This window comes from Pinus tabuliformis, chromosome 7 (assembly GCF_031772625.1).
Source record: "Pinus tabuliformis cultivar Carrire ecotype Pingquan chromosome 7, CPIR1, whole genome shotgun sequence".
Classification (NCBI taxonomy): Eukaryota; Viridiplantae; Streptophyta; class Pinopsida; order Pinales; family Pinaceae; genus Pinus; species Pinus tabuliformis.
In genome coordinates, this window is record NC_142293.1 from 509,219,006 (window position 1) to 509,291,094 (window position 72,089).

The window sequence follows — 72,089 nt, forward strand, 5'->3', positions numbered from 1 at the left end:
AGTTGGCTAAATTAATGTCACTATGATTCTTTCAATTAAACTTTCTGTGACATAACAATCTCCAAATATTTGACCTGACTTGACAAGAATGACTTTTACATGACAATTTTAATGAATTTAATTTAGTAGCTCTCATAACTTTAAAATTTTGATGTCGAGTCACAATAGCCATGAATCCTTTTTATACATTAATGATTTCTCATGAAGTTGCATCCTCTTTATACATTAATGATTTCTCATAAAGTTGACTCGAACTTTCTTTATTGGACTAACTAAATCATATAATCAAGATATTTTAAATCATCTCTAGATTTGTGCTCTCACATTGCTTTTAGGTTCTCAAAATTTGACCCAATTTTACAATTGAAAGATTTCCTTTCTTTCGTCAAACTTTAAATTTCCTTTGACACTAAATTGACTCAATGGTTTAAATTTAAGAAATTCATCTTCAGATTTACTCCGACCAACCTTTTACATCCTTAATTTCATGCACTTTTTTTGTAACTCAGACATTTACAAACCTTGTACATCCTTAATTTTTTGAAGTTTTATGTAACTCTTCAAGCCTAGACATTAACACCACTCATGTACCCATATATTTCATTTAAATAAAAAAGAAGATCATCTTCAGTTTTACTCCTACCAACCTTTTACATCCTTAATTTCTTGAACTTTTATGTAACTCAGACATTTACAAACCTTTTACATCCTTAATTTTTCGAGGTCTATGTAACTCTTCAAGCCTAGAAATTAACACCATTCATGTACCCATATATTTCATTTACCATAGACTCCTTTTTTACTTTTTGGTATATTTCAAAAATACACCATCCTAGATCCATTTTAACCTTGGTTTATGAAACGCCTAGAGCAATCAACTTTCTCAAGGTGCAAAACATTTTTTTTAGTGTAAAACTTGAGGAAATGTTTACACTTTGAGAAATTTGATCTCTCTTAGCGCTTGATAGATTTGGGATTAAGTCCAATCTAAGCTAGTTTCAATCATGCATGGTCACACAAATTTGTTGAACATTTAATTATTTTGACCATTTTAAATATGCTAAATATGTGTAAGATTAAGCTAGTCATAATTTTAATTTTTCTTGGTCACCTTAGTTTGTTGAGATGATATAGACTATTAATAAATTGAATGATGAAAAATGATGGAATAAAAGTTTTGAATGCAATGTGAGAATGTAAGAGTGTTTAATAATAGAAAATGTGTATAATAAGAATGTAGTTGAATACAAATAGACTTCATTGTGATTAGTCACAAACTATTTTCTTCTACTATTCTTAATGTCACACATGTTAGTTTTGCCATATTTTCATATTCATCATATGAAAAAGTGGTTGAAATCGTATACCATTCAAATATTTATCTCGATCTATTGTAGTAAATATCATACCTTATGTCTCTTTCTCTCCAATATTAACAATAACTTTCTCCAAAGCTAATCATTGTGGCTTATGAAGTGTTACACCCGAAGTACGTTTCAATGCTAGTTGTCTTCTATTACCTCATTTGAATACAAAGTGACTAACAATGTTGAATGATGGAAAATAGTAATACTAAGAATGTCCTCAATTACAAATAATTTACAATTTCAAGATGCAAACATTTCAAGTAAGTAAACATGTTATTTAAGATATAATTTCAAGTATTTTATTTATGGTTGAATCAGTGTAACACAAAAATCAATGCATGTCATTAATAATCTTTGTGTGCTTACAATAAAATCAATGGACACTATTAGTCTAATTTCTTTGAAATTAATGTACAACATATGTTTAGTTACATCGGATCAGAAATCGACATCTACATTGAAATCAATGCATCTCGTGCAAGCAGTCAAATAGAATTAAAAATCAACATCTTCACTAAAATCAATGCATCGACTACAAGCAATCAAATATGATTAGAAATCGACATATACAATGGAATCAATGCATCTAGTGTATGCAATGAAATAGAATAAGAAATCAACATCTGCACTAAATCAATGTATCGAGTGCAATAAATCAAATAGGATTAAAAATAAACATATACACTTAAATCAATGCATTTGTTTGAGTGGAAAACCAAAATATTTATGGAATTTTTTAATCCAACTTCTTTTACCTTTAGTAAAACCATTAATTCCTTTTCCTCTATGGTTAATAATGTTCGATATTCTATAATACAATAGAATATATATATTTGTCTCTATCTATCTCTTTCTTCTTTCCTCCTTCGCCCCCACCCCTCTACACATCTCCCTCCCTCTCTATGTCTCTCTCTTCTTCCCTCTCGCCCCCTCATATATATCTCTATCTCCCTTTGTATCTTTTTCTTTGACTCTCTATCTCATTTCCAAAACCTAAAAACTCTCTCTCTCTCTCTCTCTCTCTCTCTCTCTCTCTCTCTCTCTCTCTTTTCCACTTCTCTCTTCCCTCTCACTCTCCTCTCTTCCTCATATTCTCTCCACCTCTCCATTGTCATTCACTCTCCATCTATCTATCTCTCCACCTTTCCCTCTCTATGTCTTTCTTCATCCCTGCCTCCCTCTCCCCCTCCAACTCCATCTCTCCCCTTATCACTTTCAAGTCATTTCTCTCTTCTTCCCTATATCCCTTTTTCTCTCCCACCTCCCTCTATCTTCCCCCTCCATCACTCACACACACTCTCTCTCGATCTTTTTGTCTCCTTCTTTCTCTTCCCTTTCTCCGTGTTACAGGAAAATTTGGGCACATCAACCCCAACTTCTAGATCTGTATTATTAGGGTCCATCAACCCCTAATTCAGTTGTTTTCATTCCCTAATGAGGTCAACCTACTTCATTCTTGTTTCCCAAGTGTTTCCATGACACCATTCATCCAAAAAATGTCCTTAAGGAGATTAGTGCAGGGAGCCTTCTATCAGGCTGCATTTCATTACAGGAACTACATTGTATTGGTGCTATGCATCACAAATAGCCTTTGTTTCACTTGTGATGAGCGAGATTCATCGAATTTTTTAAATGAATCCATTGGATTCCTTATCCAATGGATACTTCTAGAAGTTTCCAGGATGATTGGGCTCACATTTGGATGAGGTAGAGGATGAATGAACCTTAATCCATTATCCCTTCCTCGATTGAACCACTTCCCAATTATGGAAAAGCATTCATGAGGGCCATTAATGGCTTAACCTCCTCCATTCAGCTATAAAAGGACCAAGCATTCAAAGGCTGGTCTTGGTTGAAAATTCTTGAGCTAAGGAAATGTTGTTTGGATGAGATTTGTAGAGAGAGTAATGTTATCATGTCAAATTGTTGTTTCATGAGGAGAGAAGGGTTTGAAGCTGGAAGGATGACACTGAATCAGGCATGCATCTACATTGGTTGTAATCTTTCTTTATATTAATAAAGGGTTCTATGCTTTTTCCCATTCATGTGTTATATGATGTATATTGTACTTTCAATTCTATAATATGTTTAGTTAATAGATCGATATGTATGCTTTGATGGCTTTCTGTCTCAGCTTGTGTGTAGGTACCTTCCAAGTGAGTTAAGGATGGAAGGGAGTGGTGAAAGTGGTCAAAGGGAAGAGCGACCGAGTGAGAGATACAGGTTGGTTCTTTTGTTCCTAATCCTTTTATCTGTTAGCTATAGGAAAAGCAATGGAATTACTTTAGTTGTTGTTCTAGACTTGCTACTAGGTTTAGGCGTTATTCGTTTGAAGAAACACTAAATTTTCCCATAAAAAAATGGAGATTCCACTGGGAAATAATCCTGTCCCTTATAGTAGCTTATCAATCTCCTAAAGCACTTTGACATACTTTGCCTTCTATTATTCATCGAATTCCAGTTCAATTCACTGAAAATTAAGTCAGTTTTGACTATAAAATTGTCATTCTATAATCAACACACCTTTGTAACTGATACAATACACTGCATTGCACCCTCTTCATAGTGACAGTGAGATGCATCACACTGTCCCTAACTCTGGCCTGTGCTAATCCCTTTAGGATCAGTTTTCCCATCTAGGAGCTAAAACCTTTAGTCAATTTTTAGTTGTTTGAATTTCCTGTTGGATATAGATGAGGTCTTGTCTCTGAAAATAGTCTTTGTTTCCTTGTTTTGACCCGATTTAGACTGGGTTGTTGAATGTTTTTTATGTATTTGTTTTATCATTTGCAGTCCATTGTCGAAAAGTAGTTTCAATCGATTGTTTTGTTAAACGAAGTGTGGTAAAGTCTTCCTTCATAAATAATCGATTGGTCTATTTGTGCATTTGATTCATGTTTTTGTTTAAAGTGTCGAAAATATTCATTTCTTTAAAGTTGAAAGTGTCATTTATTTTTCCTTTCCATTTAAGAGAAACTGTTATAAATCGACATTTTTTGTGAAAAGAGTTTTTGAATCATTTTTGCATTAGTTTCTTAGTGCATCATTCACATTAAGAAAAACTGAAAAGAAAATAAATACATGCAATTTTCATTTTGAAGTTTGTGAATACTTGAAAAGCATGGTTTAGGGAATTGCATCTAGTTTGTGCTCTTTGTTGTTTGATCTAGAAAGTGCATGTATGCTCTATCCCTCATAGCTAGGATTTTCATTATTGAAAACAAATGGAAAGAGTGCTTCTCATCCTAGTTGCATTCTTAGGAATTTCGGAAAAAATCTCGTGGTGAACCCTCAAAGGCAAATTTTAAGCAAGATCAACCTAGAATTTACATCAATTAACCTAATAACGCATTGGAACTTAACGTAAACATCTAGAGGTGTCTAGGCTAGAGACGTGTTCCAGCATCTTAAAACCTAGTGGTTTTCATTTTCATTGAGGTTGGGTGATTCCTCCTCTCTAAACCGATAAGTACTAATACGGACTTGTGCTCCCTGTACCGTTGAATATATAGTGGGATACTCCAATAGGTTGAAATCCTTTATCCCTAGGAAGCCGAGTTTGCTGCCTTACTAATCATAATGCACTGAACATGGCATTTGGGAAGATTGACTATCGTACGGTAAATCCTTGGTAATTTCTCTTTCATTTACCACCAAGGTGTATATTTCAGTCTTGTTATTAGTTTGGTAAATCCTCTTGTCTAGAATCTCCAAAGTAGGCACTTTCGTTCCTCTTCAATTCCTTAAAATAAAAGGTTCATCTGAGCACTTTTCCTTTCACGCTCATTAAACATCAAAAGAGACTAGAGTCATATTTTGTTTTTTCTTTACTCTTTAAAAATGAAAAAGTGAAGTTGTGTTCCAGTGTCGTAAAAATTAATTAACCATGGATAACATCCTCCACACTCACTCCTTAGTTGATCTTAGGTTGAAGCATATGGCGATGAATCTGGAGTCCACCAATCAAGGAATTCCTTTTGATGGCAATCCTAGTCCTTTTACTCCAATTTGAAATATTTGTGCTCCATATATGGCTACATTGTCCCTTCAGGGATTTACCATTAGCTTGCCTATATGGTTGTTTTCAACCTCCTTGGTTCAAAAAGTCATGATTTCTCCGCAATCGAGTACACCTCCAACTGGAAAAAATCAATCTCCAGTTGATTCTAAGGTTGACCCTTTGCCTTATTCTTCAGTTGTTTCTTCCTTCCCTTCTTCCTCTTTGCCTGGTGAAAGTATTGGTACTAATAACGAGGTGGCTAAGAAGAAGAAGAAAGGGAAGAAGAAGAAGAAGAAGCAAACTCAACAAAGGGGCAACCAAACAACCATTTCTTTGAATGCAAAATCTGATGAGAAAATGTTCATCAAGACTCACAAAGTTCGACATCCATGCAAAATTTGTGCAGGAGACCATATTCTTCGAAATTTTCGTAATATTCCTCATATCCTAGAAGAATGTTCTTTCTGTTCACATCATCCTGTGTCATCAACTTCTAGAGATCATGTTGGTGGCACACCATGAACTAGTGGTAGTAAAGATCATGGAAAGAAGGGAAAAGTTAAGTTTCCGTGTAGGTTATGTGAAGGAAATCACCCCATTCACTGTTTTCCCTAACTGGATGAAGCCAAAAAACAGTTGGATAACTGTCTTGCTTTATTGCAGCGACTCCCATCTGGTTACAAGAAACTCTCCCTAAGTCCTTTGCTGGTTGATGAATTGACTCACTAAAATCAACCATCGATCAAACCCACTCTCTCTAAAGGTGAATCCTATGAGTCTATACGCGACCCAAATCAATAGGTCAAGGTGACAACTGACCCGAGTTCACCTTCAGTAAATCGTACCTGTCCTGAAGGGAGTGAAAATGATACCACTGAAGTTCTTTTTGTTTCTTCATATTCAAATGCGCTTGGGGTCAATCTTCTGGTTCCATCAAGGCAAGAGGAAAATCCCCCCGTTCTTGTAACTCAAGGGATTAATTATCCCGTTTCTAAGGTACCCACTCCAAGTAGTCTTGTCACTTCCTTTGATTGGAATCGACTAGTAGGATTCTACCTTCCTTCTTATGTGCCTTTCCACATCATAGTACACGTTTGTAATATGATTGTATCTGGCACTATTATAGATGAACGTGCGTCCTTGAGTATCGTTTCCTCAACTGCTTGGCAAGCGCTCGATTTGCTGCCACTTGTGCCAGTTACCCAGAATCTGTTGACTTTTAATAGAGGAACAAGTTGACCATTAGGGATCCTCCCTCTGTGACCCATTACTTTGGGAGGAAAAATAGTTTATCTAAATGTGATGGTAGTCCCAAGACCTTTAGATTACAATTTACTTCTTGGGCATGACTATGTTTATGACATGGGAGCTATTGTTTCAACACTCTTCTGAGTGATTTGTTTCCCGCATCAAGGCAGAATTGTCACCATTGACCAGCTTTCATTTCTCGGTCAAAATATAGCTCCTATTCAACCATCGTCCCTAAATGGTCCATTTATACCAATGGTATCATTCCTGCCATGGGTTAATTATGTGGCAACATGTTCCATACCTACATCAACTGATAATGAATTCAATGATGTTGTAAAACATGTACTAGTGGCATTGGAACCAGATCTCTCCTTCATGACCTCTTATGAGTTGTGATCAAGGAGTCCAAGGATAGTTCTTTTACTATATAAACCTCGTTAAAAATGAATAGTCCATGAGCATGGTTCCTTGTCTTGTGTCAAGCTTGTTAAAAAATGAAACAAGGATCTACAAGGATAGTTCGTTGTCTTGTGTCAACCTCGTTAAAAAATGAAACAAGGAATATGAGGATAGTTCGTTGTATTGTGTCAACCTTGTTAAAAAATGAAACAAGGATATGAGGATAGTTCGTTATCTTGTGTCAACCTCGTTAAAAAAATGAAACAAGGATTCGAGGATGGTTCGTTGTCTTGTGTCAACCTCATTAAAAAATGAAACAAGGGTCTCCTAGGATAGCTCGTTGTCTTGTGTCAACCTCGTTAAAAAATGAACCTAAGGGAACGAGCATAGTTCCTTGTCTTGTGTCAAGCTCTTTTTAAAATGAAACAAAGTCCCCTGGAGCAAAGTTCCAATTTGAGTCTTTGCTTATATCTCGTAAAATCCCAGTCAAGTCTTCACTTGATCTCGTAAACGATCCTTCATTCCATCCACCTGATAGCCATGATATCATAAACAAACCTTCATTCCATCCACTTGATAGCCATGAGTAGTCTACATAGGTGAATGAAATGAAGCTTGGGGGGCGTGCACTTGGTGGTAAAGTTAAGGTTCCCTGTAGGTTATGAGAAGGGAATCACCCCATTCACCTTTGTCCCTCTCTAGACTAAGCCAAAAGGGTGTTGGATAACCGTCCTGCTTCACCGCAGCGACTTCCATATGGTTACAGAAGACTCTACCTTTCATCATGCTAGGGGCATGTAAATTGAATCTCATGCATAGTTTTTCGTTTCGAGCTTGTGTAAAAATGAAACTAAATCCAAGCATAGTTTTTCGTTTCAAGCTTGTGTAAACATGAAACTAAATCGAAGCACAGTTCCCTATGGTTCAAGCTTGTCCAAAAATGAACCCATTTCCAGTTTAACCCTTGTGGTTGCCATTCTATCAGCCTCTTCCATCAGATGGGCCTTGGTTTTTTTCATCCCATCGCCACCATCTCTTCGGTCGATCATACACTTTCACTTGGTTGTTTTACCCTTTTTGAGCAATAGCTGCAATGAGTGGTCTTATTAGCCAGCCTCTTCACATAAATCAACATGTTTTGAGAAGTTCCCACATCACCAGAACCAGTTTCTACCCTAAACACTACTTGTTCCTCAAAATGGAGTTCTCTTTAAGCTCTTTTCAGACTCTCTAAACATGAAAAGATTGTTGAGCACTTGTCTTTTCCAGCTTGTTAATGGATGAGAATCGATATCTACTCAGTATAGTTTTACTGCTTCTTCGGGCTAAGTTAGATTAACTACAAAAAAGGTACTCGTTGGTCAAATATGATCAATAGGTTCTCTCTTATATTGTTTTATGCTTTTTTAGGCTTGAGAGACAAATGTATGAAAAAGAACTTTTGGAGTTTCCTTTTAGTCCCTTTTCAGTCTCTCTAAATGTGAAAGGACCAAGTTATCTTTGTCATTAAGCTCGTTAAAAACCTTAAATAGTGACAAACTTTTCCATCTAGACAAGACCGAGTTTTGCCTTCGCTAAACTCGTTAAGACATCAAATAGTGATGGATTTGCCTAAAGGGTGGAATTATCCAACAAGCATATGTTATCCTCCTCAAGCTTGATTAAAAATAAAGAGGTACTGGTCAGAAATGACTAGGGAAAATGAGAAAAAGCCTAAAATACTCTATGGTAGTAGGTCGCTCTTGAACATGACACTTTCACCTCATCACCATGACTATGTGGGTTGGGTCATTTAGCTTGATGGTTATCACACCGTTGGTATATCATACCAGCCATGACCTTGTTTTGGGTCAATGCTACCAATTCACTTCAGTGTCACCGATATGTTCAAGAGAAGTCATTCATTTAAAAACTTCATTCTTTACAATACAATAAACCTTCATTTTCATGCACACCATTCATGAACCTTGTTTTGTCAGTCGATGTTTCATCTCCAAAATCATTTACCTCATTTTGTGTCATTGATGTGGGATACATCAAAGCCATCCTGTGACGAGTGGCTTCTTGTATACATTAGCACATCATCTAAGAAGTTGACTTACAAACACCCTTCAATACCTTGATGCCTTCGTACATCAATTGCAGGTTTCTCACTTTCGACGATAGGTTGACATCAATGGCCTTTGATCGAAATACTTCGTTTGGTGTTCAACATCAAATCATTTATTCACACCTTGCGAAATGTATTGTAGTACCTTGAGGGTCATTATCATTATCGGTGAATCCTCTCGTGTCTCCTAACGGCTTACATCATTAGTTGGTAATCAGGTGATGTCTCTCCATGTTCGACTTCAGATCATCTATTCACATGGTTAGACTTGTACTTGAGTGAAAGATTGGACGAGATTGAAGACCCTGGATCTAGTTTTATTCATTCGGGCTATGATATATTTTTCAGGAGTATTATATCAAATGTACAATGGCCTTACATTTATGGTCAAACATTCATGGGTCTATATCTGTAGACGACTATATTTGTACATGTAAAGAAAGTTTATAAGTTGAGCATGGGTATGCCTTCCCCTAGCTATTTTGTGAGAAAAAATCAAAGTATCATGATATATGTATTGTAATTGATGCAGGTCTCCTTCCGTTTCAAAAACTTCTCTCCAAGTGGTAAAGAATCTCACTCAAGATGTTTATTTTCAACTTCATGCTTTAGGGGGCCACTGTTAGAAGAAAATTTGGGCACATCAACCCCGACTTCTAGATCTGTATTATTAGGGTCCATCAACCCCTAATTCAGTTGTTTTCATTCCTTAATGAGGTCAACCTACTTCATGCTTGCTTCCCAAGAGTTTCCATGAAACCATTCATCCAAAAAGTGTCCCTAAGTATATTAGCGCAAGGACCCTTCTATCACGCTGCAATGCATTGCAGGAACTACATTGTCTCGGTGTTATGATCACACCTAGCCTTTGTTTCACCTACGATGAGCAAGATTCATCGAATTTTTTAAATGAATCCGTTGGATTCCTTATCCAATGGATACTTCTAGAAGTTTCCAGGATGATTGGGCTCGCATTTGGATGAGGAAGAAGATGAATGAACCTTAATCCATTATCCCTTCCTCCATGAAACCACTTCCCAATTATGGCAAAGTTTTCATGAGGGCCATTAATGGCTTAACCTCCTCCATTCAGCAATAAAAGGATCAAGCATTCAAAGGCTAGTCTAGATTGAACCTTCTTGAGATAAGGAAATGTTGTTTGGATGAGATCTGTAGAGAGAGTAATGTTATCATGTCAAATTGTTGTTTCATGAGGAGCGAAGGGTTTGAAGCTAAAAGGATGACACTGAATCAAGCATGCATGTACATGGGTTGTAATCTTTCCTTTTATTAATAAAGAGTTTTATGCTTTTTCCCATTCATGTGTTATATGAGGTATATTGTATTTTCAATTCGATAATCTGTTTAGTTAACAAATCGATATGTATGCTTTGATGGTTTTCGGTCTCAGCTTGTGTTTAGGTACCTTCCAAGCAAGTTAAGTACGAAAGGGAGCGGTGAAAGTGGTCAAAGGGAAGAGGGATCGAGCGACGGATACAGGTTTGTTCTTTTTTTCCTCTTTCTTTTATCTATTAGCTATAGGAAAAGTAATGGAATTACTTTAGTTGTTGTTCTAGACTTGCTACTAGGTCTAGGGGTTAGTCGTTTGAAGAAACACTAAATTTACCGATAACACTCCCCCTCTTTCTCATATCCTCTCTCTCTTCCCTCCTACTCTCCTCTCTCCATCACTCTCTATATATCCATCTCTCCCTTGTCACTCCATGTCTCTCTCTCTTTCCTTTCTTTCCCTTTCTTTCTCATCTCCTCTCTCTCCTACTTCCTCCTATCCTCTCTCCATTACTCTCTATCCATCTCTCCCTTGTCACTCCCTATCTTCGCCCCTTGCCATCCCCCTCCAACTCCATCTTTCTCACCCCCCTCTCCCCTCGTCACTCTCTCTCTTCCTCTCTCTTCCATCTCCCTCTCTTTTTATCCCCAACACACTCACACACACACTCTCTCTCTCCATCCATATGATCTAGAATTATCACTTTGTTTAATTAATAATATATGTGAGGTTTATTATAATAATACTTACCATGGAAATGATTATTATTATAATATATTAGAATAACAATAATCAATATTATTGATTATTATACCAATAATAATAAATAAGGAAATAACATGTTAAAACAACAATATAATGCTATCTTTACATTATAAATAGACTATTTTTACTTTATATTTTACATGAGGTTACATTTCACATTAATTTACACTATACATTTATAAATATTGAAATATAAATATTAATCAAAATAAATAAATAAATAAATATATATATAGATATATATATATAATTTTAAAATAAAACTCATCTATATTAATAACCTTTCACTTAATGAGATTTTTAATAAAATCAAATTTCCAAAAATAAACTTCATACCATTTCATGCTGGAAATACCTTCACGCACTAAATAGAGTTACCTTCACTCGAAAACTTGAGAAACACTCACAGAAATTATATAATCCATAGAAATCAAAATCACAGAGTTATATTTGAATGCTGTCTGTAAATACATCAGTAAATATTAATCTTGGATCATTCATAAATAATAACCATTGAAGTGAAAGAAAGATTAAAAAATAACTAGTGAAAAAAACAATTTACATTATGAATGGACTATTTTTACTTTATATTTTATATTAGGTTACATCTTACATTAATTTACGTTATACATTTATATATTTTTTAATTTAACAATTAATCAACATATACCTATATTATTTTAAAATAAAATTCATCCATAATATTAACCTTTCATTTAATGAGACTTTTACTAAAATCAATTTTGCAAAAGTAGCTTCTAACCATTTCATGCTGGAGCGTTCGATTTCTCAATGATGCACAAATCATTCTCAAATTACCTTCACAAGAAGTACTAGAATAGAGTTTGTGCATCATTCTCAAATTACCTTCACAAGAAGCACTAGAATAGAGTTACCTTGACTGGAGAAATTGACTAAAACAAACACAAAAGAAATTAAAATCACAGAGTTATATCTGAATGCTGCCTGTAAATACAACATTCAAAAATAATAACTCTTGAATTCAAAGAAAGATGGGAAGTCATTTTGAATGGAATCATGAAAATTCTTACATAACTTTACGACATGTCGCTGCTCCCCAAAAACACCGTTCTCTAATTCCATCGTTTGTTAATCTGTAATCGTACGTTATCTCTTGCCCAGCTTCAATGTCTTTATTTGCAAACAGTGCAATTCGACTCTCAACACCATTGATCGGTAATATCCTGGAAAAACAATTGGGTGCGCACGAATGATTGATCAGACGCGCTACATTTCCCTTTTTTGTGGCATCAATCACAGTTTCCTTGTTGATTGGGAAGAAGTACGTTGAATGTTTACCCTCTGACTGATATCTCTTTTCTCTTGAATTGGTAACACTATTTCTAATTATTTCGCCCCGATATTCTATCACCAGGTCCCCTCTTCGAATGGGTTCGATAGTAAAAAGACCATATCCATGAACTCCAGATTTCCCAAAGCGAAGTCGCTTTTTTTCATTTTTCTGGCAGTAATCAAGGCGCTCTCTATATGAAGAGAACTGTGGTGGATCTGCTTCTCCTTCTGTTTTTAATCTCTTGTTTATAGCTTCTCTGGAATGGTGGGAGTACCCCACAGGTCGTTGAATTGTGGACGTTATGCCGGATTTTGCTTTCAGAGTATTATGCACAGAACTTCTAGATGCATATTGTTCTTCTATTTTGCCGAGTCCAACTTCGTCTAGATTATTATCATTGTTTGCAGATGAACTCTCATCTGATGAATGTTCTGAATGTGTTACTGCAGCTGCTTCCTTTTGGATTCCCATATGTATAGAATTTAGATCAGGGATTCTTACACCAACGTTCGGATCTGGAACCCTATGAGAGGCGCAATAGGAAATGTAGGTGCATACATCCTTTCCTTCCTTATTCCAGTACGATCGCTCCATGTGATACCCTTCAATTAATGCACAAGTGGGATGGTAAAAAGTTTCACATTCCTCACACTTGATACAAGATCCCTGCATTTTGTTACAGACTACGCATGACTTCCCAAAAGAGTCTGGATTGATTTTCAATATCCCTTCTACAGGTTCCATAGTTTTGTCATTCACAAACGTTACTTCATTAGTAAAACAAGCACAGGTAACATGCACCCAAAATCCACAGGTTGTGGTAGGTTTCAGGGCACCGCCCATTACAGGGCAGAGGCAGCAGCGTTGTGGAGTAGTCTCTGTCTTTGCACTCACTCAAGCTGTGCAAAGCCAGTCGTCCAGCGATTCAATTGCACCATAACAATTTTCATGAACTCCAATATTGCATCCATTGCAGATGAAGATTTTATTATGATACCAATCATCAGCTCCACGGCATATTGCACACCTTTCTGCTATCCAGGTTTCTTTGATTGGCTCTAATGGTTCTAGCAGCCACCCTATTAATTCTTTCTCCCTAATTTTGACTGGTGTCTGTCCTTCAGGGTTGAAGAATCCAAGGCCACGAACCCCAGCTCCATAGGCCTCGTTAAGCCAATCAATGAGATACTGTTTGGAATCGCTGACTCTAATACTTTGCTTCCATTTCTTCCTCTTAGAGCCTACGTGCTTTTCCCATTGCGACAGGCTCATGGACTTACCATTTTCACATCCCTTACATTCACAGAGGATCAAATGGCTATTAGTCACATAATTCGCCTCCTTGTCATTACAAACAACTGTAATGAGTTCTGGAGCAGTGAAAGGATTATTGTTTTTCTCGTTAACTAGAGAGGTTGCAAGGGCCCGTTGCTTCGGCGTGCATTGAGGACAGGAATACTCGGTAAGGCCTTGTGGGTGCTCACTGCTTACCTTATCACAATCATAATGAACCCAAATCTTGCATTTTTTACATTGAAGCCAACCTCTTTTGGGGGTAGGACTCCATACCTTCATGCAAATGCCACAGTACTGATTGAACTTTTACAACTTGTTGCAACGTCGACAGATCGACGAGCCCTTCTCAGATGAATTACGCAGCTGCTTCAGCTGAGCAGATGGTAATAATCCTGAAGCTGGAAACTTCTCGTTACAGCTACTGCAGGTTGTTTCTTCTTCTTGATCTTGCAAAACCCTGTATCCAGAAAAGAAGTCGGATACAGTGGCTTCATCAGTCGCCTCAAAAAACTTATCCTTTAGGTCCTTAGAAGAGCTTTTCAAGAATCTCCGACTCTTGTATGCTAATGTCCTGAAGTATTCCCAAAAATGGAATACCCTTTTTTCTTTAACCCATCTATATGCGCAGTCAGAGTTATTTTTAATGTGGAAAAACTTAACACAAAATCTTCCAGGAACACAAACGCTCTCCACAGATTCTGGGGCATCTTTCACCGGGTCGATAACTTTAGCGGGCCAAAGAGGTATGTCCTTTCTCCTCTTAGACTTCACCCAAACGACATCCTCCACACCAAACTGCTCAAGACGCCGGCCCTCGGAACATTCAAACGCCACCATATTCAGCAGAGATGATGGCTTGGAAACCCTAGAATCATCAATCTGTTGTTCCTTCTGATTTGCCTCTGTCAACTACTCCTTGTTGGGTTCGTTAGCATATATTGTTCCTGCAACCTCTACTGTAGCGTTTTGACCGTTCAATTCAATGGCTAGCTCAGTGTTCATACTTTTCACGGGCTTAGATGCTTTATTCTTGAATTTCCCTGATTCGTGGCAAAACGGGGCCTGAAGCCTCGCATTTTCAGGCGTCTGATCCTCATCCCCACTATTACGACGCCCAAATTCATACCCCATTGATTCCGCATCGCGGCTGTCGCATCTCAGATCTCTAATTCTTTTCCTCGAGTTCTCCATACTAAAAATAAAATAAAAAACCAAGATGAAACCCTAACCTCTAATTCTTTTCCTGGAGTTCTCCATGCTAAAAATAAAATAAAAAACCAAGATGAAACCCTAACCTCTAATTCTTTTCCTGGAGTTCTCCATGCTAAAAATAAAATAAAAAACCAAGATGAAACCCTAACCTGAGCTTTGCGTGGAACGATGGTACGGTTGTATTGCAAACCCTAACTCCACTGGATTGTTACACGATAGAGGGGACCTTTAAAATCTCTGCGCTAACTCATCGCAATTTGACCTGTAACAGGACCAGTTAGAGAAGAAATAATGCAAAGCATGCTAAAAATAAAACAAAACCAAGATGAAACCCTAACCTGAACTTTGCCTGGAACGATGGTATGGCTGTATTGCAAACCCTAACTCCAATGGTTGTTACAGGATAGAGGGACCTTCAAAATCTCCGCGCGGTTTGAGCTGTAGCGGGACCAGTTTCAAAATCTCCGTGAGGTTTGAGCTGTAGCGGGACCAGTTGGATAAGAAATAATGCAAAGCAAAGAAATACAAGCCCGGTAGGCCTTTAAATGTTGGAATGGTAATTCCAATTGCAGTCGGACAGGGAAAGCGATGGCAGCCGACTCAGTCAGCACGCTGCATCCAAAAACCACCGAACGAAACCACAAAACCGCCCAGGGCATATCGCACCGCTTTTGCATAAAGGTGGTTTCCGTATTGTTGGGTTCCGATAAACTATGGAGGCGACGCGTGGCTCTCCCCTGACATCAGCCAACGCAATTTATCGGACGTTAAAGTCCTGCTGCAAACTGCCTTCCGATATCCACTCCAGCCGTCCGATCTCCTCGCGCGTCCTCCGCCGTTCATCAATGAAGCTGCACACCTGCATACGACCAACGTCAATTCAAGGTTTGCGTGGAGTGTTAGGATTCCCGCTGACCGCCGTAAAAGGAAATTAAATGGTATTTGCAGGGGGTTATTAAATGGTCAACGTAGTTTTTAATTTTAATGTTTTTTTTATATACGGAGGTATGGACATACATTATATATGTCATATCCTTTAAAGAAGCGTTGACCATAATGAAATAAAAACATATAATGAATGAAACAAAAATGTGGGTGGCTGTATTGTATTTTATTAACTCATGGAATGAGTAAAAAAAAAAAAAAGGGGCTCGGTGAGTTGTAATATGGATTGACCATTTTGTAATATGTGAGCTTGGGGAGCGAAAAATAGAGCGCACAGCAGTGCATGAAAAAGAGCAGAAGTGGAGCGAATATGTTTTAGTGAGGTATGTGTAGAACATCGCACAGCAGTGCGTAGTGTGAAGCAAGGAGGGTATAAAGAAATCAGTGTTGATTTTTTATAAACCAGAAATGCAGCCTAAGATGAAGCCAAGTCTTTGGTATTGCATTTGAAAATATTTTGTGAGATGTTGTAATGTGCAGAAGCACATAACGTTTTTTTGGAGCTATATATGTAAAAGTTTGTTTTACAGTATTATGTGTAAAATATTTTTACAGCAGTATATGTAAAAATGGTTTTACACAGTAAATGTAAAAATGGGTTTTACAGCAGTAAACCCAGCACAGTGAACTCTCGGGTGGAGAGAAAAGACATAGTTTTTGTTTTTGATGGGTGAATGTAAGTTTTGGTAAATCCCTCTCAGCAAAGAGGATGAATGTTGTTTGAGGCTTTATATGTTAATCAATAGAAATATTTTATGGCTGTGTAATGGGCTGTTATGAGCATATTTGTTTTAAAGGTTCCTTGTGCAAAAGATCCTGGAACAGTGGAAACAGAGCACTGCCTCTGTGGTGTTAATGTTTGTTTGGCTTTGGTATTTCCCATTGAAAAATACCCAATAATACACACGTGTTTCTAGAGATATGCATTATGGGAAGCAATGAGGTGTAGGGGGGTGGCATACAAAGGGAGAGAGAGAGAGAGAGGGAGAGGGAGAGAGAGGGCGGGGGGGTAGAGATCGCAACAGTGAGAGGGGAAGAGAAGGAGAGAGTGAGTGGTATTAAGGGAGAGAGGGAGGGAGATAAAGTTAAAGAGAGAGAGAGAGAGAGGGGGAGAGAGAGAGGGAGGGGAATGAGAGAGAGATATAGAAATGGAGGGGGTTGTTGTGAGTGGAAAGGTGGAAGGAGGAAGGAGGGGGTAGAGATAAAGAGAGTGAGTGAGTGATAGAGGGGAGAGTAGAGGGTGGAAAGAGAGTTGGGGGAAGAGAGAGGATTTAAGGCAATGATACCTACATACACATGAAATAGTTCAATATGAAGAAAAGCAAGGGACCATAAGAAATTTACTCCAAAGTTCCCCCTAAGGGGGAATTATAAAAACTCAAGCATTCCCATCTATATTTTTTTGTATGCGTAATCACATCCATAATTATGCCCATAATATCTCCTAAAATCCCTCCCAAAATGTTTCCATTGATCTCTTGAGATATCTTCATCCCTAAGATCTCTTATTTCTATCTAGACATCTAGAATTAGTCTACATCATCATATTATTTCATTAAGCATTACAAATGAGAAATATTCATTAAATTTTTCCCTTCCTCTCTCTTCTATGTTCTTTATCCTTTATCTTCATTTGTGGCCTTCTTTCTTATTTGACATTCTTCATTTGCACTTGCAAATCATAAACATTGTTGAAGCTCATATAAAAGAATCACCATCCACTATAATACATGGGTCAACTGTCACTATATCCATTAGTTCTCTATGAAATTCCTTCTCGTACATGGTTCATCAACAAATTTCCACCACATGTCTGCATACTTATACTTGTAATATTACACCTATCTCATCATCAATCATAATCTCCATCTTATTTTTCTAGATTACCCATAACCATGCTCTCAATGCTCTTGCATTAGACTCCCGCAGAACAAAATTTATTCATGGACTCATTTCTGTATGTTCATTGTCACTTTCAAAAGTAATTACTCTATCACATATTCAATATTCATTACGCTCTTGCACAAGTCCCTCTTTTATGACTTGAAATATGCCTAACTACTTCCTTGCTAAGATTAGTATATTTTCCAACTATGAACTACCTCAAATCAATGATTTTCCCATGGAAGATCTTCTCTTTATGAATTATTGTAACATTCCTATCTTGAGCCTCATTTAATTTGTAATTAATTTGGAATTGTGTTTCCTTTGTCTGCATGGATGTGCCACTATTGCAACAAAAATGAACTTGATGAACCTAAGAACATTATATATGTAATATAAATGTTGGATTAATAAATTCGTTTTCACCACTAATTGTGAACATAAGAGCACTTAGATGGGCTACTATTTAAAATATGAGAGTATTGTGGGAGTTATCAACCAAATCATTGCCATGAAATTTGAATCTAAGTTTAACCATTTTCCCTCTTACCTAACAACCATTTCATTGTGAATGACTTACTAGTTAGTACAATCATCTTCATATAAATGGAAGTTGGCATGGTATCGACAACAATGGTTCATAATTTAATCAAATGAATGAGTTGAGTACATTCCATGTATTTTGAAGTTGACATACAGATTTCGTAGGAGACTGACGAAAATAAGGGACTGTATAAAAAAATGCATTGATTATGAATGTTTTCCAAGGGGTAGAGACCCATGAAGGAAAAAGAGTGAGACATTCATTCAAATATGAATTTCATCCGTTCATGCATAGAGAGAGATACGCATAGAGAGCACAAACACATGGGTTCCTAAGCAGTGAAATTCACAAATATAATGCTATCAATCCTAAGTTGAATGATTGTTGAATTGTTTTGGAAAATCAAACTACATTTTAGGTGCCCAGATATGCCCAGAAAAATGCCAATCATGGATTAGAATGATTTTGATGTGTTCTAGGCTATATACAAAATACTTTCTATGTATCAAACACATGTAAAAATATTTGGACTCGAGTGAGGAAGAGTGGGTTGTGATCTGATATGAGTTGGTTGAGAAAGCTAAGCAAGAAGTGGGAAAATCACTGATGGATCAATGAAGGGATTCCATTATTAAATTCATTAATCTAGAAGAGAGGCATCTGGGATACATCAAAGCCATCCTGCGACAAGTCGCTTCTTGTATACATTAGCACATCATCTAAGAAGTTGACTTACAAACACCCTTCAGTACCTTGATGACTTCATACATCAATTGCAGGTTTCTCACTTTCGACGATAGGTTTACATCAATGGCCTTTGATCGAAATACTTCGTTTGGTGTTCAACAGCAAATCATTTATTCACACCTTGCGAAATGTACTGTAGTACCTTGAGGGTCATTATCATTATCGGTGAATCCTCTCGTGTCTCCTAACGGCTTACATCATTAGTTGGTAATCAGGTGATGTCTCTCCATGTTCGACTTCAGATCATCTATTCACGTGGTTAGACTTGTACTTGAGTGAAAGATTGGACGAGATTGAAGACCCTGGATCTAGTTTTATTCATTCGGGCTATGATATATTTTTCAGGAGTATTATATCAAATGTACAATGGCCTTACATTTATGGTCAAACATTCATGGGTCTATATCTGTAGACGACTATATTTGTACATGTAATGAAAGTTTATAAGTTGAGCATCGGTATGCCTTCCCCTAGCTAGTTTGTGAGAAAAAATCAAAGTATCATGATATATGTATTGTAATTGATGCAGGTCTCCTTCCGTTTCGAAAACTTCTCTCCAAGTGGTAAAGCATCTCACTCAAGATGTTTATTTTCAACTTCATGCTTTAGGGTGCAACTGTTAGAAGAAAATTTGGGCACATCAACCCCGACTTCTAGATCTATATTATTAGGGTCCATCAACCCCTAATTCAGTTGTTTTCATTCCTTAATGAGGTCAACCTACTTCATGCTTGCTTCCCAAGAGTTTCCATGAAACCATTCATCCAAAAAGTGTCCCTAAGTATATTAGCGCAAGGACCCTTCTATCACGCTGCAATGCATTGCAGGAACTACATTGTCTCGGTGTTATGATCACACCTAGCCTTTGTTTCACCTACGATGAGCAAGATTCATCGAATTTTTTAAATGAATCCGTTGGATTCCTTATCCAATGGATACTTCTAGAAGTTTCCAGGATGATTGGGCTCGCATTTGGATGAGGAAGAAGATGAACCAACCTTAATCCATTATCCCTTCCTCCATGAAACCACTTCCCAATTATGGCAAAGTTTTCATGAGGGCCATTAATGGCTTAACCTCCTCCATTCAGCAATAAAAGGACCAAGCATTCAAAGGCTGGTCTAGATTGAACCTTCTTGAGCTAAGGAAATGTTGGTTGGATGAGATCTGTAGAGAGAGTAATGTTATCATGTCAAATTGTTGTTTCATGAGGAGCGAAGGGTTTGAGGCTAAAAGTATGACACTGAATCAGGCATGCATCTACATGGGTTGTAATCTTTCCTTTTATTAATAAAGAGTTCTATGCTTTTTCCCATTCATGTGTTATATGATGTATATTTAATTTTCAATTCGATAATCTGTTTAGTTAACAAATCGATATGTATGCTTTGATGGTTTTCGGTCTCGGCTTGTGTTTAGGTACCTTCCAAGCAAGTTAAGTACGAAAGGGAGTGGCGAAAGTGGTCAAAGGGAAGAGGGATCGAGCGAGGGATACAGGTTGGTTCTTCTGTTCCTCTTTCTTTTATCTATTATCTATAGGAAAAGTAATGGAATTACTTTAGTTGTTGTTCTAGACTTGCTACTAGGTCTATGGGTTAGGCGTTTGAAGAAACACTAAATTTACCGACAACACTCCCCCTCTTTCTCATATCCTCTCTCTCTTCCCTCCTACTCTCCTCTCTCCATCACTCTCTATATATCCATCTCTCCCTTTTCACTCCATGTCTCTCTCTCTTTCCTTTCTTTCCCTTTCTTTCTCATCTCCTCTCTCTCCTACTTCCTCCTATCCTCTCTCCATTACTCTCTATCCATCTCTCCCTTGTCACTCCCTATCTCCGCCCCTTGTCGTGCCCCTCCAACTCCATCTTTCTCACCCCCCTCTCCCCTCGTCACTCTCTCTCTTCCTCTCTCTTCCATCTCCCTCTCTTTTTATCCCCAACACACTCACACACACACTCTCTCTCTCCATCCATATGATCTAGAATTATCACTTTGTTTAATTAATAATATATGTGAGGTTTATTATAATAATACTTACCATGGAAATGATTATTATTATAATATATTAGAATAACAATAATCAATATTATTGATTATTATACCAACAATAATAAATAAGGAAATAACATGTTAAAACAACAATATAATGCTATCTTTACATTATAAATAGACTATTTTTACTTTATATTTTACATGGGGTTACATTTCACATTAATTTACATTATAAATTTATAGATATTGAAATATAAATATTAATCAAAATAAATAAATAAATAAATATATATATATATATATATATATATATATATATATATAATTTTAAAATAAAACTCATCTATATTAATAACCTTTCCCTTAATAAGATTTTTAATAAAATCAAATTTCCAAAAATAAACTTTATACCATTTCAGGCTGGAAATACCTTCACGCACTAGAATAGAGTTACATTCACTCGAAAACTTGAGAAACACTCACAGAAATTATATAATCCATAGAAATCAAAATCACAGAGTTATATTTGAATGTTGTCTGTAAATACATCAGTAAATATTAATCTTGGATCATTCATAAATAATAACCTTTGAAGTGAAAGAAAGATTAAAAAATAACTAGTGAAAAAAACAATTTACATTATGAATAGACTATTTTTACTTTATATTTTATATTAGGTTACATCTTACATTAATTTACGTTATACATTTATATATTTTTTAATTTAACAATTAATCTACATATATTATTTTAAAATAAAATTCATCCATAATATTAACCTTTCATTTAATGAGACTTTTACTAAAACCAATTTTGCAAAAGTAAGCTTCTAACCATTTCATGCTGGAGCGTTCGATTTCTCAATGATAACAAATCATTCTCAAATTACCTTCACAAGAAGTACTAGAATAGAGTTTGTGCATCATTCTCAAATTACCTTCACAAGAAGCACTAGAATAGAGTTACCTTGACTGGAGAAATGGATTAAAACAAACACAAAAGAAATTAAAATCACAGAGTTATATCTGAATGCTGCCTGTAAATACAACATTCAAAAATAATAACTCTTGAATTCAAAGAAAGATGGGAAGTCATTTTGAATGGAATCATGAAAATTCCTACATAACTTTACGACATGTCGCTGCTGTTAAATTCTAATTTTGAACAGCGCGGTGGATTCTGGAAAACCACCCGGTCTCCCCGCACCGCCCTTCACCAAAGGCAGTATCCGTAGCTGAGGCTCCGACACAATCACACTCCGCCACGCGTCCTTAGTATGACACCGAAAACCGCTCTCCCCGGACGCTAAAGTCCGTTTGTTTTGCGCGAGGTTGGCTCTCGAACCTCGTTGGATCAACCAAGTGATCTGGGCGCGCGATCTAAACCGTTGATTTCCCGAAGATGCATACCGCCCGTGTCAAATCGATTTTTGCGTGGATTGAAAGTCTTTTTTTGTGGTTTGGTGTTGACCGCCGTAGGTGATGAACTTATGGATTTTAATGTGTCTACGTAGAATTGGGTGGCGGCCTTTAATATGGTTATGGGCATGTGCTTAATATAGTTATGGGCACATTTTTTTATATGTTTGTTTTATATATGTCGTAAAAAATGTCTACGTTATATAGTTTTTATTTATGTGTTGTGAGTGGTGGCTACGCACGATAGTGCGATTTTCTTTCGTAAATGCACAGCAGTGCGATATAGAAATGTATATGTAATGTCTTGATTTAGCCATTGAAGAACTGAGAGCTATTTTTGTAATATCCACAGCAGTGGAAAATCTGTGAGAGTAACAGAGTTTGCTTTGTGAATCCCTCTTTGCATAGAGGATGAAATATGTATCAGTTCTTTTGCTTTAAATTAATAGAAATGTGTTGTGACTGTGTAATGGATTGTGTTCTGAGTTAATTTTTTTTTTAAAGAGGTTCTCTGCAAAAGATCCTGGACAAAAGAAACAGAGCATTGCCTCTGTGGTGATTATTTTTGTCTGGTTTTGGTATTTCTCCATTTAAAAATACCCAATAGTGGTATCAGAGCAGGCTTAGGCTCTTTAAAGAAGTTAAAGAAGCTGAAGGGAGAAGGTTGTTGCTGCAGCAAAACTTCCCAGGCAGACAGAAGACTCAGACAGCGAAGGATTCAGGTATTCCCCAAAAGCATTTCTCTTGTTATTGCTGAAGACAGTCAGTTGTTTTTTTAAAAAATCACAGTCAAGGATTTAAAACCATAGTTCAAGATGCAAGGAATGGCAAGCACAAGCATGGGTATGTTCAACACCCAGCTCCCACACTTTAATGGGAAGAACTATGACTACTGGTCTATAACCATGAGAGCTTTGTTCATCTCTCAAGATATATGGGAACTAGTAGAATATGGGTTTGAGGAACCAGCAGATGAAACAACATTTAATAACCTAACTCAGGGAGAGAAGGACCTATTGAAGCTCAATAGGAAGAAGGACGCAAAGGCCATTGTCTTGTTGTATCAAGTAGTGGACCAGAGTATATTCCCAAGGATAGCAACAGCTACAACATCACAAAATGCATGGCAAACCCTAAAAACTGCCTATCAAGGCATGGAGAGGGTGAAGACAGCAAAATTGCAAATGTTGAGAAAGGATTTTGAAAACTTGAACATAAAGGAGTCAGATAACATTGACTCATTCTTCACTCATGTGATTGGTGTAATCACACAAATGAGAACTCATGGAGAAACAATTGAAGATAGAAGAATAGTGGAGAAAATATTGAGGGTCTTACCCTCAAGGTTCGATGCCATAGTCACCACCATTGAAGAGACAAAGGATCTCTCAAACTATTCAGTTGATGAGCTACATGCATCACTGATAACTCATGAGTAGAGGTTGAGTAGGAATGAAAACTCATCCCTTGAGCAAGCCTTCAAGACCCATATGTCCTTTGGAAGAGGAAGGGGTCAAGGAAGAGGAAACCGAAGAGGAAGAGGCAGAAGCCAGAACAGAGGTGGAAGGAACAGCCCATCAAATGCACAAGGAAGAGGCAGCAATCCAAATCAGAACCAAGGTCAAGGCAGCAGCCAACAAATAGATCAGTATCAGGCTCAAGGACAAAGGTATGATAAATCTAATGTTCAATGCCATTATTGCAAAAAGTATGGACATTATGCTAGTGATTGTAGAAAGAAACAACATGATATGAACAGCAGACAAAATGCAAATGTTACAAGAGAAAATAGCAGTCAAGAAAAGGTCTTGTTAGCTTGTAACATGGCTGAAACACATAGTGAGGACATATGGTTTTTAGACTCAGGTTGCAGCAACCATATGACAGGGAATATAGCCCTCTTTTCAGCCTTAAATCAGAATTTGAAATCAGAGGTCACACTAGGAACTGATAGTAAAGTGCCTGTTATGGGAAAAGGGGAGGTAAAAATATTTACAAAGCAAGGAGAAAGGAAAACCATAACAGATGTCTACTATGTCCCCGGAATGAGATGTAACCTATTGAGTGTTGGACAGCTTATCCAAAAGGGTTACAATGTTTACTTTGTAAATGATGTGTGCACCATCAAGGACATACCACCCAGCAAAAGATGCATTGCTGAAGTGAAGATGACAAGGAACAGGATGTTCCCTCTCCGGATCAGGGCACACATGAAGAACAAAAGGGAAATGGCAGCAGTCACCCAAGAGGCCTTCCAAAGCGTGCCAAAGGATGAGAACTGGTTATGGCACTTGAGATTCGGGCATCTAAATTTTGGAGGTCTAAACTTATTGAGCAGAAAAGGAATGGTAAAGGGATTACCATTGATAGAGAAGCCAAACAGCCTTTGTGAAGGTTTTATATTGGGCAAACAACATAGAGAGAGTTTTCCATCAGGGAAAAGTATAAGGGCAAAGGCACCCTTAGAGATTATCCACTCAGATTTGTGTGGACCAATGCAAGCTCCATCATTAGCAGGCAGCCTATATTTCTTAACATTCATTGATGACTTTACAAGAAAAACTTGGGCATATTTCCTTAAAAACAAAAGTGAAGTGTTTGAGAAATTCCAAAATTTCAAAGCACTTGTGGAGAACCAAAGCGGGCTGCATATAAGAGTTTTGGGAAATGATAGAGGAGGTGAGTATATCTCCAATGAATTCCTAAAGTTTTGTAGAGAAAATGGAATACATAAACAGTTCACAAATCGGTACACCCCACAACAAAATGGAGTTGCTGAAAGGAAGAACAGAACCATCATGGAGATGGCAAGGAGCATGTTGAAGGCAAAGCCTTTGCCAAATGAGTATTGGGCTGAAGCTGTACATTGTGCAGTTTATATTTTGAACAGGTGTCCTACAAAAGCAGTCATGAACAAAGTGCCAGAAGAGGCATGGAGTGGGAGAAAGCAAGGAGTCACCCACATGAGAGTTTTTGGATGTGTGGCCTATGCACACATTCCAGATCAGCTAAGGAGGAAGTTGGACAGCAAAGGGGAGAAGTGTATCCTTGTTGGATTCAGTGATGAATCCAAAGCCTACAGGCTGTACATCCCATCTACCAAGAATTTTTTTGTGAGCAGGGATGTTCAATTCATTGAAGAGGAAGCTTGGGATGGAAGCATAGAGAAAACAATGAACATTAAAAACTGTTTGTCTCATGATGAGGATGAAGAGGAGGTGGCTGAAATGAATCCCCAAACAGCAGCACCAACACAAGAACAACAAGGTACACCATTGAGGATCAATGAGAGTGCTTCTCCAAGCACACCACAAGGAGGAAATTCAAGTGCATCTTCAAGCACTTGCACACCAAGTGAACGAGGTAAGAAGTTTAGAAATCTAAGTGAAATTTATGAAGAAGGAATGAATTCCTTATTTGCCTTGTTTTGTCATGTTGATGATCCTATTCATTTCGAAGATGCTATTAAAGATAAGAAATGGATAGAAGCTATGGATGAGGAGATGAATGCCATAGAGAGAAACAAAACATGGGATTTGGTTGAGTTACCAAAAGGCAAAGAAGTCATTGGTGTGAAATGGGTCTACAAGACCAAGAGCAATGCTGAAGGCAAGATTGAAAGGCATAAAGCAAGGCTGGTTGTCAAAGGCTACAAGTAGCAGTATGGGAGAGATTATGAGGAGACTTTCGCACCGGTTGCAAGAATGGAAACCGTGAGAGCAGTGCTATCCATAGCAGCACAAAACAAATGGAAAGTCTACCAAATGGACGTGAAGTCAGCATTCCTAAATGGAGTGTTAAAAGAAGAGGTTTATGCTGAATAGCCTCTCGGCTATGAGAAGAAAGGTGAAGAGCACAAAGTGTGCAAATTGAAGAAAGCTCTTTATGCGCTGAAGCAAGCGCCAAGAGCATGGTATAGCAAGATAGATTCATATCTATTGGAGAATGAATTTGACAAATGTGAAGGAGAACCCACAGTCTACATCAAAGAAAAGGATGGTAAAATTTTAATTGTTGTCTTGTATGTAGATGATGTTATTTTCACTGGAAATGATATTTATCTTATTGAGAATTTTAAATCAGTCATGAAGGATGAATTTGAAATGACTGACATGGGTTTGTTGAGATACTTCTTAGGCATAGAAGTAGATCAAAATGAAAAAGGAATTTTTATATCTCAAGCAAGATATGTAAATCAAGTTTTGGGCAGATTTAACATGCAAGAATGCAAGGCAGCCATCACTCCCACAGTGATGGGATTAAAGCTCAGCAGAGAGGACAGCAGCAAGGATTTTGATCCTAGCCTATACAAAAGCATTGTGGGCAGTCTTTTGTATTTAACAGCAACTAGGCCTGATTTAATGTATGCTGTTAGTTTAATTTCCAGGTTCATGGAGAGGCCGAAGGAGGCACATTGGCAGGCAACAAAGAGAATTTTGAGGTATGTCAAAGGTACCAAAACGTTTGGAATTCTATATCATGCCTTAGAACATTCAGATTTGGTTGGGTAGACAGATAGCGATTGGTCTGGAAGTGTAGATGATCGGAAGAGCACTTCCGGTTATGTTTTTAACATGGGTTCAGGAGCCATTTCATGGGCTTCTAAGAAGCAGTCCATAGTAGCATTGTCTACAGCAGAGGCAGAATATGTGGCAGCGACAACAACAGCATGTCAGGCAGTTTGGATGAGAAGGATGTTGAGGAGCTTAGGCCAAGAGCAGGCAAAAGCAACAATGGTCTTTTGTGACAATAGCTCAGTTATTGCTTTGTCAAAGAATTCAGTGTTTCATAAGAGAACGAAACACATCGATACAAGGTTTCACAACATCAGAGAATTAGTGAACAATGGAGAAATTGTCCTCGAACATTGCAGGACCCAGGAACAGGTCGCAGACATCTTGACAAAGCCACTGGTCCAGAAGAGTTTCGAATTTTTGAGAAAATGCTTGGGAATGACCGAACGTGCGGCTGTTAAAATTAAAGGGGAGTGTTAAATTCTAATTTTGAACAGCGCGGTGGATTCTGGAAAACCACCTGGTCTCCCCGCACCGCCCTTCACCAAAGGCGGTATCCGTAGCTAAGGCTCCGACACAATCACACTCCGCCACGCGTCCTTAGTACGACGCCGAAAACCGCTCTCCCCGGACGCTAAAGTCCGTTTGTCTTGCGCGAGGTTGGCTCCCGAACCTCGTTGGATCAGCCAAGTGATCTGGGCGCGCGATCTAAGCCGTTGATTTCCCGAAGATGCATACCACCAGTGTCAAATCGATTTTTGCGTGGATTGAAAGTCTTTTTTTGTCGTTTTGTGTTGACCGCCGTAGGTGATGAACTTATGGCTTTTAATGTGTCTACGTAGAATTGGGTGGTGGCCTTTAATATGGTTATGGGCATGTGTTTAATATAGTTATGGGCACATTTTTTTATATGTTTGTTTTATATATGTCGTAAAAAACGTCTACGTTATATAGTTCTTATTTATGTGTTGTGAGTGGTGGCTACGCACGATAGTGCGATTTTCTTTCGTAAATGCACAGCAGTGCGATATAGAAATGTATATGTAATGTCTTGATTTAGCCATTGAAGAACTCAGAGCTGTTTTTGTAATATCCACAACAGTGGAAAATTTGTGAGAGTAACAAAGTTTGCTTTGTGAATACCTCTTTGCATAGAGGATGAAATATGTATCAGTTCTTTTGTTTTAAATTAATAGAAATGTGTTGTGACTGTGTAATGGATTGTGTTCTGAGTTAATCTTTTTTTAAAAGAGGTTCTCTGCAAAAGATCCTGGACAAAAGAAACAGAGCATTGCCCCTGTTGTGATTATTTTTGTCTGGTTTTGGTATTTCTCCATTTAAAAATACCCAACAGTTGCTCCGCAAAAACACCGTTCTCTAATTCCATCCTTTGTTAATCTGTAATCGTACGTTATCTCTTGGCCAGCTTCAACGTCTTTATTTGAAAAAAGTGCAATTCGACTCTCAACACCATTGATCGGTAATATCCTGGAAAACAATTGGGTGCGCACGAATGATTGATCAGACGTGCTACATTTCCCTTTTTTGTGGCATCAATCACAGTTTCCTTGTTGATTGTGAAGAAGTACGTTGAATGTTTACCCTCTGACTGATATCTCTTTTCTCTTAAATTGATAACACTATTTCTAATTATTTCGCCCTGATATTCTATCACCAGGTCCCCTCTTTGAATGGGTTCGATAGTAAAAATACCATATCCATGAACTCCAGATTTCCCAAAGCGAAGTCGCTTTTTTTCATTTTTCTGGCAGTAATCAAGACGCTCTCTATATGAAGAGAACTGTGGTGGATCTGCTTCTCCTTCTGTTTTTAATCTCTTGTTTATAGCTTCTTTGGAATGGTGGGAGTACCCCACAGGTCGTTGAATTATGGACGTTATGCCGGATTTTGCTTTCAGAGTATTATGCACAAAACTTCTAGATGCATATTGTTCTTCTATTTTGCGGAGTCCAACTTCGTCTAGATTATTATCATTGTTTGCAGATGAACTCTCATCTGATGAATGTTTTGAATTGTTGGAATGTTAATTCCAACTGTAGGTTGCAGGCTGTAGGCGGATGTGAGCAGCCGACTCAGCAAGCACGAACGACGGCAGACCGAAACCGTTCAGCATACCCACCTCAAACTTCTCGGACCATTTTCCGGCGAAGGGAATCTCCGTACTTTTCAACCCGATACAACATGGAGCAGATGCATGGCTCTCAGCATATGTAAGCAGAAGTCACTTTCTCGGGCGTTAAAGTTCGGCAGCAAACTGGCTTCCAATATTCTTGTCAGCCGTCCGATCCGATCGTGCGATTTCCGCCGTAGATCTCCGAACATGCAGTCAGCCCGCGTCAAGTCAAAATTTTGCGTGGAGTGTTAGGCAATCTTTTGACCGCCGCAGAGAAGGAAGTTAATGAATTTTATTGTTGTTCGTAAAAAGGAGGTATGGGCATATGTCGGAGGTATGGGCTCATACGTAATATATCTTTTTGTTTTGATATACATGTTATGTGATTTTTTTTGTATGGAATTCATATTAAAAAATGGGTTAACGTTTTGGAGAGTTGACCATTGCGTAAAATGAGCTCGCGGCAGGGGGAGCAGCATAGAATTTTTCTTATGTGTTGGCCATCATAAAAAGGAAGGAGCAGCGAATGCACAGTTGTGCATAAAGAAAAATGGTGGAGTGCATGTATTTTTTCGAGTTGACATTGTATTGTGTGAGAGTGAAAATGTATGCACAGCAGTGCATAAAAACCAGTTGGTCATTGTAATGAAGAGTGTGCAGTGTGAAAGAAGAAAATGCACAGCAGTGCATGAAGAAAAGAAAAAAAAGGGGAGCGCATATTGTTAAGAAATGTTTTTGTTAACTGGTGGTAAAAAAAAATAAAATACCGTAAGCAGGGGAGGCATATAATTTTTCTTTGGTAAGCATATGTAAATTTATTTTACAGCAGTAATGTAAAAAGGGTTCTACAACAGTAAACCTAGCTCAGTAATTTCTCAGGGTCAAAACAGAGTTTTGGTTGAATATTGTTTTTGGTGAATCCCTCTCAGCAAAGAGGATGAATGTTTGTATCAAGATTTGTTTTTAATCAATAGAAATGTGGTATGGCTGTGTAATGGTTTGTTCTGAGATAATTTCTTTTAAATAGCTTCCCTGTGCAAAAGATCCTAGAACAGTGGAAACAGAGCATTGCCTCTGTGGTGTTAAATTTTTTTTGTTTTTGGGATTTTCTCATTAAAAATCCCCAACAGTGGTATCAGAGCAGGCTTAGGCTCTTTGAAGACTCAAAGAAGTTGAAGGAAGGTGTGGTTGCAGCAGTCAAACTTCTCCAGCAGTGTGAAGACTCAGCCAAAAGAGTTAAGGTATTTTTCAAAGCTTTCCTTTCTGTTACTGTTAAAATAACAAGTATGTGAAAAGTCCCTTGAGCTATGCAACTGATCTAAGTTACTGTTAAAAGTTACACAAGTATGTGAAAGTCCCTTGAGCTATGCAACTGATCTAAGTTTCTTTTAAGAAAACTTTGCTGAAAGAAGATGATGCATATAGTGAAGGGGAGCTTGTAATTTTTTGTTGCTGAACTGTCTCAACAGTCATTCTTTAATGAAGACTTCTTTTTATAAAGGAAAGACATGAAATCAAATCTGCCATAAGAGCAGAGAAGAAAAGGGGACAAAGCTCAAATGTAAAGTGCAGCGGCGCAATAAGAAAAGTATACAAATCATGGAAGCCCTCACAGCAGTGGGAGGACAAAACATAAAATAGCAGTTTGAAATTTTTTTATGGAGTACATGCATTGAAATGTATAGCATTGGAATGTAGTTTTCTTTTATGAAATGTGAGAGAACATACTCACAGCAGAGTGAGAACAATACACAGTAGTAAAAAAAAATGTAATGTTTTTCTTCATATGCGATGCAACATGCAAAGAAATGCATAAAGAAAAACATGGACAGCAGATTTTTATTGCACATGGGTGAATGATAATGTGTGGCAGCAGCAAATCGAAAGGAATTGCACAGCAGTGCACTGTGCAAAAAAAATGAATGGAGACTAAGATTGTGTGAAGCAAGGGTGTAAAAAGAAAAGGCAGCAGCCCATGTTAATTTTTGTTGTTGTGTGGAGAATGCAGCGCAAAACAGCGTGAGGATGATTTCTCTCTATGTGCAAGTAATGGAGAGTAAAGAGTTAGTGTATGGGCACACAGCAGTATGATGAAACAAAAGGCAGCCATAGTGCAAATTGCAGAGGCAACGCAACAGCAAATAAAAACCCAGGGATGACAGTCTATGGTTATGGGTATGGACAGCAGTGAATATGAAAAATGCAGCAGCAAGAAGTTATGGACAGCAGCATGATGGCAAGAAGGAGAAGCACACAGCAATGCAAATAAGAAAATGCAGCAGCATGAAGTTTTGTTGAAGAAATGAAAGGTAATGGACAACATCACATGTAAAAGAATTTTTTTTTACAGCAGTATATGTAATTGTAATGAATGTGTTGTTCATTGAATTGAAATGCAATATATGCAACAACAGTGTAAATTTGTAAGTTGGGAAAGTGTAATTGTTACAGAAAAGACAGAGTATTTTGTCTTTGAAAAGTGCAGAAGCAGTGCAAGTATAGACACAGCAGTGTGGGGTAGACACAATAAAGAAGATGGCACAACAGTGCAGTAGAGAATATGCAGCAGCATAAAAGAACAATGCAATGATTGTTTGTTTTTGAAACTGCATGTAAAGCAGTGTCTGTTTGTAATCCATCTGTTAATGAGGAAGGTGCTTTTCAGCACAGTCATTTGGTGAAACCCTCTATTAAAGAGGAAGGTGCTTTTCAGCACAGTGTCATGGTAAATCCTTCTGTCAAGAGGAAGATGCTTTTTAGCATACACATGGTAAATCCCTGTATCAAGAGGATGATGCTTTTCAGCATAGTCACAGGTGAATCCCTCTGTCAAGAGGAAGGTGCTCTTCAGCACATTGTTATGGTGAATCCCTCTGTCATGAGGAAGGTCCTCTTAAGCACAGTTTCAGGTTAATCCCTCTATTAAGAGGAAGACAACTTTGTTTGTTTATGAACTGCATCAGAAGCAGTTGGTGAATCCCTCTATGTGAGGAAGTGTTTGGGTATGACAGAATGCCCAGCAGTTGAAATTAAATGGGAGTGTTGGAATGTTAATTCCACTGCAGGTTGCAGGCTGTAGGCGGACGTGGGCAGCCGACTCAGTAAGCACGAACGACGGCAAACCGAAACCATTCAGCATACCCACCTGAAACTTCTCGGACCATTTTCCGGCGAAGGGAATCTTCGTACTTTTCAACCCGATACAACATGGAGCAGACGCATGGCTCTCAGCATACGTAAGCAGAAGTCACCTTCTCGGGCATTAAAGTTCGGCAGCAAACTGGCTTCCGATATTCTTGTCAGTCGTCCGATCCGATCGTGCGATTTCCGCCGTTGATCTTCGAAGATGCAGTCCGCCCGCGTCAAGTCCGAATTTTGCGTGGAGTGTTAGGCAATCTGTTGACCGCCGCAGAGAAGGAAGTTAATGAATTTTATTGCTGTTCGTAAAAAGGAGGTATGGGCATATGTCGGAGGTATGGGCTCATACGTAATATATCTTTTTGTTTTGATATACACGTTATGTGATTTTTTTTGTATGGAATTCATATTAAAAAATGGGTTAACGTTTTGGAGAGTTGACCATTGCGTAAAATGAGCTCGCGACAGGGGGAGCAGCATAGAATTTTTTTTATGTGTTGGCCATCATAAAAAGGAAGGAGCAGCGAATGCACAGTTGTGCATAAAGAAAAATAGTGGAGCGCATGTATTTTTTCGAGTTGACATTGTATTGTGTGAGAGTGAAAATGTATGCACAGCAGTGCATAAAAACGAGTTGGTCATTGTAATGAAGAGCGTGTAGTGTGAAAGAAGAAAATGCACAGCAGTGCATGAAGAAAAGAAAAAGAAGGGGAGCGCATATTGTTAAGAAATGTTTTTGTTAACTGGTGGTAAAAAAAAAGTTAAATACCGTAAGCAGGGGAGGCATATAATTTTTCTTTGGTAAGCATATGTAAATTTATTTTACAACAGTAATGTAAAAAGGGTTTTACAGCAGTAAACCTAGCTCAGTAATTTCTCAGGGTGAAAATAGAGTTTTGGTTGAATATTGTTTTTGGTGAATCCCTCTCAGCAAAGAGGATGAATGTTTGTATCAGGATTTGTTTTTAATCAATAGAAATGTGGTATGGCTGTGTAATGGTTTGTTCTGAGATAATTTATTTTAAATAGCTTCCATGTGAAAAATATCCTGGAACAGTGGAAACAGAGCATTGCCTCTGTGGTGTTAAAATTTTTTTGTTTTTGGGATTTTCTCATTAAAAATCCCCAAAATGAATGTGTTACTGCAACTGCTTCCTTTTGGATTCCCATATGTATAGAATTTGAATCAGGGATTCTTACACCAACGTTCGGATCTGGAACCCTATGAGAGGTGCAATAGGAAATGTAGGTGCATACATCCTTTCCTTCCTTATTCCAGTACGACCTCTCCATGTGATACCCTTCAATTAATGCACAAGTGGGATGGTAAAAAGTTTCACATTCCTCACACTTGATACAAGATCCCTGCATTTTGTTACAGACTACGCATGACTTCCCAAAAGAGTCTGGATTGATTTTCAATATCCCTTCTACAGGTTCCATAGTTTTGTCATTCACAAAGGTTACTTCATTAGTAAAACAAGCACAGGTAACATGCACCCAAAATCCACAGGTTGTGGTAGGTTTCAGGGCACCGCCCATTACAGGGCAGAGGCAGCAGCGTTGTGGAGTAGTCTCTGTCTTTGCACTCACGCAAGCTGTGCAAAGCCAGTCGTCCAGTGATTCAATTGCACCATAAGAATTTTCATGAACTCCAATATTGCATCCATTGCAGATGAAGATTTTATTATGATACCAATCATCAGCTCCACGGCATATTGCACACCTTTCTGCTATCCAGGTTTCTTTGATTGGCTCGAATGGTTCTAGCAGCCACCCTATTAATTCTTTCTCCCTAATTTTGACTGGTGTCTGCCCTTCAGGGTTGAAGAATCCAAGGCCATGAACCCCAGCTCCATAGCCCTCGTTAAGCCAATCAATGAGATACTGTTTGGAATCGCTGACTCTAATACTTTGCTTCCATTTCTTCCTCTTAGAGCCTACGTGCTTTTCCCATTGCGACAGGCTCATGGACTTACCATTTTCACATCCCTTACATTCACAGAGGATCAAATGGCTATTAGTCACATAATTCGCCTCCTTGTCATTACAAACAACTGTAATGAGTTCTAGAGCAGTGAAAGGATTATTGTTTTTCTCTTTAATTAGAGAGGTTGCAAGGGCCCATTGCTTCGGCGTGCATTGAGGACAGGAATACTCGGTAAGGCCTTGTGGGTGCTCACTGCTTACCTTATCACAATCATAATGAACCCAAATCTTGCATTTTTTACATTGAAGCCAACCTCTTTTGGGGGTAGGACTCCATACCTTCATGCAAATGCCACAGTACTGATTGAACTTGTACAACTTGTAGCAACGTCGATAGATCGACGAGCCCTTCTCAGATGAATTACGCAGCTGCTTCAGCTGAGCAGATGGTAATAATCCTGAAGCTGGAAACTTCTCGTTACAGCTACTGCAGGTTGTTTCTTCTTCTTGATCTTGCAAAACCCTGTATCCAGAAAAGAAGTCTGATACAGTGGCTTCATCAGTCCCCTCAAAAAACTTATCCTTTAGGTCCTTAGAAGAGCTTTTCAAGAATCTCCGACTCTTGTATGCTAATGTCCTGAAGTATTCCCAAAAATGGAATACCCTTTTTTCTTTAACCCATCTATATGCGCAGTCAGAGTTATTTTTAATGTTGAAGAACTTAACACAAAATCTTCCAGGAACACAAACGCTCTCCACAGATTCTGGGGCATCTTTCACCAGGTCGATAACTTTAGCGGGCCAAAGAGGTATGTCCTTTCTCCTCTTAGACTTCACCCAAACGACATCCTCCACACCAAACTGCTCAAGACGTCGGCCCTCGGAACATTCAAACGCCACCATATTCTACAAAGATGATGGCTTGGGAACCCTAGAATCATCAATCTGTTGTTCCTTCTGATTTGCCTCTGTCACCTGCTCCTTTTTGGGTTCGTTAGCATATATTGTTCCTGCAACCTCTATTGTAGCGTTTTGACCGTTCAATTCAATGGTTAGATCAGTGTTCATACTTTTCACAGGCTTAGATGCTTTATTCTTGAATTTCCCTGATTCGTCGCAAAACGGGGCCTGAAGCCTCGCATTTTCAGGCGTTTGATCCTCATCCCCACTATTACGACGCCCAAATTCATACCCCATTGATTCCGCATCGCCGCTGTCGCATCTCAGATCTCTAATTCTTTTCCTGGAGTTCTCCATGCTAAAAATAAAATAAAAAACCAAGATGAAGCCCTAACCTCTAATTCTTTTCCTGGAGTTCTCCATGCTAAAAATAAAATAAAAAACCAAGATGAAACCCCAACCTCTAATTCTTTTCCTGGAGTTCTCCATGCTAAAAATACAATAAAAAACCAAGATGAAACCCTAACCTGAGCTTTGCCTGGAACGATGGTACTGTTGTATTGTAAACCCTAACTCCACTGGATTGTTACATGATAGAGAGGACCTTTAAAATCTCTGCGCTAACTCATCGCAATTTGATCTGTAACAGGACCAGTTAGAGAAGAAATAATGCAAAGCATGCTAAAAATAAAACAAAGCCAAGATGAAACCCTAACCTGAACTTTGCCTGGAACGATGGTATGGCTGTATTGCAAACCCTAACTCCAATGGTTGTTATAGGATAAAGGGACCTTCAAAATCTCCGCGTGGTTTGAGCTGTAGCGGGACCAGTTTCAAAATCTCCGCGCGGTTTGAGCTGTAGCGGGACCAGTTGGATAAGAAATAATGCAAAGCAAAGAAATACAAGCCCGGTAGGCCTTTAAATAGGGGTAATCCACTCCTAAAAATAAATAAACAAAAAGAAAAACACAAATTAAGCCGAGCGCGGTGGTAAATAAAACTCTCCATTGTTTACTCAACTCGATTTTCTATGTCCAAGTGAGAATCATCATATAAAGTGAAGAAGTCAAGAAATACATACTTTTATAATTTTATCATATATAAGGTTTTGTTTGTGAGGAAAATATTAACATATAGAAAATTAATAATTTTGATTTGGTTTATGCGATGGGCATGTAATGATATTCAATATATAACATGTTTTAAACTAATTGCAATTTATTATCAACTTATTGCATAGTATTCTAATTCATCATTATAGTACTTAATATTTATCTTCTTTCTCAAATCCAATGAAAATGTAAAAACATAATAGTTAATTAACAAATCTAAATAATAATTTCCATTCCTATTCCTATGTACATAAAATCAAAAAAATTATACTAATAAAAACGAGGAGCTCGTAGCAGCCATCCGTCATTTTGAATAAAAGTAGAAGCCTACCTTCGTGAATGAGTAACTGATCAAGGTTATTTTAACTGATCAAGGTTATTTGGGCTATGTTAGGGGCATATATCTTTGTAATTTTATCCTAATTTGTATTAATATGTTATTTTAGGGGATTATTTGATTTATTAGTAAGTATATAAAAAATTAATTATGTAGGAGAGAAATTTATTGCAATAATTTTTTAATTAAGATGATTATATATGTATATAAGGAATGGAATGGTGTAAGTTAATGACACTCTATCATAATATGTTTTGGTAATGTAAAATTAAAAAGAGAATAATCTATTAGTAGGGAAGGATGATTAGAAGTATTTACATAATATATTTGAATATGTTTTATAGAATTTTGTAAAATTATGTGAATTTTAATATTTTCTAAGAGTATGTTAGTTGTCAAGCAAAATATAATGCATATGTTTTTGTTAATGCTAATTTTGAGTATCTAAATGATGGAATTTCACTAAAAATATTTGTTAAATTGTAAAGATATATTGTTCTTATGGATAACTATTTTTCCAAAAAAATTATTTCATCTTGAACCTATATCCGAAGCAACCAAATCATGACACATATGCTTCCCACCTAGGAAAATTTTGAATTCAAAAAGGCATGTGTGTATGCTTAAAGCTAGGAACATGTGCATATTTCTTTCTCTAAGAATGTGCATAGATTTCTAGCTTGAGGAAAACATATGCATTTTTAGCTCCAATAATACACACATGTTTCTAGAGATATGCATTATGGGAAGCAATGAGGTGTAGGGGGGTGGCATACAAAGGGAGAGAGAGAGAGGGGGGGAGAGGGAGAGAGAGGGCGGGGGGGCAGAGATCGCAAAAGTGAGAGGGGAAGAGAAGGAGAGAGTGAGTGGTATTAAGGGAGAGAGGGAGGGAGATAAAGTTAAAGAGAGAGAGAGAGAGAGAGAGAGAGAGAGAGAGAGAGAGAGAGAGAGAGGAAGAGAGAGAGGGAGGGGAATGAGAGAGAGATATAGAAATGGAGGGGGTTGTTGTGAGTGGAAAGGTGGAAGGAGGAAGGAGGGGGTAGAGATAAAGAGAGTGAGTGAGTGATAGAGGGGAGAGTAGAGGGTGGAAAGAGAGTTGGGGGAAGAGAGAGGATGTAAGGCAATGATACCTACATACACGTGAAATAGTTCAATATGAAGAAAAGCAAGGGACCATAAGAAATTTACTCCAAAGTTCCCCCTAAGGGGGAATTATAAAAACTCAATCATTCCCATCTATATTTTATTGTATGCGTAATCACCTCCATAATTATGCCCATAATATCTCCTAAAATCCGTCCCAAAATGTTTCCATTGATCTCTTGAGATATCTTCATCCCTAAGATCTCTCATTTCTATCTAGACATCTAGAATTAGTCTACGTCATCATATTATTTCATTAAGCATTGCAAATGAGAAATATTCATTAAATTTTTCCCTTCCTCTCTCTTCTATGTTCTTTATCCTTTATCTTCATTTGTGGACTTCTTTCTTATTTGACATTCTTCATTTGCACTTGCAAATCATAAACATTGTTGAAGCTCATATAAAAGAATCACCATCCACTATAATACATGGGTCAACTGTCACTATATCCATTAGTTCTCTATGAAATTCCTTCTCTTACATGGTTCATCAACAAATTTCCACCACATGTCTGCATATTGATACTTGTAATATTACACCTATCTCATCATCAATCATAATCTCCATCTTATTTTTCTAGCTTACCCATAACCATGCTCTCAATGTTCTTGCATTAGACTCCCGCAGAACAAAATTTATTCATGGACTCATTTCTGTATGTTCATTGTCACTTTCAAAAGTAATTACTCTATCACATATTCAATAGTCATTACGCTCTTGCACAAGTCCCTCTTTTATGACTTGAAATATGCCTAACTACTTCCTTGCTAAGATTAGTATATTTTCCAACTATGAACTACCTCAAATCAATGATTTTCCCATGGAAGATCTTCTCTTTATGAATTATTGTAACATTCCTATCTTGAGCCTCATTTAATTTGTAATTAATTTGGAATTGTGTTTCCTTTGTCTGCATGGATGTGCCACTATTGCAACAAAAATGAACTTGATGAACCTAAGAACATTATATATGCAATATAAATGTTGGATTAATAAATTCGTTTTCACCACTAATTGTGAACATAAGAGCACTTAGATGGGCTACTATTTAAAATATGAGAGTATTGTGGGAGTTATCAACCAAATCATTGCCATGAAATTCGAATCTAAGTTTAACCATTTTCCCTCTTACCTAACAACCATTTCATTGTGAATGACTTACTAGTTAGTACAATCATCTTCATATAAATGGAAGTTCGCATGGTATCTACAACAATGGTTCATAATTTAATCAAATGAATGAGTTGAGTACATTCCTTGTATTTTGAAGTTGACATACAGATTTCATAGGAGACTGACAAAAATAAGGGACTGTATAAAAAAATGCATTGATTATGAATGTTTTCCAACGGGTAGAGACCCATGAAGGAAAAAGAGTGAGACATTCATTCAAATATGAATTTCATCCATTCATGCATAGAGAGAGATACCCATAGAGAGAACAAACACATGGGTTCCTGAGCAGTGAAATTCACAAATATAATGCTATCAATCCTAAGTTGAATGATTGTTGAATTGTTTTGGAAAATTAAACTACATTTTAGGTGCCCAGATATGCCCAGAAAAATGCCAATCATGGATTAGAATGATTTTGATGTGTTCTAGGCTATATACAAAATACATTCTATGTATCAAACACATGTAAAAATATTTGGACTCGAGTGAGGAAGAGTGGGTTGTGATCTGATATGAGTTGGTTGAGAAAGCCTAGCAAGAAGTGGGAAAATCACTGATGGATCAATGAAGGGATTCGATTATTAAATTCATTAACCTAGAAGAGAGGCATCTGGTGATCATAAAGGCCCAGACTCAATTGAGAGTGAATATCACTTATTTTATCATATATGTCAAGGATATCTTTCTTCACTTAGCATTTTACCAATTAGCTATTAATTTTCCCCTTATGGTATTATGGCTTGGTGAAGGGGTGGCTAGTTGTAGAAATACAATGTGTAGTTGAGCCTATGGTTGGGTCGAAAAGGCTCATTCCCAAATTGGTTTCTGACTTGGGGTTTTGAACAATGTGTTTCCTTCATTCATTTGTTGTTTTCCATTTACTCTTTAAATACATTTGGAAAACTATTGCTTTTGTATATGATTATGGCATAGATATACATATTCATGCAAATATCTAAAGTAATGTTTCAGTTTGATATAATTCAACATGAATTAATATTAACTTGAGTTTATAAAAGCTTATGGAAATAAGTTTGTCATATTGAGAGGTAGAGGGTGCTTAAATTTTGGTGGATAGTAACCTCTCATAAGTATGCACATTTACATGTTAGGGATACTATTCTTTTTGCTAAAGAATGCATAAATTATGGTGTGCAGTAACTACTAGTAAATATGATTGGGTTTGAAACTTCAGCTATATAAGTTATTATATATATGAAGCAAAGGTTGCATAAATTTTAGAGTTGGTAAATGCTAGCAAGAACCTTGTTTTACTTAGGTAAATTTGGTGAATTCTAGTAATGCTCCATTCCATGAGTGAAACTTCCTTTGATACATTATGTATATAAGAATGTTTATATTCATATAATCATTAACATTCATAAATTTCTCCCATATGAAAAAAAGAATTTCAAACCTGAGTTTTTACCAAATAAATACATGGCATGCTCTTCGTAAATTTAACCAAAATTTAATCCCTTTTAATGGCTAATAAAATTCCTTTAAATGAAAACTGCAAATGGAAGAACCAGTGAGATTTTACGAGGTAAAATGTGAAAGATAGCTTAGGATCTTAATAGAGGCGAACATAAGACCTGCCGAGGACCTTTGGTGAGGCCAACATAAGACCTGACTTCATCCTTTATTGGAAAAATATTTCGTAACCTATTCGAAAAATATTTTGGATGGGTAACACATCAAATTTTGTTGATGAGCTCATTGGCGTCAAAAAGAGTTGACTTGGCAAAAGATTTGTTGATGAGCTCATTGGCGTCAAAAAGAGTTGACTTGGCAAAAGATTTGCGGTGATACCTCATGAGAGATTGGTAAAACGGTTAAATGTAGGTTCACCTCATCGATGATAAAAGGTTTAGGGTCCTACCTCATAAATGACCAACAAAAAGTTTATGGTGCCATCTCATCCGTGAAAAGTGGAAGTTTACCTCATTGGCAATCGGGAAAATTTCTCAATGAATAAAATTAAATGGGTAAAAAATTTAGGGCGCTAGTTTCAAAACTTAGGATTTCACCGCATGGCAATCGGGGAAATATTTTGGGTAGAAAGTTTAGGGTGTTACCTTTAGAACTTAGAATTCCCGTGATGAACGGAAATATTTTGGATTGCAGTATGGGTAATTTGTTGAATTTTATAGTTGGCCAATAAAATTTTGGGCGCCTTGGAATTTATTCTATGGATTTTTCCCGCACCTGTTTATTTTCACATTTGATTTGTTTATTATTTATTAATGGTGGACCTAAAATTATTTAGGTATTGTTTTTTATTATTTATTAATGGCGGACCTAAAATTATTTAGGTATAGCCACGGTATTATAGAAGAAATAATTTTCACGTCATTTTTTTTTGGTTAATTTTAATCAAAATTGGATGGAGTTTTTAAAAACTTGAGTTTAAATTGTTTAATATGCATAATTCTAGTGGCCCGGGGTTTTTCTATTTATGCATTCAAAAATGTATTTTAAACAACAAAAAATCTTCAAATTATATTGCCGATTTTGGTGAATTCTTGTGAAAAAGGTTATTTGTCTATAAGTTAGGCTATATATATAATTGGAACTACCTTATGACATTGTGGGGGTGGATGGTGATAGTGAGGACTCAACACTCTGATGCCACATCATTTTCCATGAGGAAATTTTTTAGTAGGGTTGACATGAAACCAAGGGTTAAAATACTGAAATGAACATATATTAATGATCTAAGATCACATTTTAATAAAGTTTATATTGTCAGAAAGCTCTCTGATGGCGATATCAAAATAAAGTTTCTAGTTGGATAGGAAAGATGAAAATTTTGATACCCACACAATCAATATGGTATATAGGGGATTGGATATGTTACAATGAATCTACCTCTTCAAGTGGTTTCTTCTTACTACAAACCATATATGATGACATGTGGCTTCTTGTTGACCATGAAACTTCAATTCAAAGTGGTTCTTAGATTCCCATGAAATTTATGGGGATACACTTTACCTTATTGGGCTTACATCCTCATTAACTCGGGTACACATAATTTCATATTCCATTTTTTCTAACCTTGGCCTTTGCATTTACATATAACCAAGATCATTTTCTTTCCATCATGAAAACATCATTCAAGGACCATTCCTTATTGATGTTAGTTTCATGGATTTATTATATCTGCACAAGAAGAAGAAAAATTAGTTTAACAAGGAGGAGGGGTAGATTATCCCGACTTAATGGATATCGTGAGGAGTTTAAGGGAAAAAATAAGAAGTTTAAAGGCTGAAGATGAAATTATTTAAAAATCATAAGAGAAACAAGTCGAATTCAATGCTGTCATATAGCAAATCATGTAAAACTTGTAAAAGTATAGACAACATGAGTTGGGTACTAGTCATAGGGACAAGGGGAGTCCCTTAGATAAAGAAGAAAGAACTAATGGGGTATATGTCATTGGTTCTAAGAAAATGTGTATACACCCAAGTGATGAAACAATAAAAGGAAATACTTCATTGAGTACCCTAGAGAGAAGGACCAACACTCATGGAAAACACTTTGATACTACTTACAAAAGGAATTATCATCATCATCATGGGAAAACAAGGGAAGGATAATATGTATCAGATGATTTTAAGAAGGCTAGGCATGTTACCTTTGATGGTGAGATGAAGAAGTCAAAGGATGTAGAATAATGACTATTGGAAATGAAGAAGTTCTTCGGAGTTCATGACTATTCAAAGAATGTGAGACTGAAGATAGCTACTTTTATCCTAAAGGGTAAGGTTGATATCTGGTGGGAAGATCTGAAAAATATTAAAGGAATAAAATAAGAAGAGTTTTCCTACAACAAATTTGAGGGATATTTCAGGGACAAGTATTTATCTGAGAGATACTTTGGCAACAAGACTAACGAATTTTATGATCTCAAGGTGGGATCAATGTTAGATGAAGAATATACCACCAAATTACTGAAGTTGTTAAGATATGTTCCCTAACTTAGAGATGAAAACAAAAAGATTTAGTGATACATTAGTAGGATACCATTAACAATTAAAGATCAAATTGAATTCGATGAGGCAAAAATCCTCAAAGAGGAAATCAGAAAGTTGAAACACTGCTATGACCATTCTAGATGCAGGCCAGAGCTTAAGGTTGATTTGAAGGAAAAAAAAGTTTCTAAATTAGAGGAAAAGTGTAGGGAAGCTTTGGACAATGGCTTAGCGAGAGGGCAAGAAATTTCACCACCAATAGAGGTAAAAAGAATAGGATGGGTCTCGGAGGAATTGGGTGTTTTGAATATGAAAATTCTTTATGCTTTTGGACTTTCCATAATGGTTTTAATACTTGATTTATTATCTTACTTGTTGACTTGTGATCATACTTGATTTACCATTTTTACAATTGACTTTCACATGGCCATGCTACATTGTTTATGTTTGTATTGTTGTTATGAACAAGGATGAGTTTTCATCTTCTTTCATTTTTTTCTTTCTGTGTCTTGGGTCTTGGAATTTTTTTTGATGTAGATGTAATTTAATGGAACTCTCGGGAAGAATTGAGTGTAATCCAATGAGAAAAGTAAACCTAAATGAAGACTAGCATATGAGTAAGGGCCAATGAAGGTAGGAATGAGGAGCATGGCATCCAACAGGATGGCTTGATCCATGGGATGATGGATAGTGGTATGACAACCATGAAAATGGAGAAAGGAGGTTCTCTTGACCATGACCCTAATTACATATGAAAATGTAAGTTCACGAACATGTTGACATATTAATACCATTGTGATAGTGTGAGATACCATTGTGATTGTTAGGTCATTATTAGGGATCATTCTATTAAAAGAATGATTGGTCATGTTTCTAAGTCATTTTGCAAGGATTAGGTTTGTGGAGGGATCGGTTCATTATTTTATGTTTTGATTTCATTGTAATTCCCTTTATGATGAGTCTCATGATAAATTGTACAATGTAATGTAGGAGAATGGATTTCCCATTCTGGGTGCATGAAGTTGATTAAAAAGATAACCGCGGGAGCTTGAAGATATCAAATTGAACAGTAGAATCACGAAGAAGATTGGAAAGGAGCCATAGAAAGAGGTTGATCCAAGGATAACTTTCAATTTTGTTTAGTTTTTGGGTGAACAACTTTATATTTAAATTAATTGAAAATGTAAATGAGTTGTGAATATAAAGCTCATTATTAGTATCTGTATATTAAGCATGTTTTCCTTTATGCCTAGGAATGAGAATACTAAGGGTGGTGTTCCTATGAAGGGTGGGGATCATGACATCCCCTGTTGGTTAATTCCTTATTGTAAAACTTTTTTTCTTATAATTATGTAATTATAATTTATAAGGTTGAGAGAAGGGGGGCATAGATTCCAATTTCTTGAGGAGAGAGATTGCCTTAGGAATGGGTTGTTTTAAATATCATTCCTTGTTGGCCTAATTGGTTTAAATGGGATGAATAGGAAATAAGATTAACTAAAAAAGAAGTGGACAAGCTTAGGTGTCATATAGCCCCAACTGTAAGTAAGAAGAGGACAAAAATTTAAAGGCAACATGGGTTGCATTGTCTAAATGGGTTGATCGTGTTAATATTTGGAAAACAACAGATGATTGGTCTACCAGGCAAGCACATAAACATGTGGAGCAGAGGGTCATTATTTTATGTGTTGAAGGAAGAGACCCTATGCACATTGAGAAAGAACAACCACGAGAACAGGATACTAAGGAGTCTCCTATGAAAGATGAGCAAGGGAGGCTGAGAGGCTCTTGGTCATGAGGAATTCACTAGGGGAGTAATACCATACCACATGGGTTCATATTAGGGGATATATATTGAAGAAAAAATGGCATAATATTAGGGGTTACATAGGGGGTAAACTTTCTTTTTTTAATTTTTAATTTAAAATGGATGCCTACAATATCTAGTGGAAGTAGAGGTTTTTTAATTTGGGAAGCTGTGTTAAGTTCCTATTAGTTGGGGGTTAAATAATGTGATTTTTAGGGGTATTTTCCAATATGTAATGAAATTAATGGTATTATTTAATATGCCGTGAATGAATGGGATATGTCAAAGGTTCATTTAGTGAATCCCTTGTGATCTTGCTAAAAAAAGAAAGAGGAGGTTGTGAAGGTCTGTGAAATCATACATAATTCATGTTCATAGGCAGCGCAAAGAAAATGGAAAAGAGGAGGTCAAGAGGCTCCTAATGAGTAATATGAACTATTGACAGGGAAATAAAATATATGAGGACCAAGAGAATTTAGAGAAAAGAGAAGCTTTGACGATAACTAGTTGATAAACCCTTGAGGCTTACTAACTAATAATCGCAGAGTAGTGGTTATGCCTTACAGGGTTGATAATTACACTAGAATCTATGTCGGTTGATAAACTTTGAAAGGTAGAGGCAGCCAAGACTAGTGGGATGATAACACCTGAGGGAAGTTCAAGGTATTTAGGCTACGAACATAGGTGGAAGATTCTACTAAGTTTCTAGAAAGTGCACCCTTATTCCTTCAAAGGTAACATAGCTGATAAATCCTCAATGCCATTATATATATATATATATATATATATATATATATATATATATATATATATATATATATATATATATATATATATATATATATATATATATATATATATATATCCACATATGAATTGAGACTCTTTGTGTCCAAATCCCTAGATATGTTTGGACGTTGTATTACAAATACCTCTATCTAAAGGAATTGAGACTCCTTGCTTCAGCTGTTGATATTGGGTTAATTCCCTAATTAGAAGATGGTTGTATGCCAATGAAGTGGTTCACTATGTTTATTTGATTTTGATAGTTGGTAGGTGGAAGTGCGGAAACATCTAGACACCTTGTTTTAGTTGATATTATCAGTGTAAAACTCCTTTGGAAGCATTATACCTCAAGATTTGGAATCTCGCTGAGGGGTGACAACTGTAAGAAAGACATGGTTGTAGCTTGTCTATGGATGCGTGTAGAGTTGAATCCCCACTCTTAATTCCTAGATCAATCGACTGAAGATATATTAGTTGTATGTGTCAATAAATGGTATATAAATTTTTATGGTGAACATTAAATGCCTTTTAATATTATGCTCATGTTTGATATGTCATTTCAATAACTACGCTAGTGCCGAGGGTTTTTGATCCCTATATGAATGTATGGATTCTTATAGATTTATTATGTGTTGGTTAACAATGCCTTGTCAATGTTGTGAAATGGAGTTCCTTGTGTGATTAGGAAATTCTAGTTTCTTGCATGGTTTGGGAATGATATGATTCCTTATGTTATTTTGAGCATAAATTCCAATTTAATAGCATGTATGTATATGAGAATATGTTATTTTCTTAGTATGGTATATTTTCCAAGTTTCTTGAGTGTCAAGAGATGGGTAAGTCTCTGTAATATTTATTTTTTTATTGAGTTGTTGAAGGAATGAATCGAGCTAATGTGTTTACTTTGAGCTTGAAATCAATCTAATTATTTGAGAATGAAGGAGGGGAAAATCGTTGTTATAAAGTTCTCTTTCTATGTTTAATGATTTTCATAACTAGCCTGTATATGTGGTCAGTGTTTATTTATAAGTGCAGGAAGGGAAACATCATTTGTATGAGTAATATATATATATATATATATATATATACATATAATATGCATTAAATGGGCTAGGTTAAGCCTTTTGAAAATATTAGGAGAGATATTGTAGCTTGTTTATATATGTGTGTGTGTAAATAAGTATATACACATTGGCTAGGTTGAAGCCCATACAAGCTCAAGAGGAATAATTTGGAGAGCTCCATAAATATATGCATAAACTCATACGGAAATGAGTAGGGTTTGAGTTCAAGGTATTAAAGGGCTTGGTCCTTTCCCATGTACATGTGCGCTATGACCAAGCACCAAGCGCAGAGGAGACCAGACCTTAATGAAGTGCCATGGGATTGAAATTATAGGGCCTAGAGGGGAAAAAGGGACTCGAGCTTAAGTGTTGTAATTCCAGGAGCCAATTCCAAGCTCAAAGGTAGGAGAAATATGGATCGTCGAAGGGTGAACATTCATGGATGTTGGATGACACTGGCACTTTGTCCCCACAATTCTCAAGGGAAGCTGTTGTGGGGGAAAGTATCCAACTCGGAATGACCCTAACCCACTCTAAGGGTGACAGTTCCTTAGCAACAGCTGAAAGCAAAGCTATCTAAAGTTTCTTCTTTATAACATGCAAGAGAAAAAAGGGATAGATCCACTTACTGATGTCTTGCGCAAATGGTCGATCCTATCTCCTTTGTTTGCCGCTCGCTCCCAGCTCCAAGTCTCTTCACGGGCCCAGCTACATGAGATCCTGCAAATAAGACAAGAAAAGGAAACTACAAGAGGCATGCATGTATAAATGATTCAAGGATTAGCATAAATCAAAGACGCAAGTAAGACAATTCATCATTGAAACACATGCGAATAGAAGAACCTCAAATGCTTTATTAATATATGGAAGTAAGGTTCAGGCGGTGATACAACCATGCGAGGTCCAATCCAGCATCACCTTCCCGACGGAGAGAAATCTCTTCTTCACCTCCCTCAAGCAATCACCCAATGCTCACAATTGTAAACCAACAGAAATTCTTTGCGCTAAATTCCGGCCTTCCAGATCCCATGGGATGAGATCCTTATATAGAGTTTTGGAGTGAAGGCAAGTCATGTTGATGTGTGACTTGCTGTGCTCTTCAACTCCAGTTGTTCTTCAGTCCTTCACTTGGAGTTTCTACCTTCCACTTGGAGTTCTAGAAGCTCTTAACTCGTTATTAGGCGAATCTTTTGATCACATGCCTTTCTGGAAGCTTCCTGGGCACTGGCACTTTGAGAAAAAGATTCCTCCACATGTCCAGTTACGCCCAACGCAGGTAGCCTTTGTCCTACCTGCTTTGCAACGCAGGTAGCCTTTGTTGCACCTGCTATGCAACGTAGGTACCCTTTGGAGCAGCTGCTTTGATCCAAAATTGACCTGTTTTGAGTGTTTTTTCAGTGGAAGACTGATTTGCAGAGCTGTGGTTTGCTGACCGTGTTCCTCTAAGGGTAAGAACAACATGTTTGAGGACTTTGGATCCCTCAGATTATTGACATTTCATGCTCCATGCTGTGAGGCACAAAAATGTCTATAACAGTTGCCCCCTAAAGTATGAGGTCGTTTATCGGGTGAAATGCTTTATTAGGAGGATCCGAAGTTCATTCAATCGTCGGGAGGTGACCTGTAACAAAATACAATACAATACATTATATTTTCATACTTTCTTTTCATGATCTAGCTGAGGCGGGCATTTCCCATGCTCATCTTTATAAATACATTTGCCGTACATAAACAGACGATCGTCTGATAAGAGACGGATAATTCTCTACTTTTAATTATCATCCTTTCAGTAGGATAATCATCTGCTGCACATGTCTATGTTTTTATCTCCTGAATATATATCGCAGCCCGGATGGATGAAACTAGATCCGGGGTCTTCAAACTTCCGATCTTCACACTAAGTACAAGTCGATCCATGTGAGAATTTCTTGAAGTCGAACATGGAAAGACATCGCTTGATTACCAGTCAATAATGTAAACTGTTAACAAGCGCGAGAGGAATCACCGATAATGATGATGACCCTCAAGGTACTGCAGCACAATTCACGTGGCGTGAATATAGGATCTGACGTCAAACACCACGCAAAGTCCCCCGGTCGAAGGTCAGTAATGTATACCTATCGCCGGAAGTGAGAAACTTGCCATTGAGGCATGCAAGCTTCAAAGTACTGAGGGGGTGTTCCTAGATCAACTTCTTGGATAGTGAGCTGATGTCGACAAGAAGCGATCCGTCAAAGGAGGGCCTTAATGAATCCCACATCAGTGACACGGAACGGAGCTGGTGATGATGGTGAAAACGATCTGTGAAATATGATTCAGGGTGGCGGTCATGGAAGGATGAAAGATGATGTATGGTAGTGGATGGGACCCGGTTGACAATTTCTGAATGACATCTCTTGAACATATAATGACACTGATGAGATGGATCGGTAGCATTACCCCATGTATGGATGGTATGGCGAGACCATGGTGAAGGGACCGGTGAATGATAATAACCCAACCCGATATTTATGGAGGCAAAAGTGTCATGTTCAAGAGCGACTTGCTACCATTAAGATTTGAGGTTCTTCCCAATTTTTCCCCAGTCATTTCTGACCAGTACCTCTTTATTTTTGACAAGCTTGAGGAGGATAACATATGCTTGATCTATAACCTGCCATTCGGGCAAGCCCATCGCTATGTTTTTAATGATCCTAGCGATAGGGAAACTTGTTCTCGTCTATAGACAAGTTTGTCGCTTATCACCCCTTTTTAACGAGCCCAGCGACAAAGACAGCTCGGTCCTTTTCATTTTTAGAGAGTCTGAAAAGTGTACGTAAAGTAGACTCCAAAGGTCCTTTTTCGTCATCTAATCCCTTAAGTCCGAAAAAGTATAAAACAATACAGAAGGGATGAATGTTCGATATCTTTATCGAGCCGAACCAGACAAGCACTCGATCTTTTTGTGCAATAATCCCTCAGGTCCAAAAAGATTAAAATCTAGAGGAGGGATAGATCTTCCGGTCCTTTTAACGAGCTGGAAGGCCAAAAAACTCGGCAAACTTTTCATATTTTACGAGTCAGTGAAAAGAGCTCAAAGAAGACTCGTCTTTTGAGGAACGAGTGATAAACAGGGATAGCAACAGATTCCAGGTACAGGTTGGAATTTTCCAATCACGGCAGCATCACAAGGATGGCTAAGTGAAATCACTCTTCGCAGCTGTTCCTCAAAATGGGTAAACAATCAAGTGGATGTGAATGATCGGCCAAATGACAAGTGGAGGTGATGGTGCACAAACACGACCGAGGCTTTTATGGATGACGAATTTACGGTCTCAAATGGTTATTTACCGGTTCATTTTTTCTGAATGAGCTTGAACTCTGGGGGAAGCCTGCTCACAAGCTTTGTTTATTTTTTTTTAACGAGCATGAATTTCCACGTTAAAACTGCTCGGATCTTGCATTTATTTTTTAACGAGCATGAACTTTGCCAAAACTGCTCATTTGATAAGGTCTAATTCATATTTTACCATGACTAGCTTTTCCTTTTCAGAGATAGTACTGTTTTCATCAATTTCTGCAACAAACTTGTTAGAAATGGATACCATGAAGTAAAAATACTAATATTTTACTTTAAACTACGTAAAAAGCAATTTAAAAGATGTTTTTACCTCTCATTTTACCATTTCATGTGCATTTGGTTTGTTGGAGCTTTGGAGGTGCCTTTTACCCTTGATTTTCACCAGCTGATTCCGGGAGATTCTGTGGACGATTTTCAGTGCTGTTTCCACCAGGTAGGAGCTAAACCCTAGCTCTACCATTTCATGGTCTTATTTCTCAGTTTCATGCTTGTTTTCCTGCCCCCATGAGCCCCTGGGGTTTCTCTAGGGCGCTCTGCCATCAACGCAGGTGCCCCATATCGAAACTTGCGTTGGGGGCCGCATTTTCAAGGGCATTTGATGCCCCAACGCTGGTAGACCCTTCTCCACTTGCGTTGGGCGCAGAAAACTCGTTGGTTGCATTGTTTTTCATGAGATTTTTGCCATTTTCTTCACTAAGTCAGGGATCTTACTCCTCCTCTTGTTTGTTTTGCAGAGTTTATTGGAGCAGAATGACTCTTACGTGGCGAGAACGAGAGCATGAAGAGGAGGACATGATTGCCCTCCATGATCCTGTTACCATGAGTGCGTTGCGGAACTGTGGCTTGCTAAAATTCTTTCGTATATCTAGCATGAGGGCACATATACTTTTACTGCAGTACCTGCTTGATGCTTGGGATCCTGTTAACCAAGTGTTCCAGATTAGGGGCAAGTCCATCCCTTTGACCATAGTGGACATTTACTTCTTGACTGGGTTGTCAAGGCGGGGTGCCCCCATTTCCTTATCTGGTTCGGCCCCAGGGAGTGATTCCGTGAAAGATTATGTCTGTCAGTATTGCAGGGAGGGATCCAAGCCGAGCAGAGACGGCAAGGTTTCTATCCGTGATGTCACTGACATGTCCCTCAGGTCCATTCTGTACACGATTTGTAGGATGGCCGGTAGCGCATCCCCTCATGTTGCCAATAGGTCTTATGTGCAGCATGCTCTTGAGTGTCTCCAGCCGAAAATTTTTAACTGGTGTGATGCAGTACTGGTTCAGATGAAAAGCCAGTTGACCAAAGTAAAGGACGGGAAACTGAAGAATTTTGGCTTTGGTTCAGTTTTGACTGCCTTCGCTTTGGAGAAGATACCCTTGATGCAACCTCAGTATATCATTCTCGACTTGCCATCCCCTACTGAGCCACGCATGCAGAGGTGGGTTCACCACATGGCTAGACATGCTGGTCAATCTCAGATTACTTTTACTGATGCCTTCTTTAGGTGGTTCGAGCGGCAGGATATGGCTTTTTCCGAGTATCCATATATTGGCATGGATTTCCGAGGTGATCCGGATTTGGTATTACCGGATGGCGAGCAGTGGGGTGATCTTGGTAAAATCTTGACCTTATCACTGTTTTACTGTTTTTATTTGTAATGTTCTTGTGCTTTACTCTATCAAGACGCTAATCAAACTCATGTGTGCATGCAGATGTTGGTCCCATCCGTCCAGCAGTTCGTCCGAGAGTTCCGGCCGCTGCCCCTATAGGGGAGGCTCCCGGGAGAGCTATTCTCCATGACCTTGACTTGGCCGAGACTCTTACAGCTGTGCAGGAACAGGTCGAGGGTCTTACCTTCGGGATTCCAGATGTACGGATTGATGAGTTGCCTCTGCGATTGCAGCGACATACTGCTGGTGTTCCTAGACGATGGTCTCGTCTTCTGCGCATGATTGCACAGGCCATGGCATGTTATCATGAGCATCACTAGGCTAGGGTGCCCCCCAGCCATTTTTGAGTTTTGGGGTCATTTGACCGATTTTGTCTTGGTTACAGAACATTGCATGTAAACCGTAAACAGTTATATATATTTTTGATTTTCGGGGTTTATTCCAGTTTTTTATGTGATCCATGTACGAAACATTTGATTATGCTTCTCTTTTTATCAATTTTGCAAATGTCTATCTAACACATAGTTCGCTAATGAGTCGGTTAATGTGTTTAAGTTTCTGGAAATGTGTTGATATTGGATAAAATCAAACTGTCTTTCCAAGATTTTAACTCTTAGGAACTTGCGATAAATAGCTGGATTTCGGACAGAGTAGGTACCTTTGAGCTGTAGTACTACGAGCTGTGAGTCTAGCCTGACGACTAGCCGGCGTATGCCATGGGTGATGGCATCAGAGAGGAGTTCTATCAACGCGCTATACTCAGCGATATTATTTGTTGATTGACCAATACATACCCCCCTGAAACTCACTAACTCGCCGCTTGGGTTAAAAATGGCCCATGTTGCAGAGGATAGGTTCCTCGAACTACGACTCGCTCCGTCAGCATATCCAACACACGGTTCCAATGGATTCGACATCTGCAATAAGTGTAAAAAGCGGATTACTTAAACCGGAAAAACGCTTTAGCGAAAACAAAAATGTAACAAAAGCATACAGGTTACTGTTAGGCATAGTAACGCTTAAGGTACAACCCGTTGCGGGGTTGCGCCAGTGGGATTCCGTCATAATCTACCAACTCGTAGGCACCTTTTGCTAACACATTTTTAACAATATAAGGGCCCATCCATAAGGACTTGAATTTTCCCGCTCCTAATTTATCGGATTCTTGGTCGTAAAGCAAAACCAAATCACCTTCCGAGAAGACATGGGGTTTGACATTCTTGTCGAACTGCGCTTTAACTCGTTTCTTATGTGCTTCGTTGGCCAAGGCGGCATCACGACGAGTTTCATCCAACTGGATTAACTCCAAGAAACGAGCTTCTTCTTCTGAGGTTCCGGGGAGGAGATCAACTGCGAGTTTAAGCGACGAAATTTCACACTGGATTGGTAGGATTGCTTCCAGACCATACACCAGTTGAAATGGTGTGAACCCAGTGGCATTCCTTACCGACGTTCGGTAGGCCCACAAAGCCGAGTACAGGATCAAATGCCATCTTCTTTTGTGAACCCCCACCATCCTTTGCAACATGCACTTCAGGACTTTGTTGATCGCTTCAACTTGTCCGTTAGCTTGCGGATAGTACGGAGTAGAGCTGTCGTGAGACAATCCTAGTTTGGCAGTTAATTCAACCATCATGTGATTGCGAAAATGCGATCCATGATCTATTACTATGGCCTGTGGTACGCCAAATCTGGCGACTACATGATTAAAAAAGAATAGGGCTGTTGTTTCACTAGTGTTATCCAATGTAGGCATCGCCTCGGCCCATTTGGGAAAATAGTCAACTGCGACTATAATATACCCATGCCCCCCGGTCGAGGTGGGGTTACATTGCATGAAATCGATGCCCCACTTGGCGAATGGCCCCACAGCTATTATTGGCTGTAAAGGAGCGGGGGGTCTTCTGGTTTTGCTATCAAAAATCTGGCATGCATGGCAACTTCTAACTGCGGTTATGCAATCTTTGAACATGGTTGGCCAGAAGTATCCTGCTCGTAAGATTCTTTGTGTTGTAGCATATCCAGATTGATGCCCCCCATAGGTGCCTGAATGACATTCATTCAGGGCTTTTTCGGCCTCCTCATGGGTTAGACACCTTCTCAGGACCGTATCGACACCACGACGGTAAAGCGTATCACCGACGATCATGTAGTCTTTTGCTTGGTATCGAATGCGTTTCTGTTCTGAGTGAGAGGTGTCTGGCCGAAACTTTTTGGGTTTGGAGATAAACTATTATATCTCCATACCACTCATCACTTGCTGATATTAGAAACAAACTTTCGTCCGCGATCGATTCTTTGGACGTTTCATCGTTGTACGATGATGGGAGATCGCATAATAATTCTGCGAAAACTACAACTTTCTTTGATTTGGATTTAAAAAATTCCAGATCAAACTCTTGAAGGATAGCTATCCACTTTGAATATTTGCCCCCAAGCAACTGTCACGACAGTATATATGTCATGGGGTTGCAATCTGACAATACAGTGGTCTTCCTAAAGAGGACATAGTGCCGAAATCTTTGAATCGCTTGAACAGCTGCCAATGCCAGCTTTTCAACATGAGAATATCTACTTTCTGTATCATTTAAGTTTTTACTTAAATAATAGATAGGGTGTTCATTTCCATCGACTTCTTGAACTAAAACCATCGCAATGGTCGTATCTGCTACAGCCAGATACATGTTAAAATCCCTTAGGTAGTCTGGGGCGTACATTAATGATGCTTTGATTAGCGCTTCTTTCAAAGCATCAAAGGAAGCTTGCGCAACCTGGTCCCAGACAAAAGGTACATCCTTTTTCAGGAGACGGGTATAACCTTTAGCAAGTTCTGCGTAATTTGGAATGAACCTCCTCAGAAAGTTTGCTTTCCCTTGGAGTTTCTGAATCTGAAGCAAGTTTGAAGGTGGAGGCAAATTAATAATTGCCTGCACCTTGCAAGGGTCGAGACGAATCCCATCCTTGGAGACTATAAAGCCAAGTAGACGACCAGAACCGACGCAAAATACACATTTGTGTGGATTGAGTCTTATTTTGTAGTGTCGGCAACGTAGAAATATTGCTCTTAAATGATGCGGGTGATCAGTCCGCTTTTGCGAAGGAGCCGGAAGATCGTCGAGATAAGGTTGAACGATGTTCTTGATATCATGGAAAGCATAATTCATTGCTCTCTGAAACGTCGCCCCTTCGTTCTTTAAACCAAAGGGTAATTTTCGATAAGCGAATGTGCCCCACGGACAAATAAATGCAGTCTTTGACTGGTCCTGCGGGCGGATATTAATTTGATTATACCCAGAAAATCCGTCCATAAACGAAAAGATTTCACATCCGGCGCATTCATCAATTATCTGGTCGATGAAGGGTGTAGGGTAGTTGTCCTTTGGACAAGCTTGATTTACATCCCTATAATCGACGCACACTCGTATTGTTCCTTGTTTTTTCATAACAGGGACAATATTCGATACCCAATCGGTTATGGGAACCGGGTAGATGAAACCAGCATGGAGGAGCTTTTCAACTTCCGCCTTAATGGCAGCGGCTTTCTTGGGGTGCACCTGCCGAAGCCGTTGTCTCACTGGTTTGACATCAGGATACATCTTAATTTCATGTTCAACGATACTCGAGTCAATGCCTGGCATTTCATCATATGACCAAGCAAAGACATCTCTAAATTCGCGGAAAAGAGCTTTATATATTTCTTGTTCTGAAGGGGAACAACCTTTGCCGACATAAATATTCTCTACAATGTCTGTTTTTGTCGAGATATCTATGGCTATAGTCTCTTCTATATCGGATAGGTTTCTCTCGGAGTCCACCGTATTTACAGTATTTGTTAGGAACTCAAATACTGAAGGGTGATAGAGGTCGCCTTGAGTATCTTCCTTTGGAAGGGAACGATGGTGGTTATCATCCCATGGTGCCCCCCCAATCATCATGGATTGCAGGATTCCTTCGTCACTTGCATGCACTCGTGACCAAGGATCCAAAGGGGTTCCACATTCTCCTGACCTATCTACCCAAACGCTTGACGAGCGTTGATTGGGGCTCGCCTCCCATGCCTGAAATATTGATTGCTACAATATTTCAATCGGGCTTGGGTGAAAAACCATTGCCCGATCCATGATGACTTTGTCTTTTGCGACCTTCGTGGAAGATATCATGTTGCAGGTAGCTACCAATGGTACATTTCCTATGTACGTATGATTTGGTAGCGAGAAAGTTCCCATCATCGTGGGGTCTTTCAACAGGCCTACTCCTATATCTTGAATTGAATGGTTGCTTTCATGGATCATGGGAATGCTTCCCGTAACTTGCGAACCATTAAGGAGGAAGTTCTGTTGGTCGACGACCGTAATCCCTCCTTCAAACGGGAATGCGATCTTCCTAAAATAAGTCGACACGACAGCTGCCATGGCATATATCCACGGTCTTCCCAGTAGGATGTTGTAATCCAGATTTCCATCTATGACTTCAACATCAATCTCTACTGTTTTTCCACCTAGCTCAACTTTCAAGTTACTTAGGATATCGTAAGCGGTATATGTCCTACCGTCGAAATCTTTTAGTGTTGTCGAAGATCTCGACAAGGTCGGTGACCCTAGTGTTTTCCAGCAGCTCATCGACATAATACATGTCGATGCCCCCTCGTCAATAATTGTTCTGTGAACAGTTTTGTTGAGGGTTTTTACCTGAATAAGGAAAGCTAAATGTGCTGGTAACTGAGGGTCATACCCTTTGTGATCAAAGGACACAAGATTGGAATCCTTAGGATCAACCCCCCCTATTGCTGATAACAATGCCTGCCTTTTGGGATGGACAATTTTGTAGTACTTCTAGGGTCGACATAGCCGATGGCGATTGAGCCAAATCTTCTACTATGTTATAATGTTGCGCCGCTCTGGCACGAGGATTAAAAGTCGACTTGTGTACTACACCCTTAGGCGGCTTTATTGTTAATTCTGGCATTATGGGTGGGATAACTTCCGTCGAAGTTGTTGTCAAACTACTAGGTTGATCTTTACCTTTTTCGTTTGACAGTTGCGGATTCCCATAATCTGTGCTCCTTGTCGAAATCAAAGCATCATTTTGCTGCTTAGAGATCGACAACATCAACACTTGCGACGGGGAAGCATTTCTGCTATCAACCATATTTTGACCTGGATTGGGAAATGGGTCCATCAACACAGCTGGGTTCTTTGGACTTTTAAAGAATCTCTTGAGCTCAGCTTTGTATGGACAATCTGTTGTCTTGTGATCCTCGTCACATATCTTACAGGGCCATTTCTTTTTCCCTTTCTCAGGAGAGTTAGAAGAAGCTTTCTCAGGTGACGGACCATCCTATTGCTTCTTCTTCCCTTTGTTTTGCTTCTTCTTGCTTCCTGGTTGATTGGTTTCTTTGCCTTTATCTTCTGATATGGCATTTACTTCCGAAGCAAGAATCTCTTCATGGGCATTTCGATCTGATGTCTTACGGGCTTTCTGAGGTGAAGCCTTTCTCGACTTCGCACTTGCAGTGCCAATCACGCCATCTCCGGCATGAGAGTCAATATTCGAGTTAGGAGGGGGAGGAATTGAAAATTCAGGTCTGGGGGCATCAGGTATTTTGTCATAGAGCGTGCCTGACTGAGTATATACCAAGTCTAAATATTGAGCACGAGCAATGACTTTCTCCTCTGTTACGACTCCCCCCTTGGCCACATCTTCCGTTATAGCCGGAAGTAATGACTTTATAAAGCATTCAGCTAGTAGCTGATCAGGAACGTACGTTTTGACCATCCTACGTCGACGACGCCACTCATGTATATGATCAGATATGTGAGTAGCTGTCGTTTGTTTGAAGTTGGTCAGTATTTCGGTTCCTGTTTCATACCTGATAGGTAATTGAAAATGTTTTAAGAAAGTCGTGGCTAAGGAACTGAAATTGTCGAAAGAGGCTCTTAGCAATTCTATATACCATTTAGCCGCCGGACCTGTCAATGTCCTATGGAAGAGGCGAAGTCTTATCGAATCATCGTTCAGAGTGTTCGATGAACACCACAGATGAAAGGTCATGACGTGATTCGACGGGTCTTCACCTGGATTTCCATTGAATTTAGGAATGTCCGATGGAAGTTTGTGAGGAATCATGGGCCACCAAGGGGCGTAGGCGATAGGATCGTTTGTCAACCGATGGAGATCGGGTAACTCCAGAGTTGCCACGAATGGCAGCTGCTGACTCAAGTTAGGTGAAGCGTACCCAGGGTACGACGGAATTGCCTGAGCAGTTGGCCTTTGCATACCAGCATAATGTAATTGATGCTGATATGATTGATACGGTTGATGGACTACTCCACCATAGAGTGGTTGGTTTTGACCGTATTGTAGGTACGGTTGTCCATTATTCGCAAAAATTTGCTGCTCGGTACCTTGGTACACTTGCTGGAACTGCGGTTGTTGATACTGCACCAACCATGGTTGTGACACCATTGGTTGTTGTGCGATGCTTACGACGGGGCCAAGATGAGGGGTAAGGGTACCCGTTTGTGTTTGTGACGCCTCGCTAGCCGGCGATTGCGGTTGGGTTGCAGGGTCAACGGGTCGTTGCATTACAACCTGAGAAAACTGAGGTTGACATGTAACAGGTATCGTTTGAACTTGCGACACAGTCACAATTGCTGGTGTCGTCGGGATGTTCGTCACAGGCATCTGTTGTTGCATAGAATACACAACTCTTGGTTGCTGGGGTAGCATAGGTATCCAACCACTGGTAGTTATTCCAGTATAACTTGGGTATGGTTGTGAACTCCCGTATGGGTAACCTCCCGGAGGGGGTAGTGAGAAGGCATATTGCCCCCCATACGGCGGTGGTCCGGAACCGAGAGGATTTATTACACCTCGAGGACCGGATCGCCCAAGCGGATTTCCGAAAGGATCAATCTGCTGAGTACCAACATAGGAGTTACCGGGTATTATCCCGGGAGAACAAACAGGAACAGACCATTCTGTCGTCACAGCCCTTGAAGGGACCCTCTCCATCTGTTGAGAGTTAGGGACAGATGGTACGCCGGTGAACATTGTCGGAATGACTGCAGGGAGTTCTGCTGTCGCTGTGTCGTTTGGCACAGTCCTAGATGTCGACGGTTGTTCAGACATTTTTAGTCTATCCAGTAGATTGCCTAGTGATTCTTCAGGAACTTCTCTGGGTGATAGGCTAGCTTCTGATGCAGTAGGAAGTAGAGTGATCCCTGCTCCAAAATGTGTTGGAGAAGTTGCTTGCGGATCTTCTACAATTTCTTCTATTGCGATCAGACCGGGTGGAAGAGGAAGACCGTCAGGTCCGTAGAATATTTCTGGTGCCGAAGAAGGGGTTGTTTCGACAGCGACAGTTGTTTGAGGAGCAAGACTCTCTGAACCGATCACTGATGGAATTGATTCAGTAGTACAAGTATTTGCTCTCAGACTAGGATCAGTATTACTGTCCTTCTGGGGTTTTTCAACTTCTTCAATAGGGGCAGGGTTTCCAGAAATGTTTGGCGTAACCGGAACCTCAGATGTCGTCGGAACACTTGTTCTAACTTTGACAGGAGATTTGGAACCAGTTGAACGAGATCGCTTTGCCCGGGTTGTTTTCGAATCCGGAGACAAAGATGGTTTACTCGTACGCCTCTGCGAACGGCGGTTCATCGATTGATTTTCTTCCACGCTTGCGGATTACTTGATCAACCAACAATGCACAGGGTAAAATGTGTTTTCGAATTGAATTACTTTTAGACGCTTTTTAAGACACAACTTGCTTTTTCACTTTTTAAGAGTCGAGAAAAAGCTAAAGATGACTCTAGTCTCCTTCGATGTATTAACGAGCCCGAAGTGACAAATGCTCGGATGGAATTTTTCAGTTATAGAGTTTGAAAAAGGCCAAAAGAAACTACTCTGGAGTTCTAGGTAAGGGTGTGCCAAACCTTTCGCGAAACCACAGAATACGTTTTACGGTACGAGTGGTCGATCTTCGTGAATGCTGTGTTCACTGCATCGCGATCAGTAGGGCGGCCGACACGGCTTCCTATGGATAAAGGCTTTGTTCCTATAGGGGTCCCCCAATATACGCGACGGTATGCGGGGGCTCAAGTCCGTATTAGTGCTATCGTCCCTAAGGAGGAATCACCCACCTTCGTAGAGATCGACAGTCACTATGTTTAACGACACCAGTTCACGTCTCTACCTAGACCTCTACTCTGTTTCGTTATGTTTCAAAGCGTTGTTAGATAAATTCAGTTCTTTTTAGGTTGATCTTGCTTAGCAGTTTTCCTTTACGGATCACCACGTGATGTATATACAACTCCTAAATGCAGTCTAAGAATGATAAGCAAGCTTTTTTCAATTCTTTCAACTTATGAAAACCTTAACTACTGAAGGAAAAGAAAGACATCATCTTTTCAAACAGATCATGGAGCACACACTAATGCACTTTCCCTAAATCGACATGCAAACTGTCAAAATGCACATGCACAATGCAAGTATTTCTTTTCTTCTTCCTTAATGTTGATGATTACAAAAAGAAAGTTGTTGTATAATTTCGAATTCGATTTCAAGCGTAAGCAAACAAGTTTTGTCCAATAATCAAAACAACACCTTAAGATTCGCTCGTTTCAACACAAGAAATAATGAAATTCGAACCATATAACGAAAGCAAATGCTCAAGTAGCTATGAACAGCAATAAACTAGCTCTTAGAATCGTAACGACTCTTTCTCACAGGTCTAGATCCAAGAGGTCATAGCAAGACTAGTTCGCTTTCGCTATGGGAAACAGTGAATGACAGAAAGAAATACAATAAGAAAAATCATGGTTTCAACATACAACTGAGGCGGAATGAAGGCAAAGAGAAGTGGTTTCAACTGGGTATACAGGTTGACAGCAGGCTGCAAAACAATATTGAAAACTGGGCAACAGACAGTGGGGAACCCCAGTTGCTCAAGGCAAAACTGGATCAGCGCAGGTACTACACTGTCAAACAGGGATGCAGCGCAGGTAGCCCCTTCGGGACCTGCGTTGTAGTGCAGGTAGCCTTTGTTGCAGCTGCACTGAACGAGACAACTCTCGTCCTTCCCAGATTTCGGGTCACAGTTTGCTCAAAAATCAACGGTTTTTGCTCAAATCAGAGGCTATCAGTCAAGTATACTCTAGAGGATGATTAAGGAAGATGAACACTATCACAAAGAGCAAAAGAGTCCTTGTGGATCAGCTCTTCAAATCATGAACATGCCCAGCACTGGGCTGGAGTAGCTGCCCTCTACTTTGCATTCGAAGGACTCGCATGCAGTTCGATTCGGCACCCCCTTTGTTCAAGAGATGAATAGCAAGAATACACAAGCTACCAACAAGACACGATTCCCCAGTGGAGTCGCCAGTCTGTTGTGGGGGAAAGTATCCAACTCGGAATGACCCTAACCCACTCTAAGGGTGACAGTTCCTTAGCAAGAGCTGAAAGCAAAGCTATCTAAAGTTTCTTCTTTATAACATGCAAGAGAAAAAAGGGATAGATCCACTTACCGATGTCTTGGGCAAATGGTCGATCCTATCTCCTTTGTTTGCCGCTCGCTCCCAGCTCCAAGTCTCTTCACGGGCCCAGCTACACGAGATCCTGCAAATAAGACAAGAAAAGGAAACTAAAAGAGGCATGCATGTATAAATGATTCAAGGATTAGCATAAATCAAAGACATAAGTAAGACAATTCATCATTGAAACACATGCGAATAGAAGAACCTCAAATGCTTTATTAATATATGGAAGTAAGGTTCAGGCGGTGATACAACCATGCGAGGTCCAATCCAGCATCACCTTCCCGACGGAGAGAAATCTCTTCTTCACCTCCCTCAAGCAATCACCCAATGCTCACAACTGTAAACCAACAGCAATTCTTTGCGCTAAATTCCGGCCTTCCAGATCCCATGGGATGAGATCCTTATATAGAGTTTTGGAGTGAAGGCAAGTCATGTTGATGTGTGACTTGCTGTGCTCTTCAAATCCAGTTGTTCTTCAGTCCTTCACTTGGAGTTTCTATCTTCCACTTGGAGTTCTAGAAGCTCTTAACTCATTATTAGGCGAATCTTTTGATTACATGCCTTTCTGGAAGCTTCCTGGGCACTGGCACTTTGAGAAAAAGATTCCTCCACATGTCCAGTTACGCCCAACGCAGGTAGCCTTTGTCCTACCTGCTTTGCAACGCAGGTAGCCTTTGTTGCACCTGCTATGCAACGCAGGTACCCTTTGGAGCAGCTGCTTTGATCCAAAATTGACATGTTTTGAGTGTTTTTTCAGTGGAAGACTGATTTGCAGAGCTGTGGTTTGCTGAACTTGTTCCTCTAAGGGTAAGAACAACATGTTTGAGGACTTTGGATCCCTCAGATTATTGACATTTCATGCTCCATGCTGTGAGGCACAAAAATGTCTATAACAGAAGCACCAAAGGAAAATTTCGAGATAAAATCCTTGAGATGATGTAGAAGTGGGGCCATTGTCAACGCTTGACAGGACCCATAGGTATGGGGCACACGATGTGGATGATGTGATAAGGGATGAGGTGGCCTCAGTGCTTACCCAAAGATTTTGAAAGGAGGCATGCTTAAATGTCCCAGGGTGACATGGCGCATGGAGCTCATTGAGTTGGGTGAGTTCCATGTGATGTGGCCATTATGGGATTATTGAAATGAAACCCACGGACTTGTCACATAGCCCATGTAACCTTGTAGCATTCATGTGGGGCACAATATGAAATCCCTGACTTGTTTCTCCTGGGATGACATGGAATCTGGGACCCCTTCGATTGGGATCTATGTTAGGCTGCATGTATCATACACAGAGTTATGTGGAGTATCCTTGTCATATATAATTATAAGTTCCATGTAATCCCAAAGATATTCAAAGGAGAATTGCAATGGTAAGAATGAAGACAAATTGACTAGGGTGATGTGGTGTTGAGGGCCCACAAAATGGTTGTATCCACTATGTGTGTTTTTGTGTGTGCCTAGAAATATATAAAAATATGGGGCTCCACTATATTTTGGTGGACACATATGCATTTACACCCAAACCTTGGATGTGGCAACCAATAATGAATGGGTGGGAAGTTGTTATGTGGGTGATGAATTGGATAGCCATGTAGGTGCCACATGGAAATTCAAGATGACATGATACTATCTAGTATGTCTATCTTTGATTGGTCATATATTTTGATATGGGTGTCATACTGGGATGAATTTTATATCATTGGAAAGGTCTTGATGAGATGAATGTAATTATGTTATCCTTTTTAAGTTTTGAGGTAGTGGAATAAGATAAAAAAAAATATGGCCCGCTTCCATAACTGGACTTTTGAGGTCGAGTCAACAAAGTAACTTCCTCCTTCTACACTTAGTTTGGGCTAGGGTTAGTAGGGGGTATATTACACCTCTCACACACCATCATTTCCATCCTCCACTTTTCACCATCTATTTGAGCATTATTAGCACTAGCACCCTTATTCTTTTCGCACTTCTCTATCATTCAACCCATGAACTCTCTTGAGCCTCTATCACTACTCTCTAAATAGTACACTAGAAATATTAATTAGAGGTATATGTAGATAAACTATATGAAAGCTATGGGGCACACAAGTATGAATAGGATGAGAAGAGACAGGTCATTGGGGTAGAGGGGAATGAGATGGAAACTTCCATTGCCCACATCATGGATATGGAATAGGCCCTCCATAAATTAGTGTCATACTTTTCTAACTTTGTTATTCATATACATAATGATGTTGGATTCCCCACCTCGGATAATAATTACCCTTTTTTACATATGTAGGAAATACAACACAACTAATGGAAGAGACATATGATAACACACAAGTGTAGTTCATAATCAGTGATACCACGAAGCACTAAATATTCTTATTTATTTATAATGTTTATTTGTTTCATTACTAGAAAAATAATCAACTAAGTTTATTATACTAAGGTGATACGAGGTTAATTACGACCTCTACCACTATAAACTCTAGGAGTCCCCAAATTACCCCACGCATAACACATATGGATAGCCAAGTTTTGAACCAACGAAATCACAAGGATTTCCTTAATAGTGCACCATAATGTCAATTGATTTACATCCCAAAGGATCTTCTTAAAGAAGAAAATAGGGATGGGATTTGATCCACTTACATGTGCATGAGTTTAATGACCATTAATATAATAACTTTTAGGGTAAGCATACCTCATGAGAATTGAAACTAGACTTATAGTTAGAAACTCCGTTAAGTACCTATAATTCTAGTGTATCCCTTATATTCTTATTTTCAGGCCCATAGAATCCCATTATTTTTATTGGTGTTCTGTTATATTATTATTGTTGTGTAGGCCCTAATTATAGTTTTACTCTTTAGACTTCTATATATACCAAGGAGGTATTGTCATTTGTCATCTAAGAAATATGAATTTATGTGATGTAAAAGGAGTTCCCCCATTGAAGTGGCTTATTATAAAGGAATTTATCGATATATTCTCTTCTTTTTTGTTACTTTCATATAGGTAGATAACATTTGGTATCATAGTAGACAAATCTCAGGATTGTCTTCCTCAAAACTAGTCATCATGGAAATTTTGGGACAACTTATTTTTGGCCTGGGATAAGGGTTTAAAACTTTTAAAGTATGAAAATTACATATTGAATTACTTTGGATTCAAGTGTCATTAAAATATTCTTTGTGGTTTATATTTTATGATCAATGCAAGTTAGGTTTTTTTACAAACCCTAAATTCAAATCTTAAGTAGGTGTCATGGGGAAAGTCAACATAACTTCATCTTCGAGCATCCAATTTGAATTCCATTAAAAAATAATTAAAGTTGATATAATTAATATTTTATTATACTATTTTTAGGGAAAAAGGTTTAAATAGTGACACGTGGAGGCCTTTAAAATTTTGTTATATGGAAGTAGTCCATAATTAGGTCATCGTGGGATATTTGACATAAATTTATCTTTAGGAATCCAATATTGGTCTAACTTGCGAGGTTTGCAAATAATACATAGAAAGCTACCCCAAGACAAATTTTCAGACCTTCGAAATCCAAAATCACATATATACAAAAGTTTAAAGATCAATAAGATCAAAATCAAGCTCCTAAAAACAACAAAAACATGTGTATTTTTAAAATTACATAACTTTTTCTTGAAAAGATAGTTTGAAGTGATTAATAGGGCATAGTGAAGCATATATATAATTACATTTTTCAAAATTAATCCCAAAAAAAAAAACTATACACCGATGAAGCCCCCATAAATCTCTACTATGATGCATGAAGAAGAGGAAGAAATGCAACACGATATATCAACATTATGGGAACAAGTGAAACAAATTTTAGTTTGATGTTAGGTACTTATACTACTATTTTAGCCCATTATTGCTATTAGTGAAACACGCTTATTGTATTTTTGTGCCCATGCAGTCCCCATATTGTTATTATTGTGCCCCAGAGAAGCCCATTATTGTTATTGTTGTGCACTTACATTATTATTGTTATGTCGGCTTTGATTATATTGTGACCCCTTAGAATCCTATATATAGAAAGGATGCCTTGTCATTTGTATAATCCAATAATTTTTTATTTGTGTAAAGTAAAGTAGGTTTCCCCCTCGAAGAGAAAAATTCGAAGTCGTTGATCTATCTCTTATTCTATTTTGTGAGCTGGTTGCATAACATTTACTGTTTTGATTTCTATATATACCAAGGAAGTATTGTCATTTATCATCTAAGAAATATTCATTTATGTGATGTAAAAGGAGTTTCCCCCCTTCAAGTGGATTATTATAAAGGAATGTATCTATATATTCTCATGTTTTTGTGTTATCTTCATCTAAGTAGATAACATTTGGTATCATAGTAGACAAATCTTAGGATTGTCTTCCTCAAAACTAGTCATCCTGGAAATTTTTCTACAACTTCTTTTTGGCTTGGGATGAGGGTTTAAAAATTTTGAAGTATGAATATTACATGTTGAATTACCTTGGATTCAATTTTCATTAAAATATTCTTTGTGATTTAGTTTTTATGATTAATGCAAGTTAGGGTTTTTTAGAAACCCTAAATTCAATCTTAAGGAGGTGTCCTAGGGAAATTCAATATAACTTCCTCTTCAAGCATCCAATTTGAATTCCATAAAAAAATAATGTAAGTGAATAGATTTTAGATTTTATGTTACTATTTGTAGGGATGGAGGTTTAACTAGTGACACGTGGAAGCCTATAAAATTTTGTTATATGGAACTAGTACATAATCAGGTCATCGTGGGAGATTTGACATAACTTTATCTTTAGGAATCCAATCTTAGTCTAGCTTGTGGGGTTGGAAATAATACATAGAATGCTACCTCAAGACAATTTTTCAGACCTTGGGAATCCAAAATCACATAAATACAATAGTTTAAATGTCAGCTAGATCAATAAGATCAAAATCAAGCTCCTAAAAACAAAAAAAAAACATGTATTTTTAAAATTACATAAATTTTGCTTGAAAAAATAGTTTGAAGTGATTGAAAAGGAATAGTGAAGCATATATATAATTATTTTTTTCCAAAATTCCTCCCAAACAAAAAAGTTCTACACCTATGAAGCCCCCAAAAATCTCTACTATGATGCATGAAGAAGAGAAGGAAATGCAACACGATATATCAACATTATGGGAAAAAGTGAAACAAATTTCACTTTATCATTGTTGCGATCATCACCCTCAAAATAATTTCTCACACTTGATTTTTGGAGCCTACAGAGGCTCTTACGATCTATATCTCTATGGTTACCCCATGATCATTTCACTTTTTTGAATGCTTTCAAGTCGTCTTCTAGTTTCAAACTATCGAGTCACTTGCACTCACACACACAATCTTTGAGAGTTTGTGGGAACACCTTCTTTATGAAAGTTTCAACATGCATAGAAATACCCATCAAGGCAGTTCATGTTTGATGTTCAACTCATGTCGATAGTCATTGTGCACTTTTATTGACAGTGCCCCTCACTTTTTTGCGTTTATGCTTTTATTTTGGTGAGATTTCTCAATTTTCGTTGATTACACATTTTCACTTTCACAAGTGTAACTTTCACACTTGTAGTTGTTTATTTTGCTTGTTTTCACTTTTATAAGTATCGTTTTTATATTATCTTCATTCTTCCATGTGTCACTTTCAAGTTCATTCACTTTTTTCAATTGTTGTCTTATGTTTTCCTTATGTCGCATGTGATGCTTTGTGTTTTTCGTCCTATTTGTGTCACACCTTTGCACCTCACCAAGTTTCTATGAAATCTTCCACATTAGATGGTATTAATATTTTTGGAAAAACTTGTGATCAGTTTTTTGAAACCAACATTTTGGGCTAACCTAGTGAGTCCATCATTAGATTATATACCATATGCATTCCTACAACTTAGTTTGTTTTTTGGTCACATTCATCATAGTTGTCATAACTCATCTTCTAAGTGTTGTAATGTGTCATTTCAAATGTCACACTTAGACATTAGTGTTGCTTTGCTGTCGCTTCGAGGTGTGTTTTTCATTCATGAGTCCTATGTATTCTTCTAGCTTGTATTTAGGGTCTTATCTGTGTGATCCAAGTTTGAGTCATATTTGGATGCATTTTCCTCTTTTACTCTATCGATCCCACACTTATCCATTTCAAAGCCCTTCTTAGTCCTTTATACCAATGAAAATTGTGAAGCCTTTTGCCCTCTTATCATGCGTGGATATAAACCTATCCATATGGCCTCAATGATGCAATCCTAATCCAAAATGTTGGTGCTATAAGCCCCTCTCAAGATTACCTTGAATTGTTTGTACATTATGACCCTCCCAAGGGTAGTCACATGACCATTCTTTCTCATACCGACTCACTTCATAGAGTTTTGGTCACCCCTGCCTTACATGACAGATAGAGCACTCCTAGCTAGTAGCATGGACCTCTTCCACCCTTTTTTAGAGGAAAAACATGCAACGCAAAGGTCCTCATATCCTCCCAGTGCAATTAAAACCCTCCTAGGCAAAGTGGCTTCATCCCTATGGTCTTCCCTAATGAAAAGTGCACTCCAAATGGTCAAGCACCCATTGTTGGGTCAAATTGTGCTAACATAATATGAAAATCACACTAAAAAGCAACAATGAACCTTTTTTGAAGAAAATTTCTCTCTCTCTCAAGCCTCCTCTTACTTTGAGCACATAAAACACTCTAGAAGGTTGAAGCTTCACCCTTCCCCCTTCTCTAATCTGCTATGTGCCCAGATTTGCCTAACTTCATCCTATAGAGTACATATCATAGTAGGGAAGACTGAAGGTAGTCTCTTCTTCCTTTTTACCAGTCAATTTATGCCCTCCTTGATGACTCATTTCCCCTTGAGTGCATAGTGAAATCATGAAGGCTGAACCTTTCACCTTCACTCCTTCCCAATGCAGTCATGCGCCCTTAGCTTTCCTTTGACCCCTAATTTGAGAACATGTTGTAGTAGGGAGGGCTAAAGCTAGCCTCATCATGCATTTGACGATTCAAACTATGCCCTCCTTGGAATATTCTTTCCCCTTTAAGCACATAGTGCAGTCTCGAAGGTTGAAACTTTCAACTTCCTTCCTTCCCAATGCACTCATGTACCCTAAGCCTTCCATTGAACTCTCCTTTGAGCACGTGGCATAGTAGGGAAGGCTGAAGGATGCCTCTCCTCACCCTTGACTAGTGAAACTATTCTTTTTAGCTTTCATCTCTTTTCTTTGGAGTGCATGGCACACCCTTGAAGCTTGAAGATTTCCACCTTATCCCTTTGGCTTCCCCCATTGCGTTGGACCAAGGAGAGCTCTTCCTCATATTTCATAGTGTAGTAAAAATGAATGATGGAGCCCTCCTAAGCCACTGCTGAGTTTGATTGTTCCCTCTTAATGAAGCCTACTTATTTTAACCATCTCATAGAACTATCATGAGCATATTATTCCATGAGCTAGGTTGTGATAGAATAGATGTTTTTAAAATTAATGCTTCCCCATCATGAATCATTTGCATTAAAAATTGTACCTTCCAATCATGACAAGGTGATATTTAAGAGAAAATATAAAGGGAGAAGCGTGAAGAAACATCTACAGGGGAGAAGCACTAGGATGGCTATCATGAGAACCTGAAGCAAGTCATGGACCCAGACAGAGAGAAGAGGCTGCATGATGACTCAGAGGATTCTAATATTGATCAAATACCATTTGGAGGGTAAATATGAGAAACAAAGTAGACATTTTGTGAAGATGAACCATAGATTAGATTTATCAACAAGATTCAAGAAGAAGTAGCAAGCAAGACAACTTAGCATTGTCAACTCATAATGAAATCCATGTCACTAATGTTGAGTTATAACTTGTACAGATTTAATCACAATGGTCAAATTGTGTTCATGTGTCATGCCACACCATCATGTGGAATGTAATGACGTATATTAAAAAAGAAGGACAAAATGTAATGTGTGGAAGTCCAAGAGTCATATGTGGAATATGGGAAGTCACTTAGTCATATATGGACAAAATGCCTTTATGAGAAGTCCAAATTCATATAGACAAGTCAAAAGGAATTTGGAAGTGTAAGAGTCATAGGTGGAATATGAAAAGCCACTTATTCATATATGGACAAAGATTGCATTGAAGTCCAAAAGTCATCTTGAAGTTCAAGCATTGTTTAGAAGTCCAAAGGACACATTAGAAGTTCAAGAGTCATGAGGGTAATTAAGGATTCATGGGGATATGAAAGGTCATTCCCCTTATTATAAAAGAAACCTCATAAATCAAGCTAGGGTCTTTTGGAGGTGTAAGGTTTGGATATCTAGCCTTGGCTTCTCTACTTGGAATAGGAGAGAAAAACTATTCTTTGGAGAAGAAAGGAGTGACTTAATTTTCCACTATTGGAACTAGTGTTCACCATTGTAATTGATGTACTTGGATATTTCACCATATAATTGAAGTTGTATGAGCCAACACATTTTCATGCATGTATTGAAAATTTTTTAGAACTATCCTTGGGATATTTATGGTATATGTTGTGTTCATATGTACTAGATAAATTAAACTATTTCAGTGGCATTGGTACTGATCTTATTGAATTTCTATCGTATTCGCTCTAATATTGTTGTGTGGACTATTTCGCTAATGAATCTTTCCATGATCTCATGTCCCTCTTCTAGGATAGTACTATTGCTTTCGTATTAGAGACTCACTCTTTGTATCCCCTCATGAAGGTTTCCTTTTACATCATGCAATTAGTGCTTCACAACGTCATCTTACTTTCTTATTCATTTTTTTATGTATATAATATCTTATGTTATCTGTTGAAACCAAGATGAGCCCTTTTTTCTTATGGTGACTAGACCAATACTCTGAATGGGGATCCTGATCCGAATGGTGATAGGTCTAATTGGGATCTCACATCATGGAGACCCCCTATATGTTGACGATCAGGGAAAATTTTAAGAACCGTCCTAAATTTATATGTATAATAAATGGGAAAATCCCGATGATACAGAGGAAAAATGGAAGGGGATCTTATCCATAAAATAATATGTATATATAATTTTTTTGGTGAATATCTCACCATATTATATTATCTTGTAAAATCAAGGTGAATATTTCACAGAATTATAAAATTTTATAAGAACTCGGCGAATCTCACTAAATAATAAAGACTTTGTAAAGGGCTAACAAAATTCATAATGAGTACTTTTTGTAATGACTTCAAGCCTTGTTAAGAAATCCATAAAAAACCAAAAAAAGTATATTCCTAGGTCAAAGCTCTAGCAATAGAAGGGTTTTAGGTTTCCGTAATACTAGTAATAGAAGAATAAGGATTGGGTTTGTTTATTTGTTTTTTCATGTTGGTATATCATCTTGTTGCTATTATTTCTAGGCAATGAATGAATTCAATAGTATTGGATAGGTACAAACCATGTCACTTTAGCTTTAAAATATCTCATCTATTAATTATATTCTTTCACACTTTTTATCATCTAACAAATAATATAAAATAAAAAAACGTTGAGTATTAAACTTGTTTTTGAGAAAATAATAAGGCCTTGGCTATTAAACTTATTTTTCGTTTTCAACATATCATTCATGAATAACAAATTTCTCATGTGTTTGTTACATATTCTTGCTCCATGATTTGATGTATTGCTTATGTAGTTTTCATTCTTGATCAATCTCTACCTCAAGTGAAGAAGAGTTAATTAGGAAAAAAAATTCCATGTAATGACACTCATGAAAAACTAGAACATGTAAATCCAGATGTTATCATCGTTGGTAGATGTAATATTGCTATGGGACCTTCATTCTAGAGCCTAGAGGAAAGTATCAAAACAAACTCATCCTCTTATTGTTTATTTTGCAAGGACTGTCTCCTTGGGGTCATATGAATTCCTCTCTCTCGCTCTAATCATTCTAAACATTTTATATTTTCCAACCAACACTAGATATCAATGTTGATTATGTAACTAGCTATTGAACCAAAAAAAATAAAAAATTTCTCATACATGCAATCTCTATTTATGCATTTCTTTCTAATTAACTTTTAATACACTAGATTATAATTCAAAATTTAAGTAAGAAAAAACCATTCTGTAAATTGCACAAGGGATTAACTATTACTCGTTTTATTTATACTAGGTGCATGGACTGTCTAGTTAAGCAATAATTGCATAATTCATGTCAACTGGCAACCCTTATGTCAGATCTTTATGACATTGATGATAAAATTTTGATCAATTGATCTTAGTTTTAAACGAAAAATCATATTGCAATTCCCACTAAGGAAGTGGGGAACACTACCCGGATGCGGGTGATCTAACGTGCCATTAAGATAGGCACTCGTCTCAACACCTGTGACGAGATTTGAGGGGACGGGTCTGTATTTCAAGGCAAGGAAGGAAGGATTACAATTAATTCCCATGGCAGAAGCCATTAATCGGTTGCAGTTTGGTGAGGACGGCGCATTCAAGCCAAGCGAGCCGGCTCAGGTCTTGAAGTGCGCAGGGATGAGGGATCCTTGTCCTTAGTCGGAGATGCATACGGTGAATTCGCTATTTAGTTGGATGGCCCAGATGTGCCTGGACCAGCATTTGCCCTTCGAGGTTGGTATTGGGATTGAGACTTCTCCGGAGGCTTGCTGCAGGGTGTTGGAGAAGAGTTTCAGATCCCTTGAGTTAGGTGTTATGAGGCGCAGCAGAGGGGTGCCTCGACGAGGTGGTAGATCTGGCATTCGAATTGAAAATGAAGGGGCAGAGCCGCATCCTGTCGCTCCAATGGCTGCTATGCCACCCTCTTCCTCCAGCTCTGAGCAGGAGTTTCTGGTGCTGCAGGACTCATACCAGACATTCCGCCTCAGAATTCCTGGAAGGCTCATGCAATCTGATGTAATTGTAAATTTTTCGGTTTATCTCTCAGAGGCGGCTCCTGAAGATCACTCCTCGTCTTCCCCTGTCTCTGCAACCATTCAGAGCAGTGATATTCTTCTC

At 38.2% G+C, this 72,089-nt stretch overlaps 1 protein-coding gene and 2 pseudogenes across 1 annotated transcript; all 3 read right to left on the reverse strand.

The window, feature by feature from the left end:
• Positions 1-12,231: 12,231 nt before the first annotated feature.
• On the reverse strand, positions 12,232-13,341 carry LOC149248287 (histone-lysine N-methyltransferase ATX4 pseudogene; annotated as a pseudogene).
• Positions 13,342-14,100: 759 nt separating this feature from the next.
• On the reverse strand, positions 14,101-14,631 carry LOC149248288 (histone-lysine N-methyltransferase ATX3-like). Its single transcript, XM_089456023.1, has one exon. The coding sequence runs from the start codon at positions 14,629-14,631 to the stop codon at positions 14,101-14,103; it is 531 nt and encodes a 176-aa protein (XP_089312149.1).
• A 1,086-nt stretch (positions 14,632-15,717) lies between these two features.
• Positions 15,718-35,154, reverse strand: LOC149248289 (histone-lysine N-methyltransferase ATX3-like; annotated as a pseudogene).
• Positions 35,155-72,089: the final 36,935 nt, after the last annotated feature.

Bases quoted from the DNA above. Each gene is read 5' to 3' on its own strand.
- LOC149248288 (XM_089456023.1), bottom strand. From the start codon at position 14,631: ATGGTGGCGTTTGAATGTTCCGAGGGCCGGCGTCTTGAGCAGTTTGGT.